The 72,089-nt window shown below is 39.9% G+C and overlaps 4 long non-coding RNA genes across 4 annotated transcripts; all 4 read right to left on the minus strand.

The window, feature by feature from the left end:
• Positions 1 to 1,338: 1,338 nt before the first annotated feature.
• On the minus strand, positions 1,339 to 19,398 carry LOC129209416 (uncharacterized). The gene is made up of 6 exons (XR_008578070.1): positions 19,302 to 19,398; positions 15,808 to 15,919; positions 12,986 to 13,125; positions 8,591 to 8,709; positions 7,457 to 7,703; positions 1,339 to 1,518 (listed from the first exon to the last, which is right to left on the minus strand). It is a non-coding gene; the product is annotated as an uncharacterized LOC129209416 (long non-coding RNA).
• A 3,489-nt stretch (positions 19,399 to 22,887) lies between these two features.
• LOC129209418 (uncharacterized) lies at positions 22,888 to 26,823 on the minus strand. Its single transcript, XR_008578072.1, has 4 exons — positions 26,753 to 26,823; positions 25,669 to 25,763; positions 24,707 to 24,785; positions 22,888 to 22,979 (listed from the first exon to the last, which is right to left on the minus strand). It is a non-coding gene; the product is annotated as an uncharacterized LOC129209418 (long non-coding RNA).
• A 5,020-nt stretch (positions 26,824 to 31,843) lies between these two features.
• Positions 31,844 to 38,919, minus strand: LOC129209417 (uncharacterized). The gene is made up of 3 exons (XR_008578071.1): positions 38,810 to 38,919; positions 35,103 to 35,235; positions 31,844 to 32,831 (listed from the first exon to the last, which is right to left on the minus strand). It is a non-coding gene; the product is annotated as an uncharacterized LOC129209417 (long non-coding RNA).
• Positions 38,920 to 39,842: 923 nt separating this feature from the next.
• On the minus strand, positions 39,843 to 60,480 carry LOC129209470 (uncharacterized). The gene is made up of 5 exons (XR_008578090.1): positions 60,283 to 60,480; positions 59,639 to 59,839; positions 53,215 to 53,337; positions 41,488 to 41,644; positions 39,843 to 41,028 (listed from the first exon to the last, which is right to left on the minus strand). It is a non-coding gene; the product is annotated as an uncharacterized LOC129209470 (long non-coding RNA).
• Positions 60,481 to 72,089: the final 11,609 nt, after the last annotated feature.

Consider the following 72,089-nt stretch of genomic DNA (forward strand, 5'->3'; position numbering starts at 1 on the left):
AACGTGTCTTACAAAGACCTTGGGCAGACAGCTACGGAGTTTTACCTTATGCATATTAGCAGCCCAAGTGCTCAAATGCCACAAAGGGCCCTGCAGATCCTACAACCGGCTCCCTGGTGCTGAAGTACCCTGTTACTTTACTGGTAGTATTATCCAGACAAACGTTGTATGTTGTTCAGAGAAAGAGTTACGTGCTTTGTATGAGCAAATGTGAGAGGAATGGAGAGTAGCAAACCAGCCCATCCCAGCTCTCGACTTCCCTCTTGGGTGTCTCTGTGGTTAAAGCCCTCCCCCTTGGGCAAGTTTCTTCTGGTCCCCATGAGGAGGGTGAGCCAGTCATTAGCAATTAGCCCAGGGAGGGAGAGGCTAATTGTACCAATTAGCACTGGAGCACCAGGTGGGGAGATTCAGAGGCCAGTCAAGAAGGGACCAATAAAATGACTGCCAGGGTCAGTGAGACAGCACCATTTCAGAAGAGGAAGGGGAGATGCACCTGCTGATTGCATCTATTTGTGCCTTTTGTTTCTGCTTTGAAATAGTCTTTTCAAAGCACTTAAAGAGAAAGGAAGGATCAGTCAAATCTGTAGCTTGAGGTGTCCTTACAGAGGCAGCAGCGGAAGGGAGAGCCCAGGTACAGCCATCACCACCAGCCTTGCCATCTTCCTTCACAGCTCGTGTTGTTCAGAGCAGCCTTATTCTCCTGATCCCCAACAAAGCCTCTGTAGAGAGGCCCAGAATTGCTGTGTAGCCACGCTTTACAATGTTCACCCACTTTTTAAGCACTATGAGGTCCTCACGGGGTCTTGCTCGGAGTATAATACCTTGCCTAGTTCAGGTTTTCCTCCTTGTAGCTCAAGGTTCCTACACAGAAACAACTGTAAATGGAGGGCACCTTTATCCCCTCGTGCCCTGGATTCAAACTGTGTTACACTGACACGTGCTCAAGTGACAGAATAACAGACCTGATCGCAGCAGATCACATTGTCTGTCGTAAATCACTCATCAACCTCATTTTTGCAACAATCGTTTTTCATTCTGGGTTTTAGAGCAGTACTTAAATCAGACTCCAGGACATGTTGAAGTGAGGCACGTAACTCCACATTTCAGGAAGACAAAGCCTGGTAGAGGCCCTCTCTATGAGCTACTCTTTGACTACTCTGCATCCATGATCCAAATTTTTACTCCAAAAGCACACTGTAACAATAGGTGCCAGTACTCCAACAACAGCCCAAAGCAACCATATAGAAACCAAACAATTAAAACAATAAAAGCATTGAGTCATACAAACTAAAAATACCCATAATGTCACAGCTTAACTACACAGCTACTTACTAAGACTTATTGGGTCGTGCTTTATAGCAGACCCTCTTGCTGAAAGGCAGGACTTGTGAGTTTTTTCCCTCTTCTGCCTGTGGGAACTCAAAGGCAGACCTCCGTCCTTCTGCAGACCGTGGACTGTCTGGAGCGGGGCTGCGCAGAAGACATAGCTGATCCTTTCCACCAAAGCCACTCCACTTTCTAGGAAAGAAGACAAAGTTTGATTTACCAGATGCTGGGACTATGTACACTACAGTCTGCTGTTTTTTCCACTTACCTAAAGGGAGGACATGTCCTACAGTCCCAGCTCCACGGCTGTCACTGAACTAGTGCTTCACGTGAAACTGCACAGACAGCCCCTGTGGCAGGAAGCAGAGCTGAAGGGTGACACTGTCAGGCATCCCCCCAAAGGGAAGAGTTAGACTACCCCTTATTTTCCAGCATTTCTCTGTTGGTGAGTGTTAGTGCTGTTCAAAGGCACCACTTGTTGCACAGGGAGCACCAGTAGGAACCTCAGGGCTTTGGTCTGGCAGGGTGATGAAGGCATTACAACGGCAAGACACTTGTACCTAAGAGGTTGTGCCTAGTTTTTGCATGAGGCTGAACCTTGTCCCTGCTCACCCAGGCAATCGGTGGACTCAGGAAGTCTGGGCCACACTTTCTCACAGAAACTGAAACTGGTCAGTCGGCCAAAACCTCACTTTCTGGGGTGGTACAAACCTTTTGAAAACAAACAGAAAAACCCCTTGAGGCTCGGAAAAGACCAGTGAACCTTAAAGACCTAGTGAGATAGTCCAGGTCCAAATTAGCGGCACTGAACAGCAGGTCAACAGTGCAAAACCTTTCAGCTTTTTGCTGCCAGTAACAGAAGAAAACCAGGGTGCATTTAAACTCCAGCACCTTTCCACAGTTTAATAGTAAATGGCCTATATTGAATAGCTGGCAACACATGCACTCTCCTTGTTTTCCTTCCTTGTTAAATGTTTCCTGGCATGGTGACAGGTAAAGCATAATACAGCTTGGCAATATGGCTTTTACATGGTGAAACAGCTCCTCCGTGCTACGCTAGAATACATATTACTGTGACAAGGGGCTTTATTCTGAATTATCTGCACATACTAAAAGCCAGTGGGAAATTGGAGGAGAGTTTAGTGAAAACTACATAAGATTTTGTCATCGCCGAGCGGAAAATTTTGGATGGAAATCACGGAGTGTGGGGCTTAATCACAGCTCCTTCTGGTCGGCAGCCCCAGCCATTAAAAATTCACTTGGGAAAGGTGGATGGTTATCCAGCATGAAACATGTTTCTGTGGCACTGAATTCTTCAGATCGCTTGGGGAAGTAAGTCATCCACTTTTTAACCTGACAGTGCTTGTTGATAAAAACAGTACAGAGAGCTGGATGGAGCACTTACACAAAGCTGATAGATGAGATAGATGAAGAGGATTTGGCCTGTGGCAGGGGAGCTGGGTAGGACTAAAGCAAGCATGGCGATGATCAGGTTATGCAATTATTTCTTAGCTTAACATATATGTGAGTGATGGAGAGCAGAAACCCACGCGAGTCTGGCTCTGTGCTGCTCTTCCTTGGGGACAGTCTTCCTCAGAGCCACTGTTGCACCTCATAGAGGCATTTTCACTTGGCAGCTCTCTGAAATTTAGGGGCTGCTTTGCATTTCAAATTTATTGAGTTATTTTGTATCTGGAAGCTGTTGTTAAACAAAGGTCTTGCTCTGTGGGCTGGAGATAAAATGCTAAAGACATTCTGACTGCTACAAGTTGTTGTTGAGAGATAAAGCTGAAGAAAATGACCAAGAAGAGAACAGAGAAATTTCTGAGCCAGAGGGTCATATATTTATTTTCATATTCAAAATTTTCATATTGTTTATTTGCCCAGCCTATGAGGGGTTTTATGCAATGGTCATCACTGAGGTGTTGGATGCTTTTTTTTTCCCTTGAAGATTATGTCTATTTAATATCAAAATGATGAGCTCACCTCATATTTTCAGATTTTTTAAACTGAGTTGGAAAAATTCAGGCTCAGGTCATTTTTACCATCCCACACTCACCAGAGGCCTCAGACAGTGATCTGATGCGGAGCTTGAAGAGCAAGAGAATGGAAGTGTCATGCTGAGCAGGGCCTAAGGTAAAAAAGAGTCTGTGCTGGTGTATATAATTTCATTAAATGAGAAGACTGGTATCTTTACTGTCTCGGTTATCTCAGCCATCAAGAATTCTCACAGGAAGACAGAAACCATCTCTCTGTGGTACCCCTAACCTCAGTATAACCCACAACTTCTGTAGAGCAGAGGTGTAGGAAGCACTATCAGAAGTAACATTGAGGAGACAGGTGATCACAGTCTTCAGATGTTGCCTACCATTGGCCATGCAGGACATCCACCACACAGGGCAACCAGGTAAGCTGGATAACCAGAAGTAAATACTGGTCAGCAAGGATGAATAAAGAGAAAAAATGTTCCTTGCCATTATTGTTACGTGAACGCCTGGAGACTCATGTTAAATGGGGACATTCTGAAATAAATGTAACCATGCCAAAACAAAGGGGCAACGAGGGAACTCCAGTTACCTTGGCCATTTCTGTCAGATGTGTCTTATGACCTCCACTAGCACAGTCTTCACCAGTTGAATCTCAGCCCAGTAGTCTTCATACGCGCTCCATGCTATGTGACTAGGCGCTAACCATACTTTGAAGACAGGAGACATATCTTATAAATAGTCTGTCAGCAGAAGAATTATTTCTGAGGCCCTTGATTAATAATGTAGGACATCAGTTATTTTGGAAAACTTTAACATCAGTGCTGTACTTGGCTGAACGGAACAGATGTTGACACCTTTGTTGCTGTTTCTTGGCTGAAGACAGATGTTTGTGAGGTTAGATGGAAAAGGCAAGAGTGTATGGAAAACACTCGCTGCTTGCTTATACTTACGTGGGAATTTAATCTGTATTCTGGCAAGTCTTTTAGATTATAATTGCTCCATAATTAAGTATGTGCCAGTGCCACCTCTTAGGAGCTGAGACAAGGAACACACTCCTGATACTTGCATGATGATGTCTGAATAGTCCTCGCATAGCAGAGAAAATACAAGTGCATTAGGGAAGACCAATAAATACCATGAACTACCCTACTGGATTGGATTTTTGAAGGGTGCTCCTGTCTCAGATGTTAATGAAGTGGCTTAATTTTCCTTGAAATGGTCATAATAAACTCAGGAAAATGTAATTCACGGATGAGGCATGATACCCGATGTTGAAAAAAGCCTGGGTGTTCTTAATGCCTAGAAAAAGATTGTTCAGCAGCAGATCAGCTGTGTAAAAATGTGACCTCTCTAATGCTTCCAAGTTCAAAATGATTTGTTGGGTAAGTGTCATTTGAACAAGTTAAAGCTTCACAGTTTACTAAAGGATGTGTTTTGTATTCTGGTCCAAGTATGACTATACCAGAAAATGCTTTCCCTGCATCATCTGAAATGCCCAATGTAAGGCAAAATTTTGCTTCAGACTTCCATGAAGAGCCAAATTCTCTCCACCCACAATAATATACATAGTAAATCACCCTTCAGAAAACATTTCATCCACTTTGTACTTTCAGTCCAATGTTTAAGGGCTTCTGTAAGAAAATCTCTTATTTCTTTCAGGGAATAAAACTGCCCTGAGCTCACAGACACTTTCACCTTGAGGATCCCATAGAGAAAACTATTTTGGGGATGGAGAGGTAAGACCATGTCCCAGGTCGTCCTGGGGCCCTGCCACTCTCAGAGCTGTCCCATCAGCCAGTCCCACCGAGAGAAACATCAAAGCAAGCTTCTTCCTGCAGAGGGAAGACGTGCGCCTGGGGTATGCTCAAGCATAATCAGACCTTTTCTACGTATAGGAAATTTGCTGGGGTCAGTCTTCATCCACCTTTCTTCTTTCCAACTTTGCTTCTCAGACTGGGAACTTTTCTGTCTCTTCTCTCCCTGCACACGGGGTGCTTCTACAGCCTCTAGAGAAGTCACCAGGAGCTTTCTCTGTCCATGCTGTGGGAACAGAGGCTTTAACCACACCGCCCTGGTTACATGGACAGGTGAGCTCAGGTTTTTAAGCATTAACGTGGTAAAGTTAAGGAGAAGTGGGGATAGCAAGAAGGTTGGTAAGGCAAGTGCTCATGATTTGCTCAAGATCAAGGTGAAGGATGGCATGAACTTGGCAGGAATCCAAAACAAGTAACCTCAGGCATGGCTCTTCTGTTGAGAAATAATCCTAAGCAGCAAACAGATCAGCGTCCCCAGACTCCTGTGGCTCCTACACTGAAACCAGTAGGACCATTACAGCAACAAAGGAGGTTAATAAACAACTCACTTCCCTGGGCCAGCAGAAACCAGCTGGAGGGAGCCCAGAGCTGCTCCTGGGCTATTGCCACAAAAAAATCCCCTTGTCCTGCCACTGCAGATATGACAGAGGTTTGAAGAGTTAAAGACTGTTAATCCTACAGCAATGAAGCACTGATTAGCCAATACCAAAGTTAGGATGGGATTACGCATGTATTATCCAGCCCATGTGCCATCTGATGCACTTTCAGTAAAAAAGCATCCCACCAGGGGTGCTGTCTAAATGCCAGGTGTAGGTGATGTTTGTTATTACGTAGGTGTTACTAAATGATTTGGGAAGGAAAGCATTTGTAAAATTTAAATCTTATAAATTCTTAGCGAGAATTAATAGACAGGGTTTTTTCAAAGTTAAGTAATTTCTATTATTAAATCTGCTTTTGTGTTTTGCAACTTTGAGCCAATAATTACCTTCCAGATACACAATATAACACAACTAACACAATATGGTCCATCAGACTGTATCATCTACCATTATTTATCTATGTATGTGTAACAATTTCATCATTGGATCAAATAATAGCAGATTCCACAATATGTCATTCAAGTATCCCCAGTTTATCTATAATGATTTTCCTCTTGTCAGCTCATTTCTTGAACCTTTGCTGAATCTGGTTTCAATGGTACTATAAACAATCATCATTGCATTGTAAAACTGGAAACTCTCCACTAAAATAGTGTTTTGATCTGGGTTGCCATAGTAATAAGTCTGTGCTCCCCTCTTTGGAGGCCTTGTTATATGAAGTATCTGTGATTTGCTCAGAATGGCCCCAGTTCATCTGTCAAAGTGGGTTTTTCCTTTTTTAAAATAATGATCTAGAAAATCCCACAGTGGCAACAAATATTTTACAACCATAACGAGAAACATTGTATCACTCAAGCTTTGTAAATCTATGCCATTATTGCATTAGAATAAATCACTTTCCTTAGGTATATTACTTAGAAATATGCAATTCTAATTTTAGCGAGTGTATTCAATAGGGGGTATTTATTTTTTATGTAAAGAGAATTATTAACTTTGACTTCAAAAATACATCACATGTCAGATTGTGTTTAGAGGCCCTGCAGCAAAAAGAAAAAACCTGAAATTCTTTCTTATTTCTATCAAAATACCACAAATATCCAGTCAGTTTCAGATTTAGTTACTCTATTCCATTCTTAAGTGCTGATTTTTATAATGAGATCAGATATTACCATAGACTTTACAACTGCACGCTCAGATAAATGATATTCAGATTATATACTTGTAAAAATTAGAAGTCCTGAAAAATCCATCAATGACACTATGAAAATATATCACTGTACATTATTTTAAATAAAAATGCTCCAGTCAGTTACAGTAATTTGATACATGAACTATGATACTTCCTCCTGCAGGAACGAGAGTAAACAAACACTACATCAACACGCCAGTGACAGACTCCATGGAAAGAAGTGAGGATGGAGATCATATTTTATCTAAGACAAATGGTTAAGTTGGTTGCTTTATGTAAGTCGCTACCAGCTACAGGATTACTTCATGTAACTCACTGTCAGCTACTGCCTCATAATACCTGACAGGGGAATATTAAAATCATCAGTGGGAGAAAGCACGGAAGGTATTCATCTGTATTCAGTGAATTCTAATTAAAAAGTAATTACCGTACGGTGAGGAATCTGTCAGCCCCGGCCCCCTCCCCACACACATAACGTTAGTTGACTCTTTGGGAAACAAGGGGGAAGGCGAGTGGCGGTGCATAAGCATATTTCCTTACATTTTGCCGGTGACTTAGTTCTAAGTAGCGCCAGATCATGGGAAGTCTTCGGAAATAGTTTTATATCATTTTGCCAAGTGGATCCCCAGAAGATGCTGTGGGGGCAGAGGTGCTACACATCTTCTGTTATAATTGACCTGGGCTTTGAGATTTCTCTGTCATGATGTATCCCAGAATGGTGCATGACGGGAAGAAACTTGTTATTCCTCCAGCAGTGCCAAATGGACAAGATCAAGTAGGCCTGGGACTTGAAAAAAAGGAAGAAATATTGACAGATAAGTAACCACTCCAGTAAATGACAGGCAGGCACAGGAAGCTTGATTTCCTTGGGGTTCAGAGGTAATCTATTAACCTTAAAACATCTCAGTGCAAATTTAATGGATTTTAAAAATATGCAAAAATATAAGACGCTTAATTGAAATCATTAGGTCTGTCTTGATTTCTTTTTCTCCTTGCAAGTTAGCAGTGGAGGAACAAAAACCCACCCGTGACTAAAAGAGCTGGAAATAGACTAAATTCGACCCAAAATATTTATTCATCAGATTATCAAAATCGTATCTGTAATGCAGTTCAAGAACATTAAAGGTGTCCGCTGAGAAGCTGTCATTTTTCATGGCATTGTGACTGGCATTGAAACACTTGTTTTGCAATTCTTTGGATGGCAGCTCATCAACAGCCAGGGAAATGCTAGAACAAATTCACGTCAATAAGGTGGGCTGGACTAATTAAGAGCAGAATTTGCCCCTTGAGACTACTGTCTCATCTAGTGAACTCAGTGCCAGCTCAGCCTGTACCAATGTAGTGCCCCGGGGCCCAGGAGGAGCAGGGTTCTCCTGGGTGCTGTGTACACACACGTGCTCACACATCCTAGACCCAGGATGAAGTGCTAGCTCTCTGTGCCAGCATGGTCCAGAACAGAAGGAATACAAGCAGTCTGAATTTAGGCTCTGTTATAGAAGATTTCTGTAATTTCTGCCTTGAGATGTTCCCATCTTTCCACTGTTTGCAGCTGGGAATTTTCTTTCACTGAGAGGTATCCTCTTGGCCAGAAGCAGCTTCACTGCCTTACCTGAAATTCTGTCGACATTTGACTGAGACTCCAAATGGTTAAAAAAAAATCATTCCTGCTCTTACCTGCACGTCCCACTGCTGAATTCTCGTATCCTGCAAGGCCCTCTGGGTCAGCCACATCCAGACTCGTGGCACAGCAGCAGCAATATTGTACATTGCCCCGGGCCCCGCTAAAGAGGTTGCTGGAACAGAGAGAGAAGTGGGATGAAGAGGCCAAATTCCCTCCACCTTGCAACTCTCTAGACAGACTATATTCTTCCTACAACCCATTCACATCCTCTGTTGCAGGACCAGCATGAGGAAAAAGCTTCAGAACAACAGAACACAAAGGGAAAAAGGGATGAATCCCCTTGACCTCACCATGTAGTCTACCTCCAATTATTCTTAATTGACATCTTCCTCACTACAATTTAAATTGATTGCCCTTTGTTTTATCTACCCTTGAGATCAGATTATTTATATGACTTGAACACAAAGCACAGATTATTCCCTCCTTCCTTGCCATATATTTTTCATATTTCTTGAGGTCTGTTACACCCCCTCAGTCTCTCTTTCTCCAGGTTAAATTATGCCACTTGCTCAACCTTCCCTAGTAGATCAGGTTTTCCAGACCACTGGCTGTTTCTGTTGTTATCCTCTGGACAGTTTCTAATTGATCGGCTTCTTCTGGAGATTTGCCTCTTATTCTGCTGTCACAACAAGCCAAATAAGGTAACAGTTGGTCCTGGAAATGAGTTATGTTGATGAAACAGAGAAGTTTACTGTTCGCTGAGGTTGGCAGAGGCTGATAGGAAGGATGACACAGATTTGGTCCCACAGATCTATATTACCAAGCACGGGGTTTAATTCTGGGAGGATCAATACTCTCTGGCAAGACCCCAAAACATATGCTTATCACGAAGTACGGGAGTAATTCATTAAAGTTAAGGAGACACAATGTGTAAATTCAAGCTTACATCTGAATCTTTACAGAAACATGCACTACTTACAAGATATTCAAAACAAACAAACAAAAAATCCCCTAAATACTGCTTGGTATTTCCAATAATTTAAAGTTTTAACCTTTTTTCCTAGTTCTATTTATACTTCAATATAATTAAATTATATTCCCTTTTGATATTTTCTCCTGTTAAATTATACAACACCTGATTCTCATTCATACCAGGACTGATTTTGGCTTGCTCTTGATAAGTAATAGCCTGTAAATTAGATGGCAATAAAATACACTCCCACTTAGATGTCCCTCTACTCTGTCAGAGTGATGTAACATGGCATTAGCGTAAATGAATACCGGACCTCAACTTTGTAGATCCACATTGATTTTCTAAGTTTCAGGTCTTAGCATGATCTAAAAGCAGGTGTAATTGTATTTCCAGTAAAGTGTTACTATATTCATAATGCCATAACATACATTTTCATAAAATAGTAATGTAGGTTTTTCAGTGCATAATTTGGTGGCTTTGGGACTACTAGAAGAGGTAATGTGTTGGATTTGAATTCTGAAATATGCCTTAATACATACTTGCTAATTATTATCAAACTGACCGCATAGCATTGCAGATGGCCTATGAGAGATCTCTCTTGACCCCATCCCATGTTTGTCTGCTACACACACACTTCCCATCAGCTCAGCGTGGACATGCTGTTATTCTCAGTTTTCTCATGCTGTGAGGGGTTAGGTGAGGCAAAGGCTTACGCACCAGTCTTATACTATCTCCTGACTCTTTTTCTGCCCACCTAAAGTCTCCTAATTGTAATGGTGCAGAACATAATGGGAAAAGTGTATCGACTTGTTTAATTTAAAACAGGCTATGTGAACTATCTTTACAATAACTACAGCTTTCAATAATTTATAACTACGATGCTATACCTGACAAAATAATTCAGATAACTAGAGCAATGTGCACTTTAAGTTTAAAGTCAAGGTCTTCCCTGCTCAGTTTAATGACTTCTCTTGTGCACAAGATATTAATATTCCTGTGAGCAAACAGAGCACTGACTCATTAATCAATAAGAGCTGGCTCCTCTACATAATAACAATAGCTGTACGAGATAATTAACTTTTGTTTCATTGACTTTAGTTTGTACAAAATTTCCAGTGGCTGACACTGGATCATAAAAAGCTTTGCAGCTGACAGGCACCTTTTAAAATCCTTTTTACTAGTTTAGAAAAATGATCCATGCCTACTGTTATAAGTAAAATACAGTGTAGGTGTCGGTGTGTGTCCATGCCATATTTAAAAGGAGGCAACTGACAATAAATGAAAGATCTAATAAATACTGTAAGGCTTCGGTGAGTCCTGCTGTTAAATTGTAGCATAGCGAAGGATTTGCATATTCCTGTCATACAGTTATAGGCAGACTAGAGATAAAGGTATGTCTACAATTAAACGCGTATTCTAGATAACTGGCAGATTTCTCCAGTCCAGACTGGGATAAGAAACACAGATGTGTCTGCACCAGATTTTTTCCTCAAAAATGTTTTTAATATTAGGGCAAGTCCAGCAAAGGTGGCAACACCAGAAACTCTACTGTAGCCCTGAGGGACTTACTGTGGAGTGAGGTACAGCGTTGTCTGTGCTAGGGCACAAAAGAAAAAGTGACTTTATATCAAATAATTTCATTTACTCTGTTTACAAGATGGCTCCACGGACAGCTGCAGTGGCACCTTCCAGGGGCCCATGGATACAGCACAGGGGCAGGAACACGCAACAACGGCAGCAGGAAACTCCTGGCGCCCACAGAGAGCCGCCGTGAGACACCAGGGATGGACGGCTCTTTGCCCAGACCATCAATTCCTTTGCTTCTATAATGAGAGAATTTTATTCAATGGAGATCTGTTACTTATGACTTCTTCCTTAAAAAAACCCCAAAACCCACGAAACACACAGGGAGCCAACTTGGTGTCGTTAGCAGAGCAGACTGGAGAGGGAAAAAATCTACTACAGAGAGGACTTGGAGGCTTCAAAATCTACTTTTCTTCCAAAATTAAAAGCAAATTTTTTGGAAAAAAAAGAAGTCTCAAATCACTTCAAATGCTTTCGACATTTTACATTTTTAAATTGTCTTGTCATCTAGAATACAATACAGTATTAAATAAACCACACACATGAGTATTTTCAAAAGCAAAAATTGAAATACTGTATTTCATAAATGTCAATCTGCCTGACAAATCATGAGTTTCTGCCACCCCCATATTTCTTTCTGACTGATATGGGATGTTGGGGAAGTCAGTCTGGCATTCTGCAGAGTTTAAGATATGATGGAAGTGCATTTTCTGATGGAAGAATTGTTTCACTTTCTGCAGTAGATATTTAGCTGTAGATATTAGTTCTGGAATAAACCATGCTTATAATCCACTACAGAATAAGAAAGTCCAGTATAATATACATACCACAGTTTTTATCTATACTACTCTATTTTTGTGATAGTTTCCTTTGTGATATTGAGTGTTGCAGCGGCAGACATTTGACTATGTAAATCATTGCAGTTCATTGACATTAACTGAGCCACCATGATTTGCCCAGATGAAGATCATCCTGTAGATCTGATGTTAATCAAGCATCCCCACAGATGTGAGCATAAACCAGTTGTAAAATGTTTGTGCTTTCAATTTCAAAGACTAAGACAGCTATGTCTCTTATTCGTACAAAACACCCCAGCAGAGAATGCCTTGATTAAGCCTTAATTCAAAAGCTAAAGCATGTGAAACAAAGGACCCTCATACGACCTGTTAGGGGAAAAATGCAGGCTACTAAGAGAGTACTATTTGCATTATATAGTATGTTCTATAGCAGGAATAAAATACACTGCAAGACAATGGCCCATCAGATGCTATATAGAAGGGAAAACTTTCTTGTGTTCAAAATTGTGGAAATGTCAATATTTCAAAAGGTAGTTTTACGGTTCATTCAAGCACTGATAAGAAATCATTACACTTTTTAAGAATATTGATGATTACAGAGAGGCATTTAATGGAGGGAAAGCCTTTTTTTGCAGTTCGTTAGTTTGTGCATGTCTAATTGACTCTTCAAGACTCTTTTGCATGAGTCACTAAACACAGTTTTAACCAGACTATTTTTATACCAGTTATAAGCAAACTTCTCCAGCTTACAGAAATTTCCTTTCCATGTCTCCCCAATGAGTACTGTCAAGTTCTAGACAGAGTTCAATTCAGGAAATACATGAAAAATCAGCAATTAAATCACCTATTTTTCCCTACAGCATTAGGCTACCCAAGGAGCTGATTTATTAGATTAGACATCAGGTTTGGAAAATGTAGGCCTCTGGACAAAGTGGGTTCACCTCTTTGCCTACCTAGACAGGTTATGAGGATTGCTTCTGTGGCAGCTGTTAGATCCTGCTTGCTTTATCTGGGTGTTAGGAGCAAGTAAAAAGGTGAAATACAATATGTGAAAACTCTACCAACTCCAGTGGCACAGAGCAATACAAAGGTACCTTCAGCAGGCTTGCGTGGGCACTCCCTCGTGAAGCTTCTCCCACTTAGCAGGCTATGGGGCTATGTAGGGCACAAAGAGGACCGCGGTACAGCAGAAAGCACATGGATAGCTGTGGACGTTGAAGGCACTGGCTAGGCTCTGCAAAACAGTGTTATTAAAAATGACCTCCAAGGCTATTGCAAACTTCTGTGGTATACAATCAACTATTAAGTCAATGAAATCATTTGTATCAAAGACATTGTGACACTGTCTGAACATGGAAATGGAAAATAAAAAGACAGCCCTGCATGTACATATGGTCATGGTCCAGTGCAGTGAGTGTTACTGCTTGGTTTGCTGAAGCATACTGGACAAGCTTTAGACCTTGTTATTTTTGCAAGAACTACAGTGGGAAAAAGAGCTGATGCATGCCTCAGTCCAAAATACAAACCAGAACCAAGGCAAATGTAAGACAAATGTTTTGCAGGTTCAAAGTCAAGAACGACACTTTATGCAAAACTTGTGTGATTACAGAGAAATTTCTCCCCCTGTGAATACTGTTTCCCATTTTTATTCACCTCAGTTCTTGCTGCTGCCCCAGGGGTCTGGAAGCAGAATTACGGGGCTCTGTGGAGAGATCCTGTTCTCATGACATTTCTAGCCTCCATTTTGCTGAACCAACAGACATGGATCATTGGGATAATACGACTCTGAGAAGCACTAGAACTTTTAGCCATAGTCTATGGGGATTTACTCAACACTAGTGAGAAAAGCCATGCCAGCCTTACCAGCTGGTGTGCACTAGATGTCTTTGCTCCCAGTCGGATCTGGAAGGCATCACTCACCCCCTGCTCCCACTGGGCCAGACATGGCTAACCACGCGGCCAGGCAGGCAGCAAGGCAGCTACCCGCACAGCAGCCGGCTTTGCCTCCTCGCCAGCTTCCCGGCGGACTCGAACGCATGCAGATCCCCCAACTGGTGGGGACCTGGCTGCAGAGTCCGTGGGGTTTGGTGCCACCTGGGGTAAACCAGGCGGGGCCTGACAGGTCACCAGGCATTTGTCAAAAAGGTGCTGGACTCCAAAATTAACATGACTTCATAGCCTTGCTATGCTGAGCTTCTGTAATACTTATTTTTTTCCAGTTCTTTATTATAACTATGTTACATGAGATTGGCTAGTAGCACCAAATGTTTGTCCCCACATTTAACTTGAATGAGCAAAGTATTTAAAGGGAAAGAACACAACATTGTGCTTGTTGATTTTTGCAGTCTCTAAACCCTTTTAAATTTAAACAGAGGCATAACCCCCTCTCCTCCACAAAATGAAATATCATAAATACCAAGGAAATTATTCCATCTGTAGTATTATTACTCACTGTAGTATTTTTAAACGAGCACTGTCATGGTTTCTACCAGCTGGTAGCTCAGGCTGCAGAAAGGTTCTCTGCAAAGACCAGCAAAGTTACTTCACTGATCTTCAAAGTCCTCCTTACAAAACTCTCCTTTGCCTATTAAAAAAAACCCAAAAAACAAAAAACAAAAAAACCAGGAAGAGATGTTTAGAGAGGTGGCGTGCTTAAGACTACAGGCTATCAGGCTCTCTCTTGTCCCATCAGAGCTGAGTGTGTTTCCTTGCGCTCCGCACGTGCTGGCAGACAGGTGTAAACTCTTTGGGGCACAGTCTCATGCTCAGTGCCAAGTACAAGTTGGTCCCTGTTTATAAAAGGGACATGAGTGCTATGTTAATATGAAGAGTGATTGGAAATTTTTGGTGATGGAAGTGTGGGATCCTTGTCTTTTCCAGTGCAATCTCATCAAAGTGACATCAGTGAGTCATTCTGAACCAGGTAAGGAGCTGGGGCAATGTTTTCTGAATGCAATGTTTGCATCACATACATCTGCCCGCAACTGCCAATCCTGTAGCTGCCACAGGCTGACTTTACGTGCAAAAGCCTGGAGAAGCTAAACTCCTTTGCACTGCTATCTAAACCACCTCTGTAATTGCTCAGATCTGGTGGAGCAGCACTCCGTTGTTTTATGCAGTGGAATTCCCCCACGAAGCATATTTGGTTAGTTTCTTACTCTGATTCACACTCTGGAAAAAACATCTCTTTCTCACTCGATTGTTGATAAAAAAAATAATTAAATAGCCTCTTATCTTTAGGCATGCATGTTGGTGTCTCCAGAAGTGTTTGTGTAAAGACTGGTGTCATCTACCAGCAGCTGCAGAAATGATAAATGCAGCTGTGTCTTTACTTCATCTATCTTTAGCTGCATTAGAACATACTGGTTGTTAAGAAAATGTAGTGCCCTCATCAGGGGGTTTAATACCCAGTTAAAAGTTTATCCAGATAATCCACATCAGGATTAGTGATACTGTGAATTAAGGATGTGGCAGCGATGAATACCTGTTACTCTCAGAGGACCATTATAAGGGACTGATCCCTAGATCTGCACATCTTCCACATCTGCATTAAAAATGCCCTGCTGTCAGTGTTGTGCAAATTTTTCCTTGAAGGAGCCTCACGTCCCCAAAAAGTTTCAGCCTTAATATATTCTTACAGCAACTGTTGTGGGATATTGAGGCTACCTAAACACATTCAAGGCTTTTTCTTAACCTGCAGTTATTCACGGGCAGGAAACCCATGCCATGCTCTGTTGGGTCTGGGTTGAAAAAAGTCCTTTTAGGGACATTCATTATGGGAAGTGAGCCGGGTAAGTAGAAGTAGTTTATTGTCTTATTCTGACTCAGTCAATCCTTGAGACAATATATTTTAGGAACATGACATTAGCATTATGTTGTGAATGTTGGAAGAACGGATTGTCTGTGTGATGTTTACCTCCTCTGTCCCAGAATGGTTGTCCATATGAACAACAGGTTAAATATTTTTCCTCCCTCTATCACCAATTTTTTGTCTGCTGGGAGGCTGTTCTGCAGGCTCCAGACACCACCTGCAAAGAGGTAACACAACCACGATGTTAGCACAGTGGCAATATGGGTGGGATCCTCTGCTTCAAAACTAGGCATTCTGGATGACACAAAGTGACGTGGATGTGTATCTCCTATGAATCCCTGTGCAACAGCTTGGAAGTGACCACTCCCTATACCAAAATGAGCCATTATTTTATTTTTGATACCATAAAGCATGTACAAAGTACAAGTTTTAGGTAGAATACGCTGAAACCGAGAAAAGCAGGCACATTTAAATTTTATTCTGGCTAGTTCAGTTAATCCCTGCAAAACAGAAGAACTGCAGACATTAATTTTTCATCCAGCTAGCTCTTATTGAACATATCATCACTAGTTACTTAAAATTTAATCTATTTTTAATAGAAAAATTGATACTGGAATATGAAACATGAAGTAACACATTATTGTTCTGCAAAAGACTAAGCTTTTAAAGATAGTATTGTAGTCTGGAAACGGACTGAAAAACGTAAAAGGTTACGTCCAACATTAAAAGTAATCTACATGTTCACCAAAGCCTAGATCATCTCAAAGCAGTAATTATTCACTGACTGTAGATACCCTTATTTTGGTATTTGTCATATGTTTAGTATTCATTACAGCAGATTATCACAGGATTACTGCAACAAATTTTTCCTTTCAGTAAAATCTTATTTTCAGGTAATCTGGACCTTTTTTCATCCCCCTTTGCAAAATCTGCTTTCATCAGCCTCCAAGCCTGACCAATTGCCAGTGACTTTGGTTTCCACATGATTTTCACTTCTTGCATTTTATACAGGTGGTATCCAAAACTCTTTTTTTTTCCTGTAGTGCAATGCATACTTTTAAAATTCATAACCACCATATGTGTGTGTGCATGAAAGCAGGAATGGCTACTTCTCTTTCATACCACAGGGCAAACAGCCAGACTTTAAAGGCTTCATAATTAGGGACTTTACCAGATTGTAACAGAAGATGTATTTGCTTATTTTTGCTGTAAAGTCAATTATAAATATGCAACATTCAAAGTGTGGGTGACCAGGCCGCACTTAGCAGAAATAATAAGACTACAGCCAATTAAAACAGGAAAAGGTTGAGTTCTCAGTTTTCCACCCAGTGTGTTTCTGATGCTGACACAACAACAGCTGTGAACTGCCAAAGTCATCCCAGAGAGGTGGCTCCGTCTAGCCTCTGCCACAATGAAGGATTTGGCCTAAAAGCCAGACGTTCTTGCCACAACTTCCCATGTAGAAGAACTGACAAAATGGTGGCTCAGCATACAATCCTTATACCACACTATCGTTGCCTCGTAGGAATATCAGTCCCTTGAAGATGCAGCTTAGACAGACAGGAGGATAGATAAATTTACAGCATTAAAATCCCAAAATTTGTGCTTCTTATCTTTCTAGCAGGACTATCTGGGTATCTTTTTGTTAACTGAACACTTGAAAATTGTAATTGAAACAGTATAAACATTGTTTGTATTATTCTTCCCATAATATAATCATTACGTGAGAAACATTAAACTAGACATTTGACTTTATTGATCTTTTCATGGGCTAACAGTACAGGGAGTCATTTTCTGCCTAGACTAATTCATTGATAGACTAATTCATTGATTAGGTTCTCCATAGCATAGTTGGTATTGACAAACACTGAATCTTTTTCCATCAGTTGTATTAGTTTGCACCAATTACTTTGGCTGTTTCACTTAAATTACAATAGCTCAAAAGCGACAATCAGATTCTCAGCTGGTGTAAATCAAGCGGTCTCTACTGAAGTCAGAAAGCTGTGCTATTTTACTCAGTTCAGTTATTGGGCCTTTAATAAAGGGCTTTAAAATATCCAAAACAATAACAAGGATATCTGAGGCAAAACCTATCACGTTAGCTGAAACCTTTTCTTCATAGCAATGACTAGTAACCATGCTAAAGGCTTATGTACAGGTGCATAACTTTGCTCCTAATTTATTCACAGTCTTTGAACACTATCAGGTGTAGAGTAAGGTACCTGCACACACAAATAATCATTCTAAGTCACACAAAAGTTAGATGCTCAACAGACTCACATTTCCCAGGTTATCTGGAGATCAGGTCCTAAGAATATCCTGCTTCCAAGCAGACACTGCCTTCCAGATATATGCAAGATAGCGTTGCCATTTCATTATATGCGAAATCTGTGTCTAGAGACCTGTGATTTTTTTATATATTAAACTTGCTGCAGGATTTTAGGAGAGTATAGTGATGCATGCAGGGCTTTCTCACTTCTAGATCAGTGTTGAAAGAATGTCCTCATGTGGACACTGCTGCTCCACTTGTTGAGCAGAGCCAACAGAGACACAGGCTCATCAACATATTGACAGTGAAAGGAAGAGAACCATACGGGCATTTAATAACTTCTGTGAATTTGCAAAATAAAGACCAAGCAAATATGAGTAAATTGAACTGATCTCAATTGGAGAGTAGAGTCAGGGAAGAATATGATCTTTCTAAAAGAATGCTTTGCGCCCTTCACACATACATAGAACAGAGAGAGCTATTTGCAACCCAGAATTCAATGACATGTAATTAAAATCAATAGAAAATCAACATTACAAAACCAAAACAAATTGAAGCACAAATTTAATCTCTGTTTCTCATTCTGTCACTTGAAATGGAGGATTTGCTCTGAAAATATACTGTAAACAGGCTCATGCTCATATATACTGGGTATGTTTTAAGCAATCTTTCTTAATGTAGCCCAATTATCATTCCTTACATATGAAAAGGGATGATCTACTACCTTCTTGGCTGATTTGCAGTATAGAGTAACCTGGCCTGACTCTGATCACATGCCAGTTTTACACAGATGCCTTACCGTAGTGGGATTTATTCTTTATTAGCCTCCTAACAACTGAACAGCAAACATCATAACTTCATGCAAAATCAGGTCCTGTGGACACAACAAGCCTCAGAACTCTGCAACTTTTCCATTTTAAATGTTCTGTTTTTCATAGATAAATGTAGAATATGCAAAAGCAGAATAAATCTATCCTATTCTCATATTTTTGATATGTTACTATCTTTAGTAGTTATATAGACTGCAGGGCAAACAAATTATTATAAAAATTATTAAACTACATTTTTCTTAGCTAAATTCATATTATCATGCTTCTGAATCCAATATTGTCAAACCACTAAAACTGTAGAACATCCAGGGAAAAGCCATGCTGATGAAGGTGTTTTTTCCTTCTGGAAACATCATCAGCTCAGGACTTGATTTGACCCAGTTGGACACTGGACAGCTCTTGTTTACGTGTGAGATCAAGGGCCTTCCATTTATTACCCAGTTTATTTTTTGCAGAATCAAGGATCTAAAATATATTAGGCTGATATGGCCTTTACTTACCAGTCGCTGGGTTCTCCAATTGACTCAGTGACTCTTGAGAGACAGACTGACCTTGACATTGCCATCACCAATACAACTGATACCCAGTTCAAATCACTGCATTCTTCCAGCCCAACTGTCCATTGCTGTTTGTCCTGGATGCAGTAAAGTCTTGTAGAGCTTCAAGCATTTTCAAACTGGTCCATCCCACCTACTACTGAAAATGATACCTTGACAGACAGTTAGTAAAGTCTGATTAATGTCATATACAGTATTTTGTACATGTGGCATCATTACCATGAAACGTGTTTGTGCATTTTGAGTCAATTAATTGTGGTCTTTTATAAATTATTTGGAAAATTAAAAAACAAAACAAAACAAAAACCCAGAGAGTAGTTCATACTAACTCACATCAAAAATCATTCCAGAACTGACATTAAGTAATACAAATTACATATTTTTATTTTCTACTCCAATTATGATAGGCAGACTCTTCTGCATTGTTCATGCTATGATCTCTTACCTCTTTTGAAACATCTGCTCTTGCCCCAGGTCAGAGATAAGAGATGGCTGATGTAGGATGATTGCTTCTGTATTTCTAAGGCTTTGGCCACAAGCTCACCTCCAGGCATGGACAGAAATGGCAACAACCACCTGTGGTACCACACTGGCAAACCCATGGTCACACATTAGAACTGCTCCTTGCAGTACCTGGTTGCCCTACAGCAGAGACTTGGCTATACAGGATTGTGCTGCTGCTGCCACCGAAGAAAAAAACTTGACTGTGTGATGTTGGAGATGATACTGCTGGAAGGCAGAGCTCAGCTCTGCTTCTTCTTTGCCCTCCTCCCCTTCCTATGGGATACTGCACTGGGCTTCTGCCTTGTCCCCAACTCCTCGTTCTTGGGGTGACAACGTTCAGGTTTGCTAGCTTTGCTGAGGAGCCTTGAGCCAGCTCTGGCTGTCACACATAGTCTCTGCAACCCCTCATTTAGCCCATGGCTGTGAAGTGATAGAGGCTAAGATTTTTAAAAAGTCCTAGAAAGTCACTGTGTGACTTAGGTTATATCTAGTTATCCTGATATATCTTTGTCTGGGATCTGCACAGAACCACTTCGTTTGCATTCACAGCAGCAGATTTTCCTCTTACTCCAAGGAAATCTTAGGGTCTGGCTTTGTGCTCCTCACTTACAATCATGGTCTTGAGAAAACTTTTTTTTCCCCCCCTCTGGGTAATGTCAAAACACCAAGTTTTCTTACAAACCAAGAAATTAGTTACAGAACATGAGACGAAACTCCAACTCTATTCATCTCCAATTCCTGACTACAAAGATTTCACCACCAGGTGTTTCAGCAGAACTCACAGGTCACCAAACCCACCAAATGTTTAAATCAATTACATCTCAACATATAATAGTCCTCATGCTTCAAAAATATGCTTGGAAGCTGCCAGAAAAGCAAATTGATTTGAATGTATTATTTACTATTACGGTTTCGACCAGTAAAGTCTATTCTGTCTTCAGAGTGACAGTAAGAAACAATTACTGAAAAGGATACACAGTTCTCTAATTTAGTTTTCAATAGTTGATGAAAGCAATGGGAAGTGTTGAGTACGCTAGGTCACAGAAAAGTCATTTTGGTAGACTTCTGCTCCCCTCTGACAAGTAATACACTGAATAAGGATGGTCCTACACAATGCCTACCCATGCAAAAGCTTGGTTTCTTATTATTGTTGAACACAGCAGAAATCTGCCTGCTCACTCTGAGCAAATGTTTCTCAATCAATAATTAAGTAACTTTAAGGTCTAGATCTATACAAAGATATTGATATTTTCACTGAAAATGAATCAATATGAACAGGGTAAAGCATCTGAGTAAGCCTTTTTAATGGCAGTGTTTTGGCTGTGAGAAGTAAATTAATTGATTAAATGAATGACAAATATTGGACAACCAAAGTAAGTCTTTTCACGCTTTCACAAACCTTTTAAGCAACTCATTTCAATTCTTTTGTTTCCCATCTTTTTTCCAACTTTGCATTTTTCATAGAATTTACAGGCCTTCCTGTGAGTATGTAATGGTAGTCATGCCTGTTTTATTTTACATTAATAAGGAGAGTTCAGATGAATTGTGGCAAAGGAAAAGAGCAAGCTGAGACTTATGGAAGGAAGGGCATTTTCTGGGTGACAAAGTGTAGGGGATCCTGCTGGAAAGGCCACAGTGACAGAAGGGAGATCTACCAGGAGACTGTAAGGGAAAAATCTACTGAGAGATGGGAAATGGTAAGGGAGAGAAAAATACATTCACACCTTTGGTGTGGTGGACAAGAAATAGTTCTGGATAGATCTTTTCTACCATCCTCTTAAGAATCATATTCCCAGGAAATCCAAAGTAGTTGAACTGGACACAAGGACAAAACTTTCCAGCGGTTCCCACAGAGATGCCTCTACTTACAAAAACCTCAACTTGCTCTGACAAACTTTCTGGACTCTCAGCGCCCTGGCATGTGTGCACCAACATTGACTTAGGCGAAGGCCATGCTCACACTTGAAACCAGAAGTGCCCCATCTTCTGTGGATGAATTTGTAGCAGTTTGCTGAAGGCTTGGCCTCAGGGCTCAGGCCAGGGGAGTGCTGATTCTCTCCCAAGCTCTGATACCTTTACAGCTTGCTCTCTAGAAACAACAGCAGAAGCTCCTGGCCAGCAAGCCCACTCTTAATGATTCACATGACATAGTAAAGCCCCAGCAAACACCTGGGCCCCAGGGTTGGCTCTGCTTCTAGAGGCTGATGGCAGTGAGCATTTTGCATCTTCTTGAAGTAAGTCCGTGTGTCTGGAGGGCCACCGGTTTGAAAAACTCCCCAGCAGTGGGAAAACCACTGCGGTCTGCAGCCTGTCAGCGGAGGTCACTGAGGCTGGATGAGTCTTTCATGCCACTAGGAATGGAGAAGCAGGAGGGGGCAACAGCGAAGAGGCCAAGAGAGAGGAAAAGTGACTCCTTTTTTCCACTCACACTTCTTTCTCATGTTCTGCACCACCAAATTCAGTTCAAGGCAATGCTATTTTAATGCTTGGAAGCAGGTACAATATAGCTTCACCCAGGGCCATCCCCAGAACAGGAATGGAATAGACACCAAAGTTAGGGCATCTCTATTTAGGTGTATATTTACTGTGCAAAGGGAGGGGAGAAATGCAAATGCATAAGTGGGACAGCTGAAATGTCATTTTTTTTGTCCAAACATCTTTCTAGTGGAAGAGACAGTTAGCTTTCCTAATCTCCCTAGCCTTTCTTTTCCCTTTCTTGTTCCCTTTTACCCTTTTCTCTGTTTTATTCAAGTTCATAGTTTTTTACCATTAAGCAGTGATTTCTTTTATAGTAGAGAGGCAGTTCAAAGAAACGTAAGCCTTGCACTGGCCCTTTGTGTGTACGCAGCTATCAAGTGGCAGCATAGGTTCTTGGGCCATTACTTTTGTTGCTGGTCATAGAATAATTCTCTGCTGCCCCATAGCTCCTGCGAGCTATTGTTGGGAGCTCAATTTTCTGAAAATATTTTTGAGCTGGTTTTTTTTTTTTATTATTATTATTAAATGGACACACATTCTCATCTGTAAAGGTTGAAACTCCACTCTTCCATCTGTCTCTGCCCTTTTTGGAATTGTATGTCCCCTGTGGTGTGCAGCTCAGAAGTGTTCACTTATGTACTGGTAAGAAAAAAAAACAAGAAATGAAAAGAATGAATGTGTGACAGGATGGAAAATATTGAACTACAAAAATGATCTCAAAACTGCACAAAAAACTTGCACGATACAGGCAGATCCCACTCATAAATAAATATTAATCTACCTTGCATGTAAAATTGAACATTAATGTTGGAGAAGGGACATAAGCCACTTTTCAGTGTAAAGATGTTTTCCCCTTTCTTTTTTTAATCAACATTCAGCACTTTGAAATCACATGTCCCATTTTAAGCACTGAATATGTGACTGGTTTGGTTATTTTTTAAAAAATCCTATTTAATATTTATGTAACAAAATCTGATGATTCCTGATGTGTTTCAGTTTTAATCGTAATCTAGTATCACAATCCTAGTAAAAATGAGTGCCTTTGTAGCTGTTCAACGTGGCATAAAAGCTGTCTAGCAGAGCAGAGAGATACAACTTCCCTATCTCCAAAATGGTAAAAATCACATTGTCTGACACTGATAAAACTTTGTTATTTTCAGAGCGCAACCTATGAACTAATTAGCCAACATTTACAGCTCCCAGTCTGGCTGGAATATTATTTCCCAGACATCCAGATCTACAAGACCAGCAGGAAAGACCATAAAAATCAAAGCAGAAATCAGAAGGAGAAAATCTAGATGAAACAGTTGTTGTTGCTTCTTAATCCTGGGTGGGGGAATTTTGTCTTGCATGAGGTCTGTTCCCACCCTATGCATGCAACTAGACAGGGCAACTGTGAGACCCTTTCTGCCCCCTTCCTAACACAGAGCCTCAGCCTTCAGCTGCAACGCCGAATTCAGAAAGGAGGGATGTTGAGTGCAGGTTGGATTCCCTTGCATTTTGACTCTCCTAGATCTATTTACATTCCCTTAGGAATATATGACATTAAGGGATCCTTGCAACTGGCATGCTGAGAGCAAGACTGTGTGCTGCCCCTTTGCTCCACCACCTGGGTGGTCCTGATCTCTTTTCAGCTGCTGCTGAAGGCTGAAGGCCAGCGCGCATTTGCAAATCCCCACACTGCCAGTCATCTGGGGAGCACAGAGATTGCTCGCTCTTGCTCGCCACAGCTGGGCAAAGCAGCTGAAATTGCTGGGGCAGCTGAAACCACAGGGGCAGTTTACTGAGTACTTGCAACAGTAGTAGGTACCACCAGTAGAAATTGTACCGGTGACACATCTTGGTGTCACCCTATGACCTGGTTTGATAGACAAAAGGCACAACTTCTCCGAGCACATTAGCTCAGCTGAGGAGGCCATATATCTTGCAAGAAGCTCTTCCAATGTGCTCTGTGGTTGCCTGTATACCGCTCTGGTGGGACAGCCCTGGCATCCATACTGAACCCTAAGGGCAACCTGAGCTCAGAGAGTTTTAACGTCCCATCTCCTTTGTGCAGCAGGAAATGACTGCACCCTCCTAGGGACCTCTGAGTCCTCTTTTCTGTTTGATCCTAGCACTGCAAAGGCAGTTAAATGCTGGAGGCTGCACAGGAAAACGTGTGCTGGACGGCACTCCTACACGAGGTGTGCTCCTAAGCAGTGTGATATGTGACACATTACACGAGATAACGGGTAAAGGGCAGTTACATCCCTCTACTGTCACAAATCAGCAAGAAGGAAGGAATATGAGTAGATGTAAAAAGCATGTTGAGGGGCATGAAAGAAAAAGTATTGCCCTGGATTCTATCTAGACATTCTTGGACTTACCTCCATGAGAAGTTTCTGATCATGTCAGTTATGGCCTTCTCAGCTACGCACAGATCCTTCTCACCACCTGTCCCCCATCCTGTGTGTGAATAGTATTAGCAAGGACAAATGAATTATCCAGTCATTTTTCCTGTTTTTCTTTGTGGAGAACAGAAAATAATATGGTATGAGTGAAAAAACAATTATTATAGTTGTTGCAAAATTCATTAAAACAATGATTCTTCGCTGTACCTCAAACACGGTTCTCAGAGTTTTTAAACAGCTTTTGTTATTAGTCAAATGAAATAGTCTGCAGTAATCCTTTAACTTGTCTGTGCCAGATTATCAGTTATTTCGAGCAAGTGTTAAAATCTCCATCACTGGCAAAAATGAATTATGTTTTCTTTGTCAAACTTGCATCAACATGCCCATCAAGCTGAGCTGGAAAAGACTCTTTAACAGTACAGCATAGGTGCTTCTGTTTGTGATTGCGAATGCACCTGAATCTAAATTTTGCAGCTACAGTGATCTCCCTCTCTCTCTACAAAAGGTTTTTATTTTCAGCCATATTATTAGAAGAGTTTGTCACATTACAATCTACTCTAAATAAAATCTCATAATTTAGTCCTTTCTTCTCAATACAGTTAATTAGTAAGCCTGATTCTCCCAGACAGTACTTCTATTTCATTTGATAATCATTAATTGTTGTTTTTTGACTAGATAGTCTCATTTATGTGGCTTTCAAAATACTCAAGCAATTACAGCTATATAATAAAGGCTGGAATACAACAAGTAGAGTTCATTCTGTTTGTGGGAAGTAAGGTGGATTAGTTTATCTCTTCAGATGACTTTGGGCCTCAGTCTGAGATGAAAACATGTTTCCTCCATCATTTGTAAATATGCAACGAGACACTGACACAAAGTCCTGACACATTAATAACTTCACAGAGTATTTGGGAAAATGACAGTGACAACTCACGTACAGTTTTCTGCTTTGTAAACAATGTGGACTCATTCCTCTATAGGTTGTAGCTGTTGCTTCAGATGTGGGAACAGTATTCTAGAAAGACAGTTCTGCCTGTAAATGAGAAAGACCAAATTTCAGTAAGATCCCTTACAGGGATTGGTGCTAATCCTTGCTATCAGAATATATTTATTTTCAGTAGTCTGTAATGGGTGAAAGAAATGTGGCATTAAGATGTCTCATATATAGAGATACATCAAAATCTGCCCAGTTCATTTCTGTCTAACCTAAAGAAATGGACAAGTGAATATATCACATAAATTTCACTGATGAATGTCAGGACTCTGATATAATACAAACCCATAGATAGCACTGTAAACAACATCAATCTTTCTAAAGGCAAGTCTGAGACAAAAATATTATTACCATATCCAAGGATGGAGACAGTATGTGCGCTTAATAACACAGAAGAGTCATCCCAACCCAATTTTAGTGGGGAATCAAAACTTATAAACACCTTTTTTCCCAGGTTCCCTAAAGGAAATACATTCATCATTTATACACCCAACTAGTCTTTGGCAAGAGAGAGTGTGCTGGCAAACTGGAGAAAAAGGAAGACAGTTTGGGATGACAGCTGACCTGAGAGGGAGCTGCATGTGAGCAGTGCCTCTCAGGGCTTGGGGTGGTGAGCGGAGCTTGTTCCCAGAGCTGGATTCCAGGGCTGCTGTGGGAGCACCTCAGCCTACCCAGGGCAAAGCCCCCACCCTAGAGCCAGTGGCAAACTTCACATTCTCCAGTGGAGCTCTGATTCTGTCTCATGGCCCTTACTTATCCCAATAAATAAACCATCAGTTCAGAACACCAATAACTAAACATAAATGAGGCATTGCTGGAAGAAGTACCAAACAAATTTGAATGGGCAGAGACACTGTTCCTGCAATCACAGGTGACTGAATACTTCAGAACCAGAGCAATTGATGTTAAATCAAATGACAACACAAATAACCATGAGGTCCAGTGAGAAGGACCAAATCATGGGGAATGATGCAGTGAAATCAGTACTCTAGAGGTACTCCATGCTACAGAGGCGCGAACTCACTCACTTGAGTCACCAGGCTTCTGAGAACGCCCTGAGCATGGATAAATCCAAAGGACTTGGAACTTCATCCTGAAAGATGGCAACAAACCTATTTAGACCAGATCACCTACTCATCTACATGACTAAGAGCACAGAGATTTCACAGAGTCAAGAAGCCTAGACTCTGCCCTGAGATGTTCACATACAAAGAACAGTTGAAGTGTCTTGGACTGAAATGACTTATTTAAAGTAACCTGTGGAATACAGAGAAATAGAAACATTAAAATCAGGGAAGGAATGTTATGCTGCCCATGAGAAAATTGTGAGGTAGGAATACCAGTTTGCCATTAAATTATTATTTCTGTAATAACTACTGAGCTTACTTATAATCATAGCGTGACTCAGACATAAAAACATTTTCCCTTTTCAACTAAATGAAGGACATACCCCACTGTGGTACACCTCAACATGGTTATTATTTCACCCAGCTTCCCCGGTATCTCTTTTGCTTCTCTCCTGCATGAAACTCCCAATAATGCGGAGCAATGGAATGGCAAAGTGATTTACTTGGGAAAGTATAAGGCAAGAATTTACCAGAAGTTTTGAAATAAACCAAGCCCTTCTTTAGAAGACAGAATATAAAAGAGAGCTGTGCATTTGGAGGAATAAGGTAAGAAGCATTAAAAAACCTATCCCTTGTTTTAAGCTTCCAGGCATAAAGTTTTGTGTATATAGACTGTACACAGTCTCCAGATGTTCCGATACTTCGTTTTGCTTTCCCATCTGTGTGGGGTCCAGTTTTCATCTCCTTTGGAGCGACTGGCAAAAGTTTTACTATATTTTAGCAGAGCAGAATTAGTGCATAGCTGGGACAAAACCTCTACTAAATCTCTACACCCGCAAACAGGAAACTGCTTTTCAAATTTATTAAATCCAGCTTTGAGTTTGTGGCACAGATTTGAGACTAACACGCTGTTTGATTTCTCTTAACATGACTAGATCCATGAAGCGTGCATGTGCGTCTGTGTCCCCTCTTGTACCCATTTCTATTGCATTTCACATTTCTGTCAATATAGCCTCCAATATTTGAATCCACTGATAGAACAGATGCAGTAATTGCAAACAGCTGTAAAGTATTACTCATCTTGCTAATCAAAATGACTTTCTGCTAAATAAACCATGAAAAAAGCTTTTCCACCATCAGTGAAGTGGAGTGGAAATGATACAGGCTGTAAAGAGTCCACCATGGAAGTAAAATCAACAGATCAAGTTTTCCTACAACAATGATTCTACATGCTAATGCACATTTCCAAAATTGTTATAGAAATTTCTCTATGTTTAGAAAAATGAATTTGTGTAATGACACAAATGTTCCTCCAGGTATTTTACATGATACCTCCAGACACAGAGAGCTCTGAAGAATTGCTTTATGCTTTCTCAAGATTCATAATCCAAGGGGAGATAATTGCCCCATATGGTTTTGCTAGATGTGCATTACACGCTATAGGGGTTTTTTATTATTATTTTATTTTTTAATTCAGAGTAGTATATATCTACATCAAACATCACAAGGTGACTGTTTCTGAGCTTATGGGAAGCATCGAAGAGGCTGGTGAATCTCCAAAAAAAAGTTTGAGGAAAAAAAAAAATCACTCCCAAGCAAAACTCATGGCTGATAACTTTAGTCGTTTATTAGCCTGTCCCCTAATGAGAAAGCTCCTTTTCTAGCTCATTGTGCTTCAGTTATCCTATTTTCTAAGTCATATTCTTTAATTCTTAAAAATGCTATTAGAAAAGATATCATCTCTGATTATATACTCTTCCTCTATTCCCCTATGCCACTTAAGCACTTATTGCTGTGGGCCACTCCAGTATAAAACACTCCAGAGGAAACAACTTAGCCCTGAGTTATTTCTCTCACTTCTTTGGGTCACACTGAATTAGGAAGTAAGCAATCTTCTCCCACAGCTTTCTGGTACCGTAAATGATTTGCTGGGACCCTCAGCTCTTCTGTTATGAAATGTAACTAGAAGTTAAAAGGCATATAAATTACAGATGTGCTCATTTTGTGGAGTATGATGAACTTCCTACTAGCAAGTTTATATATCTGCAGAGAGGGGAAGAAGAGGGAAGAGTAAATGAGATACCTATCTGATTATAGCACAGGAGCAGAAAGAGTAAATCTACTTCCTCTCTGAAACACTTTATGTTCTCCAGCACTGGATGCAGTCTGCACCAAAGGACTCAGCAGGTTCTCTAGATCAGTTGCCTTTCTGCTCCAGTTTTTGCTCTACTTCCCCCCGCCCCAGGTCTTTTTCCTTTGCCTTGACTCTTTTCTACTGTCACAGTCATCTATGCACATTCAGTGCCGTGGCTGCAGCAGTGTGACCTAATCGCACCCAAGACACCTCAGGAGAAGCACTGCAGAACTTCAAACCACAGCATCGCTGCCGCAGGCAAAAGAGACCAGAACAGGGGAGACAAGGTCACTGTCTAGGGTAACATAGTCTACAGGGTGACATAATACCCTCTATTAAAAGGGTCACTGTAAGACTATGATAGTTATTTCTCCCATGATATTCCTCCTCTTGAGGCTGAGAGAAAACATCAGAAGAACTGATTAGAAAGTCTTCACCAACTCACTCTCATTCATTCATTTCTCCCTCTTGCTCTGCCCACTTTCCAGACAGTTCTTTGATTTTTGAGCAAGAAACGAAAATGGAGAAAGGGGCATCGTTTTATCAGAAGCTGCGTCCTTTTGATAAAGCACATCATAGTGTACAGAGGACATCAAGGTATGTCAGCAGCAATGAATGAGGCTCAGACACCTTCACAATCTCCAACTCTCCTCAATCGCTTGGTAGCAGCATGCATAATTTTCACTTACACATAGACATTTCCATGTTACTTGCGGTTGCACCATTTGTGGTTTTCACAGCTAGTGAGTGCATTGTCCCACAATTAAACAAAGCTACAAAGACCTTTCTGGGTTAGTGAATTGCTATCCATTGCAGTCATCACACAATCCCTCTCAAAGAACTGAAGCTGCACCTTAAATGTATTAACTGTTCTTGTCCTCACTACCCCAACTGGAGGCTGTTCCTGAGCCAATATTACTGCTCAGCCAGATGCACCCTTCCCATTCCAAGCCTACGTTTATTCATGCTTTGTTTAGTCTAAGGCAACAAGGCTTAAAATTATATGGCCTATTTTTGCAGGCAGCAATGCAGTAGAGCCAGGCCTAGATCCCAGCCTGAATCTCAAGCAGCAGGAGGTTTCAGAGTTTTTTTTATCATCTGCCCTCATGCAAGTTTTCAAGAAAGCCACGCACAACTCTAAAATGTCAGTGCACACTTTCTAAGTCAGTGTGTAGCAGTGTGGGGTAGAAAATTTCTTTTTTACAATTTCTTTCCATCTACAACTCTCGAAACAGGCACTCTGGCCCTTTTCTCTGTCCATTGAATTATACATCTTTCACTCTGCAGGCTCTAAGCAGTCTCCTATAGCTCTGAAAAAAATTGCAAACTCCATTTCTCACACCTTACAGCTCCTTTCATGGGCATATCCCCACCGTGGGCCTCATTCAGGTTCTGCTCCATATCCAGCAATTTCCCCCCTACTATCTCAGAGTTTGGGCTTCTCCTACTAGAAGTTTTCAAGACATAACATTCACCTTAAAGTGTGAGAACTGAATAAACAATCTCAGGCCTCCATGGAGAAGTGAGAGAGTACTCCCAAGAAAGGCTGAAGAGCAGGAATGGAGCTTCTTCCAGAGACAGAACCGAGGAGCAGGAAAAGGAAAGAAACTTCTAGGAAAATATTTTCTTTGGGAAAAACAGAAGCTATTACACATTTCAAAGTACTTTTGTCTCGTGTTACTGACATCGAGAGCCCGAGACAGACTGCAAGAATTACAGGAACAGTCAGAATAAGGCTGTGGCAGTCGTCATTTAGGAAGAGCTCCCTTACTGAGGAAAAAAACCCCTGAGATCTTTCCTGAACTGAACAAGAAGTGAACCCTATACATAGTCAGCATGGTACCCAGGAAAAAAAAAAAAAATTATACAGTATGCCCTTCACAGTCCATTAGCAGTATTTGTGCTCATTACCAGTGAGATGTGTTTCACGTAAAAGAGCCACTTGGGCAGGAGGGGCACTTGAGGTAATTAAGAATGTATTTACATTTTACAGAGCCATTGATGCCCTTATGTCCAAGGAACCCATATTAAAAGTGTGCTCAAGGTATTTTCCCTATCAATAAATATTAAAATGGTTAAGCTGCACTTGGTCTGCTAGCTGCCTGCCATGGCTGTGAGCTGTTAGCAAGCAGTAAGAAGCAGACAAAAGAACGTGTCAGACAAGAAACTAATCTTCCAATCTATTTCTCTTTTTTGGGTAAGTTTCCATTTACTATGTTATATATTGTCTTATTTTTATGAATAAAAATAGAATAAAAAAATGGCAAGAGTCTCAAAATTGTGATGGTAAGGAATAAAATGAGGTCTTGATTTAAATGCACTTTTTACTTAAAAATTAGCTTGCAGTGATCTTTCATTCAGTTCTAGAACAATTCCCTATCCTTCTGAAATCATCCTCAAGTGCAAAACAGATCCAATATTATATGTCTATTTATTTAAGCTCTGTCTGTGCCTATTCTTATTGTTGTCCCAGAGTGTTCCTGCTAGACACAAGCCCAGGAACAATAAACACCAATCTAAACTCATCACAAAATCACCTTAAGAAATGCAGAAAGTAACAGGAATTAATCAGCTGAACAGGCAGTCTTCCACTGCAACCCTTGTTATTTAGACAAGTGCAGCTAATATACATAATGTAGCCATAAATAATTAAGTAAAATAAATTACAGCCCAACAAAGTCCACATTAAACAAGACAGACCTCTCTGAAAGCCATGTGGGACTTACTATGTGAAGATCAGAGTAAAAAATGAAAGAGCATGGCTCACATGATCTGTCTGTTGCTCTAATTTTTAAAGATGATACCTAATCATTATAGGGACGCTTGCCTAAGAGAGCTGGACCATGCTAGAGCTGAACTGAATCATAAAACAGAATGAAAATGAAAAATGAGAAAGAAATGAGCACGTACATTTTGCATCATGCTCATGTGGTAACTCTTATTGTCATGACTCACAAACTCAACAGAAAGACAGAAGTCCACCTAGAGCTGTAAATTCTGGTCAGCTCAATTATTTCACATGTTGCAGCCTGACTTAAGTTATTCAGAGCGGAGAAAGGCAGATCCCTGATGCACCTTCTGTATTGCCGGACAGGGTGAAAATAATAAATCAGTCATTCGGAAACATTGTATATTTCCTGGATAAGGAACAGCATATTTCATATTCTTCTCTCACAGCAGCCTCTTGATGGCAGTAAATGGTTTTGCCATTAACTGTCACACCTCAGTAGAGAAGTCCTGCAAGAGAAGGAGAGTCTATTTCCATTCACTTTCACATCACCTGCAATCCTTTCTTCCACGACGGCTGATGTCCCACACCCTCCTGGCTCACAAGAAGCAACAAACAGCTCTATGACTTGTCAGATTTTTAAAGACTACTGGGAGCCTTTTGCTGAAAACCATCAGGCTACATTGACTTAGCCCTACTGGCAAGTCAATAGTTTGGAAATTATTCTGTTTTCCCGAGATAATTGCACTGGGTCCCAGGAGAGGAGATGTGGCATTTCCAGTGCATCAGAGTGCCTTTCAGGAGAATCACATCAGGTTTTGATGTTTCTGACTGTCTGCTTCTCCCCCAAGCACTTGACATTCTCCCAAAAGAAAAAGTGCCTTTTGATGCTCAGGTTTCTACCCATCTCCTACTTCTGTTAAAAAGAAAAGTCAGCAATATCTCCATCTCTTTATCCAGAATAGGCTTTGTGACCAATGGAGTGGAGGAGCAAATGACACAAGGCCTCTTCATTTTTTTCACAGAAAGATCTGACTCCCCCATCCTGCAGATTTGGGTTTTTCCCTTGTATTAATCTGTTGTAAAGGTCTGTGGCTTCATCTTCAGAAGCGCAGCTCTTGCTGAAATCAGGGCCTCTGAAAATCCGAGCCTTGATATCTCAGTGCCTTGAAAAGGACCTGCATTCAGAGACGAAAGGAACAGTGATTAACAAACTGCCTTCTAAATGTAGAAACTCTCATCCAAAAGTGCAGTCATGGTGCCTACCTGAACTGCTGCCCAGCTTATTTCTTGGCTGGTTGGAGAGAAGAACACAATTTGCACAATGAGCATAGTGCTTTCTGAAGATTTTTCAGTCCAAGCAAATGATCTTGCACCAGTAACAATTGTTTGTCTGATGATAATTCAGGACTGCATTGGGCCCAGTAGGTGCAGCCCACAGTGAAAGGCAATATGGAGCCAACCCACCCCCTAGCAAGAGGATGGGAAAACATTTCTGAACACACGTTCAGCATTACCCATTTTGGAGGGAGGCAGAGAGAATTTTATTTGTGTATCTGCCTGCTCTGCTGGTCAGCATGGCTGCATGGATGCAGCAGAAACCTGCCTTCCTCCACTAAAAATCTGGCACCTTCTGAAGTTCCTGAAGTGCTGCTCACTCTGTGGCTACAGGTAGTAGGAAAGCCTTCCCATATTGCACACATACACTATGCACATGGAAAGTCCTGCACGTGGGATTACATGAGGAGTCTCCTCAAAGTTTAACTGAGGGGACCCTTTAGGACTCCTAACCCACTGCTAGCAGCAAGCATGGCTGGGTCAATACCCTGCCCAATGTTTTACATGTCATGACAGCAGATGTTGCAAATTATTAACAAAAGAACAGTTATTCTAAAGGATGGGGACTATTTGTCAAGAGTTAGTGATGAACTGGGGCTGAAGGTACTAAATAAAATGAGATCAGATTGGGAGAGGACTAGTGGGTGAAGTAGCCGTTTTTAGTGTGGGTATCTTGATACAGGAATCTCTCTTGCTAGAGTTTCTGAAACTTGTCGTTATTCTAATAATTCATATAATGACATGGGTGAAGAGTCTTACAGAACATATTTTTACTAGGTACAGTAAAAATGCCAGGCTATCTGCCAGAATTTATTTCTGATTTGTTTTGAGGTTCAGGAAAACCTACCAACCAAAGATTCAAGCCATAGCTCTGTCAAAAGACATTTACATTACCCCTAAGCATTTCAATTATATGCACCAGACAGAACTGTAAGTTGTAAGATATACATAGATAAAATCAGATAATATGTGGCAAATAAGGCATATAAGCAGCAACATTAACTTGCATATCAGATTCTTAAAAAGCAGACACAATTAAGAGACAAGGCAAAGAAATAAATATCCTGTGAACCTTTCAAAAGGCCAACCACATTGTATTTATTTTAATATTGTTTAACAGTAACACTTAATAAAGAGAACATCATGATTGTGTGAACTAAATTTTCAGTCATAATGAATGCTACAAACTTAACCTCCCAAGTTTAAATAGGCTACAATGCCTTGGGAGAGATGCAAGAGGAATTATTTGATAAAGGTGACGGTTTTTCACACCTGCAAATAATGTTTTTCTTCCAGGCTCTCTTGATCAACAGTCTGTAGCCACACATTACAGATATAATCTCAAGACCTTATGGTGTATACTTGTCACTACTTGCATAACTTACTAGGGATAGAGGATCACAGAGATTTTGAACATAATTTCCCACACTACAGGAGATTAAATAGACTACATTTGAAGAAGCCAAGAAGCAGCTACGTCCCCTGGATAACAGAAAGTAAACTTCAACCAGTTTCTGCATCATTTATTCAAGAAGCATAGTCTTGTCTCCTACAAAATTTAGGCATAAGTATCCTGTGCAGCAAGGATGTGCATTTGATTTAAACAATTAATTGCACAGGAGTGGATTTCTGTTACGGCTTTCCTGGCACAAACTAAAATCGTTACATAAATCAGCTGGAGAGTGGCAATTTTACCTATATAAAGATTGATCGAACATTCACAGCTAGAGTTTGTCCTGTTCCCCATACTCATCAATATAAAAGCAGCTGTGATCTGAAAGCTTTTCTGGGGTAAAAGGCAACACTAAAGAGCATGCTGGAAGAAAACCATCACCATATCAGAGCTATTCCCCAGATCATTCTTCAGTGCTACAGTTTCTTCTTCATCCATCATGCTTTCTCTGATTGCTATTCATTTCCTTATTTAATGAATATTATAATGAATACAACACAGTTAAAAAAAAAAATCTACAATGCATCCTTAAGTATGTTTACCACTATATATCCTGAAAGGGAATATTAGCAGCTCTATTAAACAATGCTCTCTTGTTACCATGATAAATGTGTATTCAGTGATAGCTTTAATGCAAAACCCAGTGTACATAACTCACCAACAAACCTAAATCGTGCATCATCTATTTGAAAACCGTCAACTTTTTCTAACAGATAGGAAGTATTTTCCCAGTGAATCTGTTGCTTATTATACTCTGCTTGTCAGGAATACTAGTGACATGGCAGCATTTCCTATAACAAAAGAATAGAGAGAGTCATATCCAAAACTTACCCAAAGAGGGAATATTTTTGTTGGCTTCAGTACTATAGAAAAGCCAAAGTATTTGTCACTTTTTAATGATTTAACCATTTTCTTTGCTTATACACACGTATTCTTATGTTAAAGCCCTTACTCCTATGCTGGTAAATATAGGGTCACTGGCACTGATCCTACTTTTAGTGGCATGTGAGGACTTGTTTTGAACAGGCAGTGTTATTTAGAGATTGTTTGGTTTCTATTCTGGAAAAAAAACAAAATACTGAAGGAATAGCAAGGAGATTTATCCCGATCAAGAAATTTTCTATGGGGATTAACTAGAAAAGTTCTTTCTGAGATGGTTCTAGTATTTTCCTTTGTTTTCAGGGTTTTTTTTAAGTTAATATTAAAAAGTCTGTATTTCAAAATTTAAAAACAAAGAAAAGAAGCAGCTTTCCAACACTGGAATTTTTAGTTTTGAGAATAGTGGAATAAAACTTTTTGATCAATACCCTTACCCAAGTTGAAAATTCATCCACATTCTTCCTTTCCCATAGAAGATTTTGGGGTGGCATCCCTTTTCCAAAGAAATTGCATGGGCAAAAAAACCTGATTTAGCACAGACCACAGCATGCCATTGGACCATTTCCAAAGAGGTTGGCTTCCTTAAAGGAAGAGAAACTGGGGCCCTGGCAATTCTCCTGCCTATTCCCCTGATAGAGCACAGGTGATATATTTGCCTTAAGATCTGGATCTCTCTCATAAGGTCATTTAAGCGCCCTGACAACTTGTTCACTGGAGGTACAAAAAGAAAGAACTGCCTGAAGCTGACCCAGAGCATAGGTTGATATGCATGTGACTATCTTTTCTTGCTGAACACGATACAGCTCCCACAGCCATACTGCAACTTGAAACAGCAGGAATTCCTGGGATAGCAAATTATGGAGTAGCATCACGCTATGTACCACACCAGTCCTACACCTTACTCTTTGCTTCCCTCTGTGCTGTAGGAGACAATCTACACCGCTTTGCTTCCAAGAGCTGGAGTGGTACGGTACCCACTGCCTCTCTGGTATAGCAGCGGGGTGGAAGAAGGGCTGAAAATGGATCTCTACAAGTTAGGGATCCCCCTCCTGTCCATTCAGTAGTAGTACTGCTCTGTGCATGGAGGGTCTGGGGATCTTTGGAGAGGTGTGTGTGAGGGAGGGTGTTGGGCTGGGTAGCGCTCCCAGACAGCAGAAGACAGGCAGACGTGCTCCTTCCCCAAACGACTAGCATTAGGAAGAAGCTCCTTGGTATGCACAAAGGGAAAGACCTGGCTCTTGAGAGTCTCCTAGTGAATTTACAATGAGAAAATAATGACAGAGATTACAGTACTGTGCTTTTAAACTCAGTCTTCAGTACTTCCTCTCCCAGTGCCTATGTGTGTCAGATCCAGACACAGTCCTGCCCAATAAATGTGTTAATAGTTCCTGTCCAAGATACTCAATGCTAGAGATGCTCCTGATTTAGTTGAAGACTTATATTACCAGGACATTTCATTTCCTGCTATAAATGATGCAGTTAGTTCTTTTGGTCATTTTTACTTCTTCAAGTGAAAGAAATAATGAGCCTAAGAGGAAATTCTATGCCTAGTCCCGAGGGCTTGACTCTAGCAGAGCTCCCGCTGTCCTCAATGACTGGAGGGTTGCTGTGCATGTAAGACCTTCAGAATCTGGATCAGTACACTTAAGAACGTGCAAAACTGGTACAACGTGCCAGCTGATCACAAAAGGTGGATCAGAGCTATTTTCATCATTAAGGAACAGGAGCTGCCCTATTTTAATGCTTGTTATACCAGCTATTTTTACATCTCAGTGTCTGGATAAGACATGTCTGAAAGATATGATTTTCAACCAGTGTGAAATACCTCCTTAAAATTCCTTAAGTTGGTGACGCACACCCTCCAGGCACCTTTGAAAATGTTGGGGAGAAATTTGCTTCTATTGAAGTCAGTGAGAGTTTTACTACTGAGTTCAATAGTGCTGCATCTTGCAGCTTTCTACTGACTTCAGTCATTCTGAGTTCTCTGGTTGGCTGGTTTATTTAAAAGGTGTGGGAGGAAAAAGACTGTCTGAAAATAATTTTTCCACCTACAAGGTGATTATTGACTTACTTTCCATTTTAGACCACGCAAAAGTGTCACAACTCAGTAAAAAGTGTGGGTTCATACATTATTCCTAATGTTGTTCTTATTTATAATATATACAACAGAGCAAATTTGTAATTGGACCTTTCTCTATTATTCTAGTTATTCTATCTCATTAAGGAAAAAGGATCAACATAATAAAAGATCCTTTGTATAGGAAGGTGCCTGTAATATTCTACCTTAACAGTCCAAATCACCACACCTTATAAGGGTAGCACTACTGCGTCTAGGTTATATCTACTGCTGAACAAAGAACTGTATACCTGGTTTATATTTTCTTCTGGCTTCATCGAACATTTCTACAAGACTCATTTTAATACACGAAGAAATGGTAGTTCTGTATAGTTTTATCATTAATGTAACAAATGCACTAACTATAAAATGATTACACTAAACAATATTTTGTAGGACAACAGTCAGTCAAGCTCTGAAATGCTGACAAATAAGAGACCTAGCGACAGACAATGAAACCATAAGTCTTTTTGACTCTGTCACACAAAATAATTGGTAAGTGTTATGCTTTCATGGTTGTAGAGGAAATAATATGAGGGGGAAAAAAACCAACAGGTATGGGGTCAGTAACAGCAACCTCACAGAAATACTGTAACACTGCTGACATTAATAATTAAATGTACAAGAAATCTCAATAAATATTAAGTTATTTGCTGAAAAAATCTATGCCAATGGCTTTTTTGTGTGTGTGCAGACAAACTGATTTGTATCAGAGAAATGGGGAATCTCTTTCAGTCAATCTTGCTTTTTTCTCCTCAGAGCTGTAGAATTATAAAGTGCAAATCTGCTTAAGTTGGGCTTTTTTACATTTATAAAGGGCCACACTTGATTTAGCAATACTATTTTTATGTGTAATGACATAGACACATTTATTATACATTCTGCTAATCTTCAGACTTGCATTTTGACAGGATTAGGAATTTATACAATATGTAGACTTTAGGCTGCACATTAAGACTGAAGCACTTCAATACATTTGCTTTTTTGCAGGCTAAGACTGAGTATTTGAAACAATCATTTTGTGTTTCCTGCTTTCTGAACAATGAACCCTAGTAATCCTTCTGATGGTAATCATATTATTTTCTGTTTAAGATTACATTTTGTTTGTACATTTATAGTGTCACTTAAAACAAAATCCAGCATGTTTTCTTTTTAGGTATCTTTTAAGAGGAACAGAAGTGAATATTTTAAGAAAATGACATAGAAACTGAGTTTTCTAAAGGGTACATACTTCCCAGTATGTATTTTATAAATATTTAAATGAAAGATGATCAGAAATGTATAAATAATTGTGTTAACACTTTAGGAACTGTTACTGTGTTCTACAGCTCAGTAATAGATTTCCATACCGAAGAGATTAAAGGACTTACATTTGGTGAATGCAGAAACTGTTCATTTTTTTTCTTTTGCCTATACAGCAAGTTGCATCACCGTTTTTGATACAGGCTAGTTAAATATGATATTCCCATCTACAGAAGGTACATAATGGAAATTGACAGAATGATTTCATTAAAATATTAATGCAGAAATTCACAACATTGGAAACATACAACAGTTTATTTTCATTCTTAGTAATGAGAAACTTGTTATTCATTTGCATGAGAATGGCAATTTAGTGTGGCAATAGAGAGCTCCAACTGCATCCCTGCAGTTTATTGCCTTAGGTTTGCAAACTGCTTTAACAGCCATCAGCCAAGAAATGTACATGTCATCTGCAAATCACAAATCACAGATCTTGACTCGAGTGATTGCACAGGGAGAAGTGCTGAAGGGTTCATAGTGGCCAGAACAAGACTTAAAAGTGATGTGAAATAGGGAGCAAAAAGGGCTGCAATTGCCTTGGAGCCTAAAATAGACTGAGCTTCAATGCCATGGAAAAAAATCACCAGCTTCTCCATCATTTCTTTAAAGGTCAGAATTTTTGTAGGTGGATTGGGAGCGCAGTGGATTGCAGATGCGTTTAACAGCAGGGTATTTTCCGCTGCCATGACCAGTTAAGGAAGATTTTCAAAAACACATCTGCTGGTAAACAGTTTGGCCCTACTCTGGGTCATCTGCCTTATCTGTGCTCATTGCTGCATGAATTCTTACCTGGATAAAGTCCCAAACCTCACATCAGTCAAAGTTAGGCTTTCAGTACAGTCCATTACATTTTTTAGAGAGGTACCTCCGTGGCTTTCAGTTGGTTTTATGATGTGGGTCTGCTTCTTCACAAACGTATGAAGCACACTAGCAGTAGAAAGACAAAGCTTGCTCCTTCCCACTTCCTGTTCATGTTTCACTCGTCAGAAGGCAGAGCACAACATGAAAGAATAAATGAAGGGAAAACACATGACTGAAAGAATAACAAGGACTCAGGGAGAGGATTTCTCCATGCTGCAAAAGGAGGCTGATTTCCGATACCATTTTGTGTCATTTCAAACCACTAGTCTTATGCAGAAATTGATTTAAGAGGAATTCAAATTGCCTACAAACTGATCTAGAAGGCAGTAAATCCCTTTTCCTTTTCAATCTCTCTCACTCTGCAGGTGACTAAATGCCCCTGGTTTAAGACTTCTCTTCCTCCACTCTATTGTAACAGAATCTGAAGTTCTGTTTGGAACTGCAGAGGTTAAAAAAAAATCCTCTTTATTAAATGGGTGAACCAAAATGCAATTAAATTGGCAAAGACCTCTGCAGGTTGGATTTTATGCTGGGGAGTGTTTACACATATTTGTATGATACTTAACTATCTCTAAGTAATTTAACTTTTCTAAATGTTTATTAGTCCATGGTGAGCGCACTGGATCTTCTTCTGGGATCAAGATATGAATTTATAAGAAGTGTAAAGTATTTAGAGATAGTTTCAAACAGATTTCTGAGCACTTGTAACATCTGGGGAATGATTTCTACTTGGCTATTCTGCTGTTAACTTGAGAGAAATGTAAGCAGTTTAACCAGCTGAGATTCTTTGTAGCTGAGTCTGTGTGGCTAATGGTTATTATGAAGAGGGTGTTATTTCCTTTGGAGTTCCTTCCCTCCCACCTTGACCTCTGCCACCCAAATTACACCATAGAGAAATGAGCTTCTTAATTTCTGTAAGAGAAAAAGAAAATCTCCACCAGAAGCATGTGCCATAAGAAGAACTGAAAATTTTTCTTGACATACTGTCCTGTGAGCTGAGACATTGGGAGAGCCTCAAAAAGTAAAATTAACTTAGGCAGTGAAAAGATAACAGCGCTCTTCATGAAATGCTCTGCCGTGGTTTTGAAAATACATGTAGCTGGGGCAGTCTACATCTATGCAATCACTATATCTAACTCACGCCGGCTTGCGGTTATGTCTTCCGAAATAGCGCTCTCAGTGCATCCAAAAGATTTGTCTGCCCATTTATTATTTGAAGGTTATCTTGTTCACACCTTGGACTTGAATTTGCAGTTTAAAAAGAACAATGCCATATTTTTGTTCAGTTTTTATCTCACCTTGTGTTCACCTCCAGTGGCAACTGCTTTTTCTACTACAGCCCATCACCAGGTGGCTTGTAACACCGGTCAAAGTCAGTGGGTACCTCAGAGGACCGAGCATTAGTTTTTAACATAACTGGCAAGCACTGGAAAAAAAGCAGAAGAAAGGGAGAAGGGAAAGAAATCAGAGTCCACAGGCACCAGTAGATCAGAACTTAACGGGAAACTTTATCCGAACAGACTGAAGCCATCATCTCTCTGATACAGTCCAGTTTTGCAGCTCAACCAGGGTTTCAGAGCTCCTTGCCAGTTTTAAGTGTCCTGCATTTTTTAACAGATGCTGCTGCCACACTGAGGAAGAGTTGTGATTATACATTATTATATTTCCTTGTTTTATTTTCACTTACCAAACCTAGAGAGATTTTCTTCCCCTTTTATCAACTCATCTGACTTTTAAATCTTCTTAACAGAAAAATACAAAATTGTGTTGCTTCCATTTTTGCGGTACAGCTATTTGTGATGATCATAAGCCCATGATCCAAGATGACCTTCCCACCTAGCTGGTACTAAGGCAAATCTCCTTTGCTTTATCTGGCCATACTCACCAGCTCTTCTCCACTGAGCTGTCATGAGCCCTGAGGGGAGGACGCAGGATGTTCAGTGGGGAGGGAAAAGAACTGATGTTCTCCCTGTACAGGCAGTTTTCCTCACATCCTTTGGTTGTGCTGTGGGCCTCTTCGTAGCACAGAAAGTTCTCTGCACCTGCATGGGGAAACGGGAACAGAGAAAAGAGAGCTGGAAGAGCTGAAAACACTGCAAGAGATGATCAAAAAATATCACAGACATGGGGTAAGAAATGGAGGTAGGGATGGCTGCATCGCAACAGTTGAATGGGGCTGATGAGCCCTCAGTGACACAGGAAGGTGGGAACACTATGGTTCCAACTAACAGCCAGTGACTGACCATAGCCTGGTCACTGCGAAGACTTCCTAAACATTTTAGGGTTCACATAGTATTTGCATGTGTATTTTCCAACTCAGTCAAATGGCCTTCTGAGGAGAGAATACTACAGTGTGAAATCAGTCACACTGCAATTCAGATTTGGTGGCACTTCTGATTCCTTGCTTTGCTTCTCCCTCTCTTTCTCAATCTCCTCCTGGCCCAGCAAGCAAATTTCCCCTCAACATGCTCATTTGTTAACAAGGGAAGGCAGTTCATTTCATTGTTTCCTGTTCCTGGTTTAAACTAGATGATTCCAAAGGGATAACAGTATCAATAATAATATCGGTTGGTGACCCACCCTGTGCTTGAAGAAGGATAGATGTACAGAAGGCAACGTATAAGAAAGTCTGCAATTACTGGGAAAAACAGATGGATGAAATATCTAAGTTTTCTACTCTTTTCTTCTTTCCCTTCCAACAATTATCTAAGGCAGCTACTGAGACCTAACTACTAAGGATCCATGCAAATATCTGCTGTGCTTGTCTGATCAATGATTCAATACGCAAAGAGGGGCCTTTTTTCCATGCTCATCTTTGATTTCTGCACAGAACTATGCTAAGCTTGTGTTTCTCAGATGAAAGCAAGTGATACAGTTTATGCTAAAATGACAAAACAATTTGAAAGCGAATGTGTATAACGGAGAGAAGAACTTAAGCACATGGTTGACATTATTACGTTTATTTCTCAGTGAGACCTGTCTTTTCATGACACTAATCAAAAAACTGGGTCACCTCACAATGGTAATTTCCTAGGAATCTTGAAATTCGTGAGTCAATTTGATCCCTTTTTAGCTGAACATTCACTAAGCACAGCAAGGCTGGTGGAGCTCAGCTAGCTCATCAGACTTGTCATCGACTATATGTGAAGAGTTTATATCCTTAATGGGATCAAAGGTTTTATCAGTGATCCTTCGTAAATGTAAACAGATGAAATATTTTTCTATCAACATTGATTCCAGACCTGACATTTTTTCTGTTGATCAGTTAATGGTTATTGTCCATTATAAAATCAGAGACAAGGAAGGTTTATTACTTTCTTAACAACCAAGAACCACGCCAAAGAACATCCCCCACCCCCCATTGTTTGAATCCATCTTGCAACAACTGAATATTAATAACATCATTTGCCATTGCCAAGGACAGATTTAAAATAATGCTAGTCTGGACATTATGAGGAACTTTTCAAAATATTGCATGGTGTTTTAAAATGCAGATCTCCCATTAAAGTCAAATAGAAGTCAGTCAGCTAAAATCCTAGTCATCCATCAGAAATTTAGAACTAGAAAGGTCTCCAGACAAGGATTTGTGAAATTGAGGCATTGGCAGAGTGCGCCGTGCACTTAGCCTTTATTGTCAACATAAAATTATGCTCTTCTTTAGTGTCCTTTAGTGTTAACTCTGAATATTCCCCTGCAGATCTATGCAATTGAGAATATTCCTGGGAATACGACACATTTCTGAAACATGCTACAGCTATCAACGAATTAAGGCTCATCATATTCTTTGGCTGTGGAATATTACCCTTGTTTGGCATATGGAGGAACTAAGTGATGAAAGTGACTTGCCTATAGTATTACAAAATTATAGCAATGCAGAAAGACAATCCTACTTCAGTGAATATTTTTACTGGGGGGAAAAAACATACAAAAAGAATCAGTCCTAGAAATAAGTCATACTATTATAGGATGTAGTTCAATTACATTAAAAAGGAAAAAAAAATGTTTCAAACCCTATAAAAACAAAGGAGAAATATCTTGGTTTAAGTCAGAATTTTTCGTTCAACCTTGAGTGAAGGGTTTTTTTAGAAAATTTTGATTCAGAGATAAAAAATAAATCACTCTGAACTGCATAAGTTACCTGCTGCAGGAGTGACCAAACCTGGAAATACGGAAAACAATATCAATTTAAAAAGAAGAAAGGACATTTTAACCTAGATAGGATCAGACCAGTTTCTCTGGGCAGAGCATGAGTAACTCAGTCAGGAGGTTCATGCGAGTCAGTCATAGCCACAAAGGTAGAAGTGAGCCTCTGGGCTTAATATGCAAGAGTTGATCCCTTGTCCCTAAATCAGCATCAGCGCTGACAGCTGGATCACCAGGAGTATGTCTACACAGCACAGCAGAGGCTGTACAGAGATACTGAACGAGCACTGACGCAGGACTGGGATGGTGCCGTGTCAGTCTCTCAGCTGATTGAGGGCAGCCTTATTAGGCAGAGCAAGAGCCATTCAGAGACACTGGACCTGCAGCAAGAGTCATTCAGAGCTAGCTGGTGGTTCTCTGCTGTGCAGACCTTTCCTTCAGAAATTACCAGTAATCCTCTGTGTTGTATTCTACAATTTCTGAATCCTGCAAAAGAACACTGCATACTTAGCGTATGTCAAATCTGCCTTTTGCTCTGCTCTGTCTTTTTTCCTAAACTGATTCTCATCAAAATCTTCATCCATGCTAGTCTGAAAGTACCCAAACCTGCCTGACCTTAGATGCTAAAGAAACACCCCCTGGAAACTGATAGTGTGGTAAGAACAAGTCAGCGAGTCAATGGAATGAGAAATAAAGCTGTATTGTCATCACTAAGCTGATGTACGAAGTGAAAAATAAAACATAAAGCAAAATGAGACTGAGGTCAACATATTATTAGAGATCAGATTACCATTAATGTTAAATTTGAATTCAGAGGCTGTTAACACTCATCTCACAGAGCCAATGTAAAGAAAGTTGCTCTCCCCAAATCTCCAGTTGAGATCCTCTACTGATGACCTGACTGTACAAACACTTACTGCACATACTGATGACTAATGCAGATAATACCTCTGACACACAGAGTGTTTCCCCATTTGATGAATAAACATGGACTATTGAAGGAACAGGTCTCAGCACTGCAAGCCCTTCAGAGCAGACTCTGCCTTCTTCAGGCACATTGCATCCTGATGGTTTTATGTGTTATGAAGAATAAACAAGGAGAAAGGTTTCATGCTTTGTCTTAACAGGTTGTTAACTGAACATATGTATCAACATTTCTTCATTAACAAGTATCCTTCTGATTCAATGCTTTGGAACTAAAAGCCATAGCCCAAAAAGCCTAAACAAACAACATTTTTCTCACTTCTGCCTTGCAGAAGGAACGGCAGCAATAAGACTGCCTTGCAATGCTCAGACTGCACAACACCAGCATGTGACCTATTCCAGTGAAACTACTGCATCCTTGGTTACAGGACAGGAAATTTCTATTACTACTTTGGACACATTTTCAAAACAGCAAAACTTAATCCAGAGTTTCACTGTGGAATCTCTTTACTGAGAAGTTACTGGATATAAAAACCTGTCCTGTTTTCTTCCCCCTCCCACTAAGTAGCCTAACTTCTGAGGTCGTCACACTCCTTTGCTTGCTTTCCTTCTGACTCCATGTCTTTTCTATTCTTGCAACCCAGCAGACTCACGTTCAAGAGGGTGGCCACTGCCATTTCCCTTGACTGCTATACAAGAAGTGAATACTACCTCCACTCCCTCCCGGAGCCATCTTCTGAGAAGGCATGCTTATCCAGTCACCTGCACCAGGAGGACTCCAGGCTCTGTATGTACTGTGTATAGTAGAGACTGATGGGACCATAGCTCATTAAAATGCTCCAGCCCATTTCTCTGTGAGGTTCATTTCCATGCCATGTTTCAGTGGTGCATTTCTGTTACAGTTACTCTGATTGTAAAAGTCTGAAGGGATGAGGAATTATTTCATTACGCTCAAAAGTAGCTATGGCTTTGATGAAGACCCTGGTCATATGCACTGCTTAGTTCTGGTGACTGCTTTTCAAGAAGAATATCAAAAAGCTGGACATTTTCCTCCTCCTTTAAAGGAGGAAAATACAGTTTCCATTGACACGCTTCTGGATCATACTGTGTTTATACATAGTGATTAAAAATGCATCAGGTCTAGAAAAAAAAATATTTTAAATACAGCACTCTGATGGAGGAAATTATAACAAAATCTAGTATCCAGAAAAAGCTAGATGAATTCCATTTTGAAAAAAGATTCATATTTTAAACTGTGAAGGGCATTAATTTACCATGGTGTGTTATGTTGAGATGTCTTTGTCACTGAGACTTTTTTTGTCAAAACTAGATGTTTTTTCAAAATCTGTGCTAACAGAGGGGTAGTTCAGCAAGATAAATCATTAGAGCAACGCATCCAGCCCACAACTCATTTTGGTGGCCTTCTTTCTCCAGTGAGGGACTTATTTATGCACTTATGCTATGCATAGATAAACCAGGTCTTGTGTGTCCACTGTGCATTCAGACTATGGCTGATCTTTGCACAGATTGACTATAATGGCTATTTTGCTGGGAAAGGGCCAGTCACCCTTTGTGACTAGACTGGTTGGTCATTAGAGCTCTGTCTCAAGATCAGTCAGTCTTTCAGGTACAGCAAGTCAAGGCACCAAAAAATTTTGTAGACACTTTTGAGCATAAAGTCTCAGTACTAGAGCACGAGATGAGGGTTACACTATCTATTCACCTCCTGGAGGTGTTTGAAAATAAATCAGCGTTTGCGATTACTCAGACACTAAGTTATTCAAGGATTAGTTTTCCTGGTTTAAGTTGTTTAATGAGGCACAATAAATTACAAAATCCAAGAAAGACAGCCAAAATCCCACCTCAAGTAATAAAAGGATTGAAGTTTCATGTGCAAAAGATTACGTTGGACCTTACAACAAATGTGTTTTTACACACCCTTTTTCCAGTCCTGCCTTTTCCATGACATTATTCTTCCCTTTTAACCCTCTCCTAAGCTAGGACCAGGCTGTCTTTATGTGACTCAGGAGCCATGTAGGACACTCGTGTTTATGCAGCTATGAAATTCCAGCCAAAACACAGAAGTCACCATTAATACGAATACCAAAAATCACCCAGCACTAGCAGCCTTATTTTCACCATGCTCCACATCAGAAGATCTAATGATTATAGCACCACTGGTCTGAGTGACAGCAAGCATAACACATTTTTCATCTCATATACCTTATACCACATAGTCACCTCCCAAAGAGCTGTAGATGTGTTTGTGGGGATGCAGTGGTACACAAGGCATGCTGGGGATACCCTGGATGGTCTACTCAGCTGCACATGAGGCCAGGCTCCCAGAGTTTTACATTGGTTAAAATGTTGGCGACTTGAAGGACCACAGGGAACAGCACTAAGATTTCAAACACCTTGTGCTCCAGGACACCCACACAATGGAACCTCACCAGAACAATTGAACTCTGACTCCAGGATTCAAGTTCAGAACTGCAGGCTTTTGTATACAAACACCAAGGAACATGCTAGGCCTGAAACCCAACATGGCAAAAATGAGCAAGCCCAGTCCCAACTGAATGAGACAGTGAAATCCTAGTAACGTGCAGGGACAGGTGCTTAGTCCATTATTAAATCAAGGAGACGTAGTCTTTCTAATGATTGATAGTGCTTAGGAAGTAGGTGTTGAAAGTGAGGGTCATCTCTTGCAATGGTCAACATGTCTACGCATATGCAGCTAATGGCAAAGGAGCCTTGCAGATCACTGCCTGACTATGGGATTGAAAGGCTATGAACCCTTGTAATGCTCTAGGGAGTTCACAGACAAGCTCTTCTTCAATACATGTCCCTGTGCTGGCTGGAGAACTGCTAGTTCTGAAGCATCAATTCCCCCAAGTGGTAAAGCTGCACTGGGGAGTTGAGAGAAAAGCAATGTAAGGCTGCATGCAAGTAGTTAGCTCACAGACACACCAGAGTTGATTCCAGCACAGAGGAGAAATGACAGAAAGAGTGATACAGGCTGTAGAAGTGCAGAAACTTCATAACATCTAATAATGAGACTTGCAACCCTTGGCACTGTGAAGAGGGTGGGAGAGAAGTTGTCTACAAGGCTAAGACTGCTGCAAATGAAAGAAGGTGCACCTATTAGCAAGGTGATACCAAAACACCTGAGTTTTCTAATGTAAGCCTTGTGTACTAGGAATTTTCTATGTTAAATTCATTTAATTGTAACATCCATGTCCAAAAAAAAAAAGCAATCTTGGGCGAAAAGTTAGGGAAAAGAACTTCTGCTATTGCAATTTTTTCCTCTCTCAGCTTTGTTTCCTCAATTTTTAAATTTACAATACACAGTGAGATTAGGAGATACATGTGCACATCAGCAAAAGGTTGTGTCAAAGGCAAAAAAATTGATGAATTGCCTAGTTACATACATTTGAAACCTGCCAGATGAGGGAAGAAGTAAGATTAACAGTGTCCTGATGAAAAGAAAGATAGAGAACACACATAGAGAGATAGAGAGCACATATAACATTCAGAGAAGGGTGACAGTAATTTCATTAGAGCACTGGAAAAAATACACTGAAAAAAAAAATCCGTAGACTGTTCAACCTACTCTATCAATTTCTCATCAGCATTGACCTCAATAAATTCTTGCAACTCCACATGACTGTTTCTTTTGTGAAGTACAGTCATCATCTCCTGACCCTTTCTTTAATGTACTTACTTTTGAAGTAGATGAAAAAGTATAAAAATGTGCTTTCAAAAAGGCAAAACAAACACATTGCCAAATTGAGCACTGAAGACTTGATTGCTTCCTAGCTTAGTGCAAGGAAAGAATGTGATTTACCAGGAAGTCAATAACTTCAGAGATGAACTCCCAGAGAAAACTTAAAAAAAAAAAAAAGCATATGCAAATAAACATCTTTATATTGGCATAGCATTCCACTTCAGTTCAGATAAACATCTGACTGCAAGCAAAATAGCCTTATCCATAGCTCGCTGCTTTGAAAATCAAGCTGCAAATCACTCAAGAACATTTCCTTTCCGTCTTTCTCTCATAAGACTTCCAATTCTTTGAGCTGGGCAAAAAATATTGCCAGAGAGGGCTCCCACAAACATTTTCTTTTTTTCTACTTTCCCATCGCAGCTGAAATCACAAGGTGTGGATATTGTAAAAAAATACAAGTAAAAATCATTAACTTAAAAACTAAACCCCATTTTGTCGAATCAGCAATTGGATTGGAATTTGGTTTATGTTTTGACCGTAAGCCAAATATTATGCAACTTTATCTGTGCCTATTTACCCAAAGTTCTAGAAAACTTTCCATGATTAAATAGGCTACTGTGGCAAGACCAAACAAAATGAGCGAATAACTAATACACACGCACAAGCTTGGTACTGCCAGGTAACTGTGACTTGCTTTTTTGTCCTCATAATAATACTGACTTTTCAGTGAATTCATTTGTGTGTCACAGCATCGGTATTTGGCTTACTAGCACCACAGTGGAGAGAGAGAATCTCAAAAGCGCTACAGAAACATAAAACTAAGGCATTTTGGTTATATTACCACATAGTCCAATGGAAAACATCTCTGCAATTAGCAGACAAACATATGACACTTACAGATGTGTCACCTGCAGACTTTTCTGTGCAGCTCACTTCCAATAATTCAGTTATGGCTATATTATGCAAGATAAAACTCACACTTTCACACAGGGCACGCCAGCTCTGTGGGTTTTGGCCACCACTGGTGCAACACACAGAATAGATGGGCCCAGAAGAAGCATTTACTGGAACTTCAGAGGCATAAAGATGGTTGGAAGGCAGCTGTCAGATTTTGCATGTGCGTGGGATGTCAGGAAAAACTGGGTTGGTGTCAGTCAAATTATCTTGTCCATCAGTCTTTTAGGAAATACACTGAGAAGCCTAAAACAAGATGTTGAAAGAGATGGTGTTATTTCCTCTGTGAAATGAGGGGATGTTTTATGTAGCAAATCTGACAATGAATTTCCAACATGAAAGAATCCGCTCACTACATCTTAGCTACCTTACTTGATCCAAGGTTTTAGAATAACCTGAGAGTGTCAATCAGGAAGAAAACAATATAAAAAGACCTGATAAAAACTCAGAACTTGTATCAGGCAAAGTCAAATGAAAGCAACCAGAAGGATCAACACATCAAGTTAGCAATTTTTGTTCTTCTTCACCTGCTGCAGCTCTTCGTCTAAACTGGTGGCTCTAATTTGACAAGTTAAAAAAAAAATTTAAAAAATTACCATTGACTCTTGGCTCATCTGCAGAAACCTATCAGTCCAGCTGTGTTCACTAATTCTTCACATACAGAAACCAATTAAGTAAAATAGCATCGGAAGGGTAACTTCCTTCTCTTGGACACAGTAGGAAGGAGGTAGGGATGGGTATTTACTCCTTTCAGCAGCAAGCATCTCACTTGTCAACCTAATTCCTACTTCTCTCCATTGAACATGCTCCTAAAAAAGCCATCCAGCCAAGATATCTACATTTAAAAGGTGTATCATTCCTCTGCAGTAAGCTCATCCTTGAAATAAATACGATCTGCCCTCAGTTTCATTAATCGTAACATTTAAATGTTTTCCTCCTAGTGTCCGCTGGCATCATACTTGCAGTGCAGGCACAAATGATGCTTATAGCCAATGAGAGATCCTAAATATGGAAAATAGAGAATGACTGATAGTTTTGACAGATAAAAATGGAGAACTTCCACACAAGATATGTTGAAGCTGCGGGAGATATTGATATAACTTGTGACACTTAGAATAATGACAGCAGTGTAATGTCAGTCTCAATAAGAAGCTAAAAAGTCTAAAGAAATAAGAGCATGAATTTCAAGACATCCTGCTATTGTTTAAATGTCCTGTTTTGCCAGCATGTCAGATGACAGAATAAAAGGTTGACCACAGCAAACATATTTCTCAGTAGTTCTACCGACCTCCTTAGCCACCAGGAGCAATCTCCCCATTTCCCACTTGAAAAAGGAAGTGATAACCAACATTTGGGCCACTCCTCATTTCACCAGAGGTTTCCAGGAGTTTTACTACTATTTCCTGCCACCACCTAATTAGATCCTGTGCTTAAAAACTAGTTTCATCCATATCAGTATAAAAAGAACATTTTAGCAAAGCTTTGTTGTTTTGCATTTGCTCTTGGGTTGGAGGAAGAAGGAAACTTTATTTGTCATCACGTAATGATCCTACTGTTCAAAAAATATTTTCATCTGAGGACACAAAGGCACTTGGGGAACTTGGTGAACTGAGACAACTTTTCAATTCTTGTAGTGGCACATCTGTACTTCATCCACCAGCACAAGGGAAACAGTAATAAACAGTGAGCAACGAATGCTCATTTGTGTTCAGATCAACAAATAAAAAACAGCAGTTGTTTTTAACGACTACAGATCCCTGGATGACTCTTCAGTTTATTTACAATCTCTCATGACTGCACTTTCCTTGTATGTCTCACATCCCAAACTTTGAGCAAGACATGAAAAAACACCCAAACATGCCCTTCTTGCTGGGTCTAGTATTCACCTATTCACATCAAACCTCACATGCAATTGCCAGAGCAACTTCCAGAGCGAGGTGCTATTCAGCCCACAGGGGGGTTGCTGGACTTGTGGTAGGGCAGGAGCTCTCATGAATCACTGCTGGCAGCAAGCATGAACATGTTAGAACCTTACTGGTGAGTTTAAACACCTAGGATTCAGCTATATTGTGATAGGATACTGGGAGGCTCTCTGACCACAATTTCCTTGTAAAGAATACAGCTGAGGATAACATAATTTTTTGTCAAATAAAATAATTCTACCACTTTTACAAAACACTTAAACTTTGATTCTTCAAACCAAAGATTAAACTCTCTTTCAAGCTTTCATTTATATTTGTTGTCTTTAGGAAAGTAAAGCAAATGGCAATAAAAAGCACTTACTCAATTCACTGATTCAGCCAAGAGGCCTCAGTCAATCTGAGTAGAGCCTTAACTAAGTTAACAGAGAAACGTGGCATTTGGATCAGGGGCTTATACACCTGTTCTTGTTCTTGAATGGTATGTTTAATTTACAACTTTCCTGTAATCTGCAGAATTATCTTAAATTGCCCATTAAAAAGGTTAATGTTTAAAATTTAAAATAACTATTAAATTCAAAAATCCACAAAAAATCCTTCATCTTTCATTGGATAATAATTTTAATAAGCAATTAAATCACCATAATGCCACCAGTTATTCCATAAGACTACTTTTGTATTATTCAGCCTACACTCATCTTTCAGTCCTTTTGTGCTGGTTAACCGTAATACAGTCTATCATTCCCCTCATCTAATATTTTTTTTTTTTGACATCTATCTTAACTTTCAAAATAAAGCATTACAAGAAAGAACTATTTAGTCTACTAACACAAGCACAACCTTTTTTCCTTTGAAAATTGCACCATTTATATCTACTGTAGCTTGCAGGAAACCTGAAGTATAAAGTTTGGGAAAGCAGGTTTCCCAAGGTCACAAGATACCATTGGTTAACAAAAAATAACATAAATGCCTATAAGTACATTAACAAGTGTGCCCACTTGCCAACCTGGTTAAGGTTATATACAAAGAGAAACACAACCGTGCTCTTTCACTTTACCACAACCTTACAGTTTAGCTTTAAATCATTTCTGAGGGAAGGCTTCCTGCAGACTTTTCACTTAAGTAGTTGTAACTACAACTGCAAAACACTGTTGACTGGTGGACTCCTGAGACTTGTTCATTACCTGTCATTAAATGTTTTAAAGTTTGCATAATTGATCTAGCCAATAAGTCATCATTGATTTATAGGGGTCTGTGCTGAAGAGTTGCTCGTTAAAAATTCATAACACTGGTATGTGTCTTTACAATCCATTAGCTGTTTACGTACCCACAGTCCTAAGATTGATTGACCTTGGACTGAGATTCTCATGGACTCTGCTTTTTTTAAAAAAAAAAAAAAAAAAAACAAACCACCAACTTTTTTCCATATTTCTTTACAGAAGTCCACAGTATAGAAAAGCAATACTTCAACCTTCTCCCTTGACAGCTATACTTTGATTTTTTTTCCTCTCCATCAAAACTGAAACTTTACTTGAAATGATGAATAAATAAAGCATACTCCATAAACAGCTTTCCACTATTATTTAAGCTTGCGAGCTGTGCTCTGTTAGTCTCCTTTCCCCACCATCAGATTCAAGTGTGTAAATGTTCTAAAAGGCTTTGAATGTTTTATGATGATTTCAGGGAATGATGGAGTAATAGCTGAAGAGCGAAGCTATTAGTTTTAATATTTATATTGAGTGCTCTGAAACATTAATGTGACAGGATGTAAGATCAGAGCAGTGGGACATATTTACTTCACAACCATTGCCACGTGGCAAAAATATTTATTTTCTGAAGCTCTGAGGCCAAGTTTTTTTCACAAGAATTTAAAGTTCAGATTGACATATATATTAGCTTTTTCTGAACTTTGTATTTATTTTTAGGAACTGTTCTGGATACAACTTACTTCATCTAGGTAGGACCCAAGTGTAATGATGTCGGCAGTGCATCCTGATCTCTTTACAGAAGTTTTCCAAAGCTTCTATTAGTTTACCAATTCATGTCTTCCTGTCTGCTTCCTAAAGAGCACCTTAGAGAAAAAGTCATTTGTTAATAAAGAAACGGGATGGGTTCAAGAGCAGAATCATCATTGAAAGGTTGTTTCATATTGTCTTCCAGTATTTCATGCATGAAGTAAACCAACCCTGTAAATGTCCTAAGTCATTGTGCTTGGTTCTTCTGTTCAAACTAGCAAACATATTAAGGTAAGTGATCTTAATTACCAAGGGTCAAAGAGTGCTCACCCCACTCGTGTGGTTCTCATGGTCTTCAGTGAAGAAGTAAAGGAAGCAAGATGAGACCCCTAGGGAGAAATCTTCCTATCAGATTTGCAGAGTGGATCTGATATAAGTGGAATGATGACTTACAAATGTGATTTCTCCAGATGCTTCCACGCTTTGTGTAAGGACTGCATAGGCTGACACCACTGCCAGGAAGCAGTTCACAGATCTCCAGCAGGCAAAACAGTTGGGTCTGTTGGGTACGTTTTAGCCATATGTAACAAATGTTACATTGAACTACCTCATGCAGGCTTACAAGAACAATAGTGCTGGGCAGAAAATGGAGCATACTCCTCAGTGAGGCATAAATAGGTAGCCTTAGCTGACAAAGTGAGGTTACCAGTATACTGTTATGTTGTTCACCAGAGTCCCCTTTATACACCCTTCTATGCAGTCGTGGTGTGCAGGAGGCTTACATGGACTGGAGGGCTGAGGGGCAAGTCATAGAAACACTCAATTGCAAAGCTGACTAGAATGGTTTGTCATGTGCTTTGCCAACCTCACCTTTCCAGGAAGACAAAGCAAGCTATCCAAAGGTCTTAGTTATCTCTCAAACATGTCATTAGCCTAAATAACTCCTGACCTAGGTCCCTTGGTGACCTCCTTTCCCAGCTACCTTCCAAACCATCCCCTCAACAGAAGCAGCCAATAGAAATGTTCATCAGAGCATCCTTTAGTCAGTTCCAACAGGGCAGAACATGCAGCATTTTCTTCTGTAAGTATATTTCACTGACCTTCATGTCTAATGACACACAAATGTCAGTTTACCCTCCACCATTATTTTGAATATTCCACTAATTGATTCAATCCCTTATGTTTTACAGACATCTGTAGTTATGAGTCATCATTCTTTGTCTTTCCCACATCTATATCTGTTCTTAATTTATGTTGTTTAGGAGGCATTTCTAAATACAATTCTTCCCATTATTAGCTGAATCATACAGTGCACAAATTAATAGACTAGAATTTTTAAGCATACTTAAGGGGAAAACCAAACATGCTACCTGCACCTGTGTGTACAGCTACTCTACAACTTCTTGGCCCTCCCTGTATCCATCAGGGAAAATAATTTCAAGTGTTTGCTTCCACTTCTCTGCACAGAAACAGTCTTTCAAGAGTGTTAGGGGAGACTTTCTATAAGGAGAAAAATTAGAAATGAGCATAGCAAGCATAGGGAGAATGATTTACTTCACTGAATATGTGAGAGTCACATTCTGACCCACATCTGCTACAGTTTTTTTGAAAGGTGGAAGGAAAATGATGAAGCCAAGGTGTTTGCCACTTATCAAGACCTCCCCCATTTCAGAACTCCATTAAAACACATTGTCCACCAAGACAATTCTTCACCTTGTAACAGAGCAGATAGCACCACCACAGCATACAATAGGGTAAAGAAAAGAGCAGGACCTGCTATTTTAGTGTTGAGACCAAAGCAGAGGCCAAGAGAAGGACAGGCTGTGATGAAATTGGCACCCTGTCTTCTGCTAGGGATGTTCCTCGGGACCAGAGTATGGCACTGCACAGTCCGTAGCGACAGCACTCAAAGACTCAGTCTTCTCCTCCCAAAAGGAGACATTTCCAGCAGAAAAGGATCTAACTTACAGTCTCCTTTGGCAGGGGGTTTCCACACAAGTGCTGGTATCACAAATGATACCGGTTTCTCAGTGGGATGTTCACTAGCAACTACTGACTCAAAAATGCCAGTTTTAATTTACAAACTTTACATTCAGCAACATTTCACACTTGGAACATGGTGAAAAGTGCTCATCACCATATGAAGTCTCTGCCTGGGGTGTTGAGGGAAATGAGTGCAATTTTAGCTAAAATGGGTCAAATTCACCCCTGCTATTACTCCACTGGTATTGTCTGAGTTACACCAGTGATTAAATTTTATCCAGTGTGGTTAATGTGGACATTGTTAAAAATTCTGCTTAAAAGAGCTTGCTTATTTGCTTTCTTACATACAGATGGAGCATTACATAGCCCAAATCAGAAGTAATCTTTTGTTATTTACTACACAGCTAGCTAGCAGTGATGTGCACAACAGAGTACTGGCATGTCCCTAATTATCAGGAATGTGACTTGGTATGGTCTGTACGATATACAAATTGTGACAAGTTTGCTTTCAGAGTGTAAACTTTTAAAAACCACCATAAAGACCCCCATAAAAATACGACTTTGACTAGAAAGAGATGTAAGCTGCATAATGGCTACATGGGTATTTTTCCTTAGAGATCAGGAGAAATATGACAAGTATGACTGCTATTATAGTTATATAGCATATTCCATTTAGCAGTGATATAGCAGAACTGTGAAAGCATATCCTAAGGTACTTTCACTTCATGCATTTGACACTGATATTAGTTATTGCATTTAAGATACATTGGGCTGTTTATTGCTGACTGTTTCCCCTCACTGAGAATGTTAACCACAGCAGAGGAATATTTGATGTTACAAATTATTTAGCTTGCTACTCTTCATTTTCCTTTTAGTATGCAATTATTTGTTTGGTTTCACTGAGCAAATGAAATTTCAAGGGCATTTCAAGGAAAATAAATAAAGTACAACCCAAAAGGGGGTTTTTTTGTTTGTATTCAGGAACAGCATTGAATCATGCATATGTATGAATCAACAAAATCAGGTTAGCTAAGAAATTGGAAATTGCACTCCACACTAGAGCATTTTTCTTGCTCTAGAGATCTTTGCTATGGATTTGAAGGACTAATAAAAAATCAGCAGCATGACTGGAACAGATGTTTTTTATGGACTCTGCTTGTTAATAGTCTTTTTAGCTTCTCCTAAGGACTTAAACCAAGTTCCTCACTTGTTCTGAATATCTGAGATGATGTTAACATTGTCCAAAACGTACACTAACAAGCAGCAGTGAAAAACTAAGGTCTTACACATGGTTATGAATAAAAATTCAAAACATTGCTGTGAATGAGATGAAACCCCAAAGTGGGCAATGTTACAAGACAAAACCCTGAAACTTATTGACTGTATCAAACATATATACTATCATTCTCTTGAAGGGAAGATAGGCTGGTAAAATACTTCCGTGCACTGTACTGCATGCATTGTAAAAACAAGGGCTCATTACAACCGACGAAATTCCCTTTATATTTAAATCACGGTTCACTTCTTTATACAATGAGAACTGAAACAAAATGAACCAGATCCTCAACTGGTATAAAGTAGCCAGGCTTTATTGGCTCCAGTGGCATCGTGTCAATTTATATTTGCCATACAGGCTTTATGTTCTCATTCTAGTTTGTGAAATTCTGCAGGTAGAAAAGAGAAATGAGAATAATTGGGAAAAATAGAAATCAGAGTCTGTGTCACAGATGTTTCACTGGTCAAGTAATACTTTGTTTACTCTGTTGCTGTTTTATTCAGTCATTTTTCTGCAATTTCCTGTGTTCCTCCACAAATTCCTATCTGCCAGATACTATATGAGTTGTTCATTATGCCCGGCTCTGAGAGGGAAGGAATCACCCTAGGACTTGTCATTTTATCACACCTTTTAGGTAAGACTCCATAACAATGGTGCTAAACAATAACGCCCAGACATAGGGCTGGTCCCTCCAAATCCCACTCACTGGCTTAAGAAACTGCAGAGATATTAGTTACTTCTCAGGCTTATAGAAGGAGGGGAAAGGGAATCGCCATATCACTAGGGAGCACATGGATTAAATGCTACTTGAAAAATTTTGCAATTCCAGCTTGCTGCTTGCCTTTTTTTTTTTTTTAATACAGAGGCACCAAACCATTACTGGCACTGAACACTGAGTATCCTAATGTCATTGCTCTGTCAGGTAAAATGATACAACTTCATTCACTTCAGCCAAGTGATGCTCAAGCTCAAATATATGGGATTTCTTTCAGTAAGGATGGATTGCCTTTTCTCTACATGTAAAGCATTCTGAGAAACCTCAGGGAGAGACAAAAATAGCATTTTCCTTGACAAGTGACTTAAACTCAGGTGTACAATAAGGACAACTATGTGCACCCTCTTCCTAAGTTTGATTGTGAAGGTTGTTCATATTCTTCTCTTGGAAGTGTTCCTGACACTCCTGGGGGTACTCCCACAAGAAGGATTGGGGATTGGCCCGGTTCTTTTCTCACTGAATTATCCTAAAACCTGTGGCAGACCAGTGCCCCTGGGGGCCTCTAATGAGACTTGTCTTTTAACCCATTTATATTAGAAGCTGGTGACTGGAAATTGCTATTATGTATATCTATCTTCAGATGTCTTTGCTTGTGGTCTCTGTCATTTATATATTTAGAATATCCAGCTTCAGTTTGTGAGAGCTTTGGTTTGTAAATAGCTTGAATTTGGAATATTTGATGAAACGCTTCCCACAAATGGCTGCATAAAAATCTGAAAAATACCAATTACTGCCAAAATGTTCCAATCCGATTCAGTAAACCCAAAGTAACCTCATGGACTATACTGAAATTTTCCCATATTTATACAATCTCACACAAGAATTTGAGTCCACTCATCCCAGGCTACGGACTGTTTCCATACAAAAAGCATTGAAAAAGGAGAAATGCCCTCATTCAAATTCTACATGTTAATTGTCTACTTGCAGGCTCTTTGGTACAAATTTTAAGCACAATAACCTGCTGCTGCTATTATCTCCTGACTGGTAACTGCTTAAGTCAGCAACCTGAATGCTCTAGTACATAACTCATTTAAAACAAAACAACCCCCAAAAAACAGGCAAGACAAAAAGCAATGGAAAAACAGGTATGACAAATGCACATACATTTCCTGAGTCCTTCCACAAATTCACATTCCTCAGGCCAGTGAAAACATTTGCCAGAAACAGTCAGAACTGAATTTTTCACAAGTGCCACACAGAACAGGTAAACATTCACTGAATGGAACCATCTACCACCAAAATGCAGAAGGTTTTATGGAAGCTATCCTGTAACTTATCCTGCAACCTAACCTCTGTGCTCTCTTTGGACTCCCAACTCTTGGGATTTGGGGAAGAACTGAGCATCCAAGAAGTTCTGATTGTTTATTAAAAGGAAACTATCCTACAGAACAGAATCCCTCTTTGGATTCACATTTTAGTAGCATATAACTGAATGAAAATACAAAATCTTTTCTAGGTAGTAGGTCGTAACATGATTTTCTTATCAGCATCTTTTGTACTCCAACACTACCTTTATGCTGCTTCACTTTTCTCAGATCACAGCTGCAAACAACAATCTTTGGCTTATTTCTGCTCTACCCTGGTTTTCTTCCTGACACTATAATAACTTCAGACAGTTGTTGCAGCTCCTTTCCCTGTTAATGTGGAACTTGGTAAAATAGCCTTGACCTGAGCTGGAATAACCCCTTGATTAGATTTTATACCAGACAAAACTGATATTTTGTCTCATTTAAATAATGACAAAAATCTGTTTCCTTATAGCTGACCAGGAGAGACCCCACTACATATTCTTCTTTTATAATATTGAAAGTGTTAGTGAGACCTGCTGATTATCTGATAAGAACACAATTAATTTGTGCCCAGACTCATTAATCTTTCTTAATACATGTCAGCCCATTACATTTGATCCATGACCTCTGTCCCCAGTCTTGCATGAAAATCTCTCAGGATCAGAATCACATCATGATTTGGCATGGAGCCACCAGCTCCGGCAGTTGACTGCAAAATGCTTCAAAGCCATCAGCAATGGCAGCTGCTGTATTTATGTGCACATGCCCGAATGGTAAGTTCACAGCTCCTCTAAGGCAGACTGGAAGATGTTGGCCATTCGAAAGCCTGAATCCCATTAGAAATACAGCTGTGTCCCTATTTAGATCAAATGATTACTCATCTTTACTCTCACTTCTGTTCCCACAGACACAAGTGTCATTTGGGTTGCCAAGGCAGTCTATGCAAATCCTTTCCCCATGGCTTTTGTAAATAATATTTGATTTAACATTAATAAATGTGCAGCAGAGCTTTGAAACCAATTGCCCTTTCACATATGCATATTCATGGATGAAGGAATGGAGGATCTAGTTAAAAATCACTCATTGCAATATACCTGGGTCCTTCCTCCTTTAACAATTATTTCCAGACAGAGAGGTGTCATTTTTCATACAAGTTCAGGCATTTAGATTGATGAAATCACCTGGCTTGATTGTGGACATGAACACAGGTCTTTCAGTGCTTTTTGGCAGCCATCAAGTTACTTTCCCATCCATAACTAGCAAGGAAAGTCCAAAGGCTCACATTATTAGTACGCCTAGAAAATAATATGCGCATAAGAACAAGCAGCAAATCTCCCACAACCCACAACACAACCCAGCAAATCACACCCACAACCTCCTCATTCTCATATATGCAATATTTTTTAATTGACGCAAGCATTTCTAAGCTGAACTCTTTATGAATTTGCAGTCCAGACTCTTCCTTGTCATCAGTCAATGTTCCCTGTTAGGAGAGAGGTAAGTGCTGAATCCAAGAATGACAGAAGTTGAATGATCACAAAAACAACTCTCTGCATTTTTTTAAAATGCCATTTTTGATTCCAAATGTCAAAGTTTTCATTAATGTGAATTTAATTAAAGCATTCTTTCCCCAGATATGTCTAACTCATTTTTTTCACCAATACAGTTTGTGAAAAATATGTAATCATTCACTATATGACAGTAGTCTAAACTGCATCACTCAAAAGGAATAGCATACCTTTTCCTGGTGGGCTGATGATGTTTCATTTGTTGCTTAACACATGAAAGACACAATGCTGCTACAGCAATAACATATGCAGCCAGTGGCTTTAGTGGGGGTTCTTCTGAGGGGTTTTCTGTGAATCTCAGCTCTGTGCATAGCTTTTTACCTTCTCTTATCTTTCTTCAACCCATGGAAACAGATAGAAAACCTTGCAATATAACTGCCAAAGACAAATCACAGACATAAAATATGTGGTATTTCAAATACAAATAACATTTTCTAAAGTTTCTAAAGAGCAACTTATGTATTGATTTATCTGCAACCACAGTATTTCCTGATCATGTCCTAGCAAGCAAATGCTTGTTTTATTCTTATTAAAATGTCAAACAGGATCTTAATCTTATCAAAGTGATTACACTGCAGCTTTGAATTACTCTGCAAAAAACCTATTCATTCATTAATCATTCACTCATGCAATGAAGAAGAAGGTGAGATTGTCAGATACTTACCATGTCTGATGGGCTAATTGTGAAGGGACACAGCTCAGCTGCTTGCCAGCTGCCCAGAATGGTAACTCTCAGGGGGAAGGAAGGGAAGAAAAGTTCTCATCTCAGCTTTCCCCCCAACAGCGGCCTTCTCACATCTTCCCAAGCCATGCAATCTATGAAGATGCAGACTAAGCTGATACTTTCCCACCTCTCTAGCACGAGGATGAACAGAACTATGTCTCCCACTTCCCTCTCTGTCCACAGACACCAGATTGTGGTCCATCATTTTTAGATGCTTGTTTCTTAAGGAAAGAAAAAAATCGTGAGGGAATGCATGTGGTTATCTTTCCAAGCTTCACTGCAGGCACTGTGTAAAGATTGCCCACTCCTCTGCTGGGAGCTTTCTCCAGCTTTAAACAGATCCCCATCATAGAGACTGCCGAGCTAGGATCATGAGGAAATCTGGTTTTTAAAAGAGCAGAACTCATACAGGGATTGTCACAAATGCCACAGAATAAGCAAATTTGGACTCAACTGTCAACCTTATTGCCAGATTGTCAGAAGATCTGAATCAGGAGAATAATTTAAATGTCAAATCAAGACACTGCAAAAGCAAATTCCTGTGATTTACCGTGTTGCTCAGAGATAACATGACCTAAGGGTAAAGAGAAGAGCCAGCTACAAAAAAAATGCCTGTTTTTCAGGGGGTTGTGGAACTTCTTGTTGCAAATTCCCCAAAGAAACTGGAATGTGTAGGTTTTTTTCTCAGGCAAAAGCACAACGGCACTAATACAGAGAGTTCTCCAAAGGGGCTTTGGATCTCGTCCAGATATACTTGCCTTGACAGATATTTGCTATTGTGAGAATTAATAAACTAACTTTTGGGAAGTGCTCTGAAATCTTTGGGAAGGAGAAGGTCGAAATGCCAATTATCATTATTTTTAAATTAAATTTTTTACATGGAACTGGAAACATATCATAACGCTGCTGGTATTAGTGTGGACTATTGCAGTATTTTTGATAAAGCTTACACTGGAAACGTAGAGACTAAAAGACAAACATATATTTATAATGATAAACCTTTCTAAATGGCTGTAATTGTGTTGATATTTACAACTTCAGGGAGGATTTTGCCTGTATAAGGACTTCAGAATAATGCCCATATTGAGAAAACCATATGAACTGAACTGGAAAGAAAAAAAAAATCCAGGTTAGGAGCTGTCATTCTAAAACTCATTTTCCCCACCATGAAGATGAACTCTTATTACCTGTGAATATGGAATTCAAATACTATTTTCAAGTTTTAAATGTAGGTAACACTTTACATTATGTGTCAGTGTGGTACCAATTACAGCATAACTCTGATATTGTAAATCTATTGAGAGAGAGGACTGAGACAAGAAGTTTCGTAGTAGCCCAAACTTCAAGTAAAGTTCAGGAAGATTTCAATTTACTCTTCTTATACAAGCCCATATTTAGTATCCTGGGAATCTCAGTGCCTTGGAAATAAGCAAATTATGTTTTTAATGTAACAAACACCTTGAACTTCTTTTTTTCTTCCTCATCCACTTTATGTGTGAAAATAACCCACTTTCACATCTTAGTAGCTATTGCATAATTTTCTTTACCCCTAATAAGGAAAATCCACATCCCCTGTTACAGTGTTCTGCAAAGAGCACAGTCTGGGCAAAGGGAAGTTGAATGTTGTCCTGGTTCCACAACTGAACTGTCTTCTGTTGCTGTGTTTGAAGCCAGCTCTTTCTCTGGCTGACCTATAGTGCTGTAGCTACAGTGACAGCTCTTCAGCTAGACTGCTTTTGACTAGGATAGTATCTAGCCATCAGAAAGAGGAAAAAATAGATATGATGGTATCAGGGATGCTGCTTTAAAGAAAAGAGAGCAAGGCTGTGCCTTAATCCCTGAGAGAAAATCTTATAGGATTTAATATAAAAGCACAACATTCCTGTAGGTATCTAACTAGTCTTTAGTGGTAAGATACATTGCTAATTTAGAAGCTGATGGCAATAAGAGCCATACTTTTCATGAAAACAGGTATATTTTTATAGCCTTCAGAGTACCAATTAGGACATAAAGCCATTTCCAATGCTCATTGAGGGCAATGGAGAGATTCTGACACTGGTCCATTGAGGGACTGCTCCTTCCCGCTTACTGAAAGCCCAGGTACAGACCCCAGACCTTGCCTGTAGAGCAACAGGGTGCCACGTCTGAGCTGCTGCTTTGCTGTGAAAATGTAACAGACGAATAGGTCTAAGCTATTGAACCGTACAAGCTATGCCGTTCTTGAAGAAAGGAAATGAACCATCTACATTTAAAGAATAAAATTAAGTCAATTTTCCTATGGAATATTTCAGCTAGATATGCAGCCTTGGAGTCTGTTTGCTGGACTGTGCTTTTAACCAGAATACTAAACCCCAGTGTACAGGAAATATTATCTATGCAAGTAATTCAGTATTAGTTAATTAAGTGTGCTAGACTATTTTCCTTTCAGTGAATGGAGGCTGTATACTGGTATCTGCCATTAACACTAAATGGGCCTTACACGTGCAAAATCCCTCTGGCATTAAGGGGGAAAAAAAGCCTTTCAGTTTCATAAATAATGGATCTGTAGCAAAATTAGCATTTCATGAAAAATTTGAAAAACTAGAATGAAAATATAATACAATTTCTATTTTATGTGTCCCAGTTTGCCAGTGCATTGTGTGATCCAACGCACAGGTCATCTCCTGTAGATCTACTACATAATTACATCAAAAATTCTCTCAGTTATCTGCAGACTCAACTACTCACCTATGACCAATGTCCTCTGTGGCATTATGATAGTAAAAGTGCCCTTCTTCTACCAGAGCACTGTGGTACTGGGTTAATTCTTTGGTGTAGGAATATTTCTGTGGTATTTTTTATTGAATTGTAATAAATGCCATGACTTTTCTACTGTGAAGTGCTTCTTTTTCTGTGTATGTTATGTGACATGCTTACACACAAATAAATAATGGTTTCTCTGCAGGTACAAATATAAGCAACACTTGCCTGTTCTATTCCAATAAATATTCATATGGAAAAAGCTATAAGCCTAGGTTATTAAGCATGCATACTGCAGGCTGTACAGTACACTAAGTAAATATACACCTATTCATGACATCAAACCTTTTTACCTCCCAGTCAGCTCATTTCATTCCCAATGCTTTCCAGAGTGACCAGGATATGCAGTGATCTCCGCCCATTTTAGCTGTACTCCACACTAAACCTGGCTGCATTTGAATCATCCAGAGTTCTGCCATCAACCTTGGTAGAACAAGGATTGCAGCCTTGTTTCTTTTGTAACAAGATGCTGAAGATCTCACCTAAGCCAAGACTTCTCTATGAATTTGCCCATTATGATTAGGAACAGAGCAAGGAATAGCCCTGCTAACTCCCATGAAAATCTCCAGCCAAGGCTTGTGCGTGGTGGTGTGATAAAAAGGGCAAGAAATCATTCACATGTGAAGACGAGTGGGAAAATTATTTTAGCAGGCCCACCCACAAATGGTAAGACATTGCCTTTCCCTTCTTTTCAGGATTCTGTATCTCAATCCCATGGCTTTAAAATGTGAAGCAAAACCTATTAACATGGGCTTTGTGCTTCCAATGGAGTAGAAGTTGTAATGCCAGTGGGAAATCAAATTCTGAGAGTCATGGTTTTGGGTTGTTCCATATTCTGAGCCTAAAATTTGCAATAATTTTTCTTCTTCTTCTTCCTCGGTGAGTAAATACACATTTAGAGCAGCTAGATGCAGATTAATTTTGTGGCTAGGCAGACATACAAATCAGTATTTTTGGTCAGGAAGAAAACAAAAAACAACTTATTAATTTATAAGCATAAACTCATCAAACACACAGAGACAGAAGGAAGAAGTTACAAATACATTAACCCATGCTTATTCCGTAACTCCTACCATTAGGAAATTGGCTCAATTGTTCTTCTGCAGGACATATTTAAAGATTTTTTTTTTTAATTCTACCTTTTAAATTGTACTTTTTTGATGTTTTTGGTGGTTTGATACTATAAACTTAAATATTAAACAGGGATCAAGATTATATTTTTTGATTCTTGATGTCATTATTTGGCTTATCTTTAAAATGAAAAAATGATTTCTGTTTTCCCAAACAGATCCCATGGATCAAACAAGCTGGGAAGTCAAAGGGGAAAAATAACATCCTCCCTTAGGTTGAGCAATATGGTTCGTATTTCCTACTTCCAGCTTTCTGCCTATGGGAGCATCTGTCAAGGCTGAGTCAGCACCTTCCCAGGAAAAACTCGTAAACATGTTAGAAGACATTTCATTTTGTCATCTACCTAGGCACATTGGATTAGTATGCAAATAAGACAGCACAAGAACAGACCACAGCAGCAGTGCTAATTCTCTGAGTGATCTTTCAGTGTAATTAGAATTTGTTTCATCACACTAATTTGACATGGCAAATTAGTGAAGCTAAGATAAGGGGGTTTAGTAGAGCCAGGGCGCTGGTATGTACACAGAAACTTGCCAGTAAGTCCATTTGCACATGGGAGTTGTGTAACATTACAGAAGAGTGACAATTAGTAAAGCTCTAGAAAATATCAGTTTGTTTTATTTTTAATCTGGTAACTTGATAGGTTATATTTTCTTCTGCTACTGTCTTATAATAGTGGTTTAGAGATCTTAGCCTCTCCACTGTTGAGAAATCTTTCAAGACTTAGGATAAGCTACATTGTACTACAATTACACAAGTTTAGTCTAGTCTGGCCCAGTGGTACACAGCAACATGCTGTGTTATCACATGGGAATTCAAGGGGGGGGCAACTTCATGATTTCTGTTTCACAGAACGAGCTAGCTGAAAGACATTCCATGGTGACAGCAAAACTGAGGACAGTGGTTGGCTTCTTTTCTGCACCCTCCTGCTCCAGATCATGCAAGCTCAGGAGGGATCCTGGACCAGAAATGAAAACTGGTCCCTATCGCTGCAAAGTAGTCCTGAAACTCAGAAGATTTTAAGGATGGCTGGAGCAGGCAGAAGTCTGGCAGAAGTCTGAGGGAAGGCCTGGTTTAGAAAGAGGACTTGTCCAGCTTACAGGGAAATAAAAGCTTTAGCTTCCTGATTAAAAAGAAGATTTAAGATGGTTCTTAGTTTTCATAAATCATTTATCCCTAATGTTAGGGTAAATAAGTTACCCGACCTTTGATGCAGCACACTGTTCATTTGGACCTGCTGAGATCATCAGCCAATTGAGAGCGTCTGGCTAGAGATATGACGACACATCTCTCTTGGCTGAATCACAAACCCACACACCTTACCCCAGAGATGCAGCTTCCTTTTGTGTTGCACACTCCCCAAGGGAAAAGGGCTGCATAAGCCAAAGACAGGCTGCCCTGAAATGCTATCTACAGAGCTGAGACAGAATTCTTACTCTGTGCCCCTTTGTATTTTAACTGATTCAGAATCATTTATGTGGATATAATAATGTCAGTTGTTTATAAAATTTGCATCATATAATGAGATGCTAATATGGGGTTTATTACTTGAAACTTTTAAGAATAAGGGAGTAGAGAAAGATATATCTAGATAGGCACATTTAATCTGATTATCTGTTCACTGATAGGATAACGACCTATTCTTTCAGTTATATATTTTGGATTGCTTCTATAATTTGACACAGTCCTGAAGATAATTTGTCTTCAGGAAATGTCAAAGAAGCCAGTCTATTTGACAGCTAAAAGGAAAAAATCGTACTCAAAACCAAAGCAAGTTCCTAGGCAGTGAGGAAATCCTCACTACAGAGCCTGAACAGAATTCAGAAAGCAACAAGCAGAATAGCCAGAAATGTAAGGTGCCCTTTAAACGAGGAGACATCTGTTGGTATCTTTGAATTTTGCACATCTCAAAGTGGTAACATCCAAAGCACCAAAACAGAATAGATGTTAACCAACGTCAACCAAGGCAACCCCAGATACCTGATACTCTGGATATTGACCTTTCCTTTCATTTTCAGATCAGGATGTGGTATCTTTGGGAGGAACATCTAACAATAACACCAAACCCTTCCAAACCCAGAGCTTTTTTGGGCACAGTTAAAAGGTTGCCTGCAAGGACACTCCAGGAAGAAGGCAAAGGAATTTCCCTACAGAGAAAACTCATTTCTCCTCCTGGAATCACCTTTTGGAACTTTTTTTTTCCCCCTCCTCATGATAATTGGGTCTCATGCCCCATAAATCTGAAAATCATAGGATGGTGAATTCCCTAGAACCTGCAGAGTAGAACTGCATGCCTGAGGTACAGCCAAGCAGAATAGCATTGAAAAAGAAAGGTGCTTTTGTATTCACTCATACTCACACAACCCTTCTTGATTCTAAATGTGGGCTACCTATTATTTTATAAGGATTTTCAAGGCCTACCTTTAATCTTTTTTCAGTCTCTTTTCATTATAGAAATGACTTGCTAAGGAACAAGATGAGTATTTTGATTCATTATCCCCAGAGAAGCTTGGCCAAACAGGTACTCACATACAGAGGCAGAAAGAATCTCTGTTATTTATGATAAAAATAAGCTGCTATCACCTGCTTCTGAAGGTAATCAGATATTGCTCATATTTCAAAGCTCAAAGAGTTAGTACTAATGTCTGTTCTGAAGACGGTTAAAAGAAATCTAATTACAATATAACTAGAAGTTGTGGAGAGATGATGGGAGAAAATATAATTCATCATAATATGTGCAGTAAAAATGCCTTTTTTTAAAGACAGAGGAAAAGGCCATACTGTAGGGAATATTTCATGGCTAGTGGGAGGGTTAAATAAACAAATGATAATAACACCAATCAGACCTCTTTGCTTAAAGCCTGCAGAGTCAATCTGCTTCTGACTGTGGAGCTACCAACCAGCAAAGGCAAACTAATTAGACACAGTCAAACACTTAGGCAATCACACCTTGTGAATGTAAGCGTCTTCCTGTCATTTGGCAAGTCTCTCAGCTGCCTCTGAGCGTGAGACAACAAATCCCCTGCAAACAAGTTCCTCACTCTCCCTGTTAGTGAGATCTAACAGAGCACAATGGCTGGAGGTGAAAGGGGGCAGTCTAGTCAGGTAATGACATCGTCTTGAACAGCCCACATTAAAATAGTGGCACTTGTTTAGACTAGCCTATTTGCACCTACCTGCAGAGGGCCTTTTTAATGTAATTATTAGCCTCTGCAGCCCTGCTTAGGATTTGAAAATATCATTCATTTTCATCTTGCTTCAACTACCGCTGCTATCTCCTATTCAATCCCAGTCACCTCATCTCCCCACAAGTAAGTGTAGAAACAGAAGCAGATGAGAAGAGTTGAATTAACAAGAAACAAGTTGGCAGGTGAGCTGTGTGACACAACAATAAAAAAAAAAAGCTAAAAGATTTGACAATATATTCTAATCACTACCTGACTGTAGCAGAGCTGCAGGCATTGAAATAGCTTTCTGGGGAAAAGAGAAAAGACAGCAGGAGAATGGTCTAAATCCTCTCGTGCAAAACCCAAGGGCAGGAACCAATCCTTATGAGCCTTAGAACAAATATGTAATTACTGTCTTTCAAAATTGTCTTATTTTCTCAGGATTTAACTATTCACTATTGACAAAATATGACAAGAAGTACAGTCATAAAGAGTGAGATAAGTAACCACCACCTAATTCTAGCCTGAGAGACCCAGGCACACTGGATCTGCAGAAGACAAAAGCCCATACAAAGGAATTGTGTAGCCACAGACCAAAGCTTCCATCCTGTTTCCTAATGAGAATCCATGTTGCACTGGAGAGGTGAAGTGAGTTATCTTACCTCCCTGTGTCCTCATTCACGAAAGGTCCAGCAGAAGCTATCTCGGGGTATCTCAGAGCATAGGCGTCTCATTTGCCAGATGAGTGGGGCAGGATACATTTGAAAAATATTCCAGCGGTATGTGGCCAGTGACAGTCAAAAAAGGTGAGGAGAAGAGGGAGCGGTCCAAGCAGAAAAGCTGTAACATCCATCTCCTCTTGCCAGGGAAGCAGAGACCTGTCCAGCATCAGTCCACTGTTCTGGGGAAGCTCTACAAAAACAAAAACTGGATGAAAGATACATGGAGGAAGAAAAAGAAGAATTTCTGCTTCCTTTGTAAAGAGAGTAAATTCAACCTATTTTAAGGTGGTGTCAACAAGTAATAAATGATTTAGTTCTTGCCTTGTCTCTAGCATCAGTCTCCTCACAGAAAGGACATCTTGTTTACAAGATCAGTGCTAATTCTTGATAAAGAAAAGGCTCTCAAACAGCCTGTACAGAAGGTTTGCTCAGTGTGATGTTTTGCCTTTTGGTACAGTTATTTTGGGTTCTCTTATTTTTCTTGCATATATATCACAAATTGTATCAGTGAAGGTAATTTCTCTATCCTTGTGCTAACAAGGTATTCAGATTAATTTCTCCAGCATACAGCACTTTCACAGATGACTGTTGCAGTGCAGGTTACCATCTTAATTGGTGCCGCTGCCCAGCTACCCGTGCTGAAGGAGCACCAGAAAGTCATGGTACGTCCCAAGCATTGCTGATACCTAGTTTGTTTGTTTGTAGGTTTTTTCCCCTCCATCTGGCTATGATGGATGAGGGTCCTTTAACTACACTTGTTCTGTAAACTGATATTATGCATCTGACCTAAAATGACAGCTGGAATCAGAGCCACACTTAGAGACGATCATGCCCAACACAAAAATATAAGAGAGTTCTGGAGGGTGCCAGCCCTGGGTCAGTCTCAGCTTATTTGTCAATCTGCCAGTTCACTGCTCCTCAGTGCTCTCCTTCCCTGGCTAGCAGAAGGCACTGCTTTCAGGGGTAGTAAATGCAGCATGTTGAGAGACAAGCAGTTGGCAGCAGTCCTTATGACAGGGGTGGCAAAAGCAAGACAGGTAGCCAGATGGATCTGGTGCGGCCCAAGGCAAGCACTGAAGCAAAGGGGTGAATCAAAATCAAAGGGTTACTATATCCTGATGGGAATCTCTGATTATAGTGACACTGCATAGGCAAACTACATATACTGCAAGCTCTTATCCATGCTCTGGTGCTACTGCAGTGTCTTGGGCAAATCTTGTTGTGCACTGATGTTCTAAGTCATCTTATATTGCTGCTGTTATTGCTACTCATGTCAGTTTGTCTCCGATCAGTCCATCCTCCCTTTTCCACTTGGTCTCACTTTGAGACTTGGGGGGTTTATTTATATTCACTGATCCTCTGGGCTCTGTATTAATTTTCTCTTAAACATTTGTACCACTTTCATCAGAAATTAGGACTTATACAAACCAAATTTATTGATTAGAAGTGTGTTTCACAGACAGAAGTACGATCTTTCATTAGACTAGCTGATCTAAGTGGGGAAAACGGGCAAGCTCTCCAGCCATCATATCCTTAAGCTAGCCCTGAGATGATACCCTGAGAAACCACAGCTGTTACTACTGCAATATGCCTATTAAAAAAGAACATTGTAAATGAACTTGAGGAATCCACTTTAAATTTTCAAGACTAAGAGGCTGAAAATAATTAATTTGGTCTGGATAAATTATTCAGTGCTATTGCACCACTAATACTTGTTTATTTATACTTATTTATACCCACACATACACAAACACACCAACCCCAACACACTGTTACTTAGCTAAATATTTTAATTGTATAAAATATTAAATGATGTATACAGTACTATCTTGCATATAGTATGACATTATTTTTCAAGCAAAGGTGACAGGGTGTTGAAGCATCAGTCTGTGTGTAAATCTCTGTAATGACACACCACACCATGAGAAGCAGCTACCTCACGATACTGACACAGCCTTTGCTCACACAAGCCTGTCAAAATTAGGAAGTCACTGATCCCTATACCTGTAACCATTTTCCTCTCAATGTTGCATCTCATTTTGCAGCACATTTCATACTTGCACCTAGACACTCCTCACCCCCAGGTTTAGCTAGGATTTAGAGGACAGGCTAAAGGACACCTGCCTTTTTGGAAGGCCAGTGACAAAAGCATTAAAAGCACAATTATCTGCAAAATGGAAGAGACACTGTCCATCACTTTGGCCAGAGGACTGAAGTAGGGGTACTGGAGAAAATGAAGGAACCAGGATTTTGCCACAGTTGTTCACCCAGACCCTTCCCACGTTTCCCTTCAGCCATCAGACCTGAATAAAGATAAAAGGGATGTTCATGGAGCAACTAACTTCCTCAGAAGACAGACATCTCCTGGACCTGGCATCAGCTGTCAGGATGCACAAACAACAAAATTTGTTCTCTTTCATTTTCTTGCAAATAGCGTTTTAAAGAAAACCATGTTCAAAGAGGGAAACATTTCCACAATAAGGAGCAACCAAGGAGATGGCTTAAAAGAGACCTGAGGCAAATTAAAGCCCAATTTAACTTTTGCTCAATAACTTCACTTTATTTGGATGAATCATTTATGTAGTGAAAAACTTCAGCTTACTACACTAGAAAACTCAATTAATAGCCAAAGTGCTTAGAGAATAGGGAAGGGGAAGCATGGAGGTAAACCTCCAGTTACCAAGTTAAGAAGCAGAAGTAAAAGCGTTTTGACACAAAGCATCAGAAATACCAAAAAGGAAACGGGAAGAGTTCCCCCTCAGTCCACAGCAGGAAGAATGCTTGCACAGGGGAGGTCAGTGAACGATAAGGGATGATAAATCCAGGTGCAGGACTTGGGAATGACTTGTACCACACTGTGCCATTGCAGGTGGGCCCCAAACCACCAGCAAAAGGCCCTACGGGAAGCTTGTGGTGGAGCAGGGACAACAAGACTGTCAGTGCCCCAGCTGCCCCACTGGTGCAGTCATCACCCTTACTGCCTCCCTAGATAGATCAGAAAGAGGGTTTGCCTGCCTGCTCCTTGGATTATGGAAAGGATGTTTTATCTTAGCTTGCAAATACACCTTCCCAATCGCTCAGTGCCATTAGCATAAGGACCCTTCTGGGGGACCCACTGGGTGGGCTTCTTAGGGGTTGCTCTGTCTCTGCTCTCTAGACAGAAGGCACCAACAGTATTCAGAACAGCAGCATAAGAGGGAAATCACAGCCTTGCCTTTTTCACCAAGAGATGAGAAGACAGGCAAAACCTCCAGCATTTTTCACACCACCCATTGCTTTTCTTTTGAATCGTGTGTAACTACACAAATACCTTTTAAATACACAGGAAAATAAGTCACATTTATCACAGTATCAGACATGACTTTTTCTCAGTCATGAAAAATCCAATCCATCAAAGTGCGAGAAGCAAGTTGTGGGACAGGAGCAGTTTGAGA

Source organism: Grus americana, chromosome 8 (assembly GCF_028858705.1).
Source record: "Grus americana isolate bGruAme1 chromosome 8, bGruAme1.mat, whole genome shotgun sequence".
Classification (NCBI taxonomy): domain Eukaryota; kingdom Metazoa; phylum Chordata; class Aves; order Gruiformes; family Gruidae; genus Grus; species Grus americana.